Source organism: Schistocerca piceifrons, chromosome 3 (genome assembly GCF_021461385.2).
Source record: "Schistocerca piceifrons isolate TAMUIC-IGC-003096 chromosome 3, iqSchPice1.1, whole genome shotgun sequence".
Classification (NCBI taxonomy): domain Eukaryota; kingdom Metazoa; phylum Arthropoda; class Insecta; order Orthoptera; family Acrididae; genus Schistocerca; species Schistocerca piceifrons.
This window is the reverse complement of record NC_060140.1, coordinates 796,501,697-796,573,785: the sequence shown is the minus strand read 5'-3', so window position 1 is coordinate 796,573,785 and position 72,089 is coordinate 796,501,697. Positions and strand designations below refer to the sequence as shown.

Below are 72,089 nucleotides of genomic sequence, written 5' to 3'. Positions count from 1 at the left end.
GAATTAAGACATTTGACTTTGAACTTGAACAAAATGATTTTGAACAATTAACAATATTAAAATTTAGTAGGTACCGTACCAAGCTGAGCTGCAGTCCAGGTAAGCTAAAATATGGTAGCAAAACTCTCACTCTTAATTTGTGCTTGTGTAATCTAAATATAGTTCTGTTTCGTTATTGTAGACAGCTATGAATACTTTAACTGAACTTTGAAATTAAAGCAGTGAAATGGAATGATATTACTTTAATGCTGGCGTTTGAATTTCAACGGCACTCGGGTTTATTTCGGAAAAGGAAGGGACCCTGCTTGGTAATGCAATTGGGACAATGAGCAACAAAGGTTCATGCTAAGTTGCTGTATTTTAGTGATGCAAATGGAATAGTTTGAAAAGCTGAGATCTGCCGTACAGTTCTAAAACTTAACGTGCTTTCAATCTTCCTTGTTGGTTGACTGAAGGTTTGAAGTCGTCGATCGAGGAGGTGGCGACAATCACTTATTGTCGGCCGTCGCAGTTGCAGAAGCTGGATGTTGGCGCGCCTTCTTCTCGACACGGTCACCGGCCGAATCGGGCTCTTGATGTGTGCTAGCTAATGTTTCCCGTCCGCGACACCGTGCCAGAAACTATCGCAGCAAGTCGAGCGCAATTACATGCTGCCAAACCCCGAAAGCGCGGCATCTCGCGGGAGCGTCACTCAACACACCTGCTCCTCCGCCCTACTCCACCCAGACCCTGCTTTTCCCCGCGCTCCACGCGGCAGAGTTAACACTACCAAAGATCCTAAACACTTTGGTTCTTCACACGACCTATCGATGTAATCGTTCGATAGCATAGTTTTCCCTAAGCAAGACCCAGCGTAAAACTACAAATAATATTACGAAACAAACTGATTATACGTCGACATATATACATACATACATATATATATATATATATATATATATATATATATATATATATATATATATATATACAACTTGTAAAACAAATACACAATATAAACACACAGAAATGTCATATCTTCAGGTAACAAAATACGGAAGAAATTTATAGTACAATAGGAGGATTTGCATTTCCGCCGTTACAAGGCGACCGACGGAACGACAAGCCAACGGTTGTCGCCGCTCTATTCTTCTTCAGTCGGACAGTGCATGTGTACGTCCCCACTGGTGAGGCGAGTACTGTCTGTCCCGACCTCACTGGAGCTCCGTTCCCTGATTTTCCTTGGTCCCGACCGCTGCTCCGTGCCCGACTGCTGTTCCGTGACCGACTCACTTGCAGACGCACGACGACCCGAAAATACTATCGGTCGCTCCAGACACAGTACGATAAAGCACTTATCGATAAGCGCTGCTGCTGCCACTCACGGGCAGGTAAGGTAGGAAGTTAGTGACGCCATTAAATGGAATAAGAAAATGAGGCGACACTATGGTAAGGCAAGATAGCAAACAATACACGGAATGACCACGAGCCGCGCACGGCTCATTGAGCATAAAACATATTTCATAATTCTACAACAGATTGACGTCAACGATATAGGTCTATGATTGTATGCATATGTCTTGCGGTCCTTCTTAAAAAGGGGAATGGCCTGCGCTTTATTCCAGTCGCTAGGTACACTTCGTTACTCAAGCGATCTGCAATTAATTACTGCTAGAAGAGGAGCATAACAGCCGCCAATTCTCGTAATCTAATAGTAGGATATCGAAACGAGATTTTTTTTTTTTGCTAGTGATAGCATGCAGTTATGCACACATGTTTCATTAAACGTCTTTATTCACCGATGTATGGAAGTAGCTCGTACGCAGCAGTGAGGGGTTGGCGGCTCGGGACACATTCAGACGTTCGTAGCACTGTAGGAAAACCCAAATGGAGCACATTTACAAGTCCTGCGGCACCTGGGGAGGGGCGTATGCACTCACGGCAGCGAAAGGGTTAATGTTATTCGTGTATGTTATATAAAGGTAATAAGTGATAAATTCTGAAGGTGGCAGGGGTAAAATAAAGGGAGCGATAGGCTATTTACAATTTATACAGAAACCAGAAGGCAGTTATAAGAATCGAGGGGCATGAAATGGAAGCAGTGGTTGGGAAGGGAGTGAGACAGGGCTGTAGCCTATCCCCGGTGTTATTCAATCTGTATATTGAGCAAGCAGTAAAGGAAAGAAAAGAAAAGTTCGGAGTAGGTATTAAAATCCATGGAGAGGAAACAAAAACTTTTAGGTTCGCCGATGACATTGTAATTCTGTCAGAGACAGCAAAAGACTTGGAAGAGCAGTTGAACGGAATGGATAGTGTCTTGAAAGGAGGATATAAGATGAACATCAACAAAAGCAAAACGAGGATAATGGAATGTAGTCGAATTAAGTCGGGTGATGCTAAGGGAATTAGATTAGGAAATGAGACACTTAAAGTAGTAAAGGAGTTTTGCTATTTGGGGAGCAAAATAACTGATGATGGTCGAAGTAGAGACGATATTAAAGGTAGACTGGCAATGGCAAGGAAAGCGTTTCTGAAGAAGAGAAATTTGTTAACATCGAGTGTAGATTTATGTGTCAGGAAGTCATTTCTGAAAGCATTTCTATGGAGTGTAGCCATGTATGGCAGTGAAACATGGACGATAAATAGTTTGGACAAGAAGAGAATAGAAGCTTTCGACATGTGGTGCTATAGAAGAATGCTGAAGATTTGATGGGTAGATCACATAACTAATGAGGAGGTATTGATTAGAATTGGGGGGAGGAGGAGTTTGTGGCACAACTTGACAAGAGGAAGGGATCGGTTGGTAGGACATGTTCTGAGGCAGCGTGGAGGGTAAAAATCGTAGAGGGTGACCAAGAGATGAATACACTAAGCAGATTCGGAAGGATGTCGGTTGCGGTGGGTACTGGGAGATGAAGAGGCTTGCACAGGATAGAGTAGCATGGAGAGCTGCATCAAACCAGTCTCAGGACTGAAGACCACAACAACAACAACATATAAAGGTGTACCAACGGCCTTGCCACAGTGGAAACACCGGTTCCCGTCAGATCACCGAAGTTAAGCCCTGTCGACCTGGGCTTGCACTTGGTTGGGGGACCATCCCCTCTGCTGAGCGCTGTTGGCAAGCGGTTTGTACTCAACCCTTGTGAGGCAAACTGAGGAGCTACTTGACTGAGAAGTGGTGTCTCCGGTCTCGTAAACTGTCATACGGCTGGGAGAGCGACTTGCTGACTATATGCTCCTCCATATGTGCATCCAATGTCCCCTGTGGGCTGAGGATGACACGGAGGCCGGTCGGTACTGTTGGGTCTTCATTGCTTGTTCTCGTGGAGTTTAAATTTAGTTTTTTATATAAGGGTGTGAACAGCATTAGATGTTGAGTGATCACTTTGAGGTAGTGGTGTGAAACAGCTTTCTCAACCCCTTACAGAGTTTGAAAGTGGACTAATTGTGCGCCTGCCGTTGGTAGGCTGGCCGAATCATCCAGGATCAATATTTGTGGTGTATTCTGATGAAGCAGTGTCCCGGTGTTGCACTGCATGGGAACGTAAGAGCAGACACACTAGTCGTCAACGTTCTGATGACCACGTCAGGGAATTCCCTTTCCCGGGCAGGACTGGGGTTTTTCCTTTCCATGTGCAGGCCGCCATTAGCACCACAACAAAAACGGGAGCGTTAGGAGTAGTGCTGTCACCACCAGGAAGTACGTATTGCCGTCCAGTGGTGTCGTACTGGTTTCAGTGATGAATCGAAGCTATTCTCTACCCCCATTTGACCATCATTGGCGAATATGGCGGCGATTCTTCCACTGGTTTGGAGAAGCACAGTGCCCATACTCTTTGCATTGTGGTGTAGTTTCTCATTGGGAATGTTTTCAGGTCATGGCCACCAATGATTGAAGGAACTCTGACGACGGAGTGGTACGTCAGGGTCATCATGTGTTGTTATGTATTACCTCTTACGTAACAGCTTCGTGATGCCATTTTGCATCATAATAATGGTCAATCACCCATGAATCGTTTACATACTGTGGTACTTCCATGGTCAGCAAGGTCCCTAGATGTACATGTATGGAACCAGCTCGGATGACAACTCCATCCTTGTGCCAATATCCAGGGTTTCAAGAACATTTTACAACAGTTATGGGCTAGTTTGTTACAGTAGGGTATACAACGGTTTCAAAACACTTTCACAACACGGAATAAGTGCGTGCATCCACATCAGAGAGGAGATGCAGCATCATACTGATGAGGGACCTTCACTGCCAAGTATTTTTTTTATTCTTTTTTTTGTAAAATGGACTCGATTTCGTGATCAGTTCAATAACATGACATACCCTCTGAACCCGTGATCTTCCATTTCGTTTCCCTTCCCCCTTGGGGGTGCTTCACATTTTTTGTCGGGCACTATAATAATTATAATAGCAATAAAAGTGTAATGCTGTGCATAGCACTGCATGGCCGTTAAGTACTTAATATTGCGTGGAGATATCAGTTTATTTATCTTTTTTCCGAAATTAGTAACGAAACAACTTCTGATCCACTGCAGAGGCTACCCACAACTTCAAGAAGACATTTTGACGAGATATGTGTGTAGTGGGTGGACTACGTAGGAAGGTACTGACTGTGCATTTGTTTCAGAAGCTGTAGCTGTGTCACCCATTAATGCTGGTATTAGTAATTGAGAAAAAATATTACTGTTGTAGTTTTACGAAGTCGTGCTGATGGTAATGATCTGTTAAAAATAATTCATGACTGAATCTCAATCGAGCACGTGTATCTTCTACCACACAGAAAATATAATTTTACCCCTCACGGTGTAATTCCCTTCAGGTTGGGAACAACTAGACTGGGGAGATTGTTTCTCTACCTGAGAACTTTTGTTTTAATGACAGGAGTTACTGACACCAAATCTACATTATAATGATTTCACAGACACATCTGCAGTCTCTGGTCTTGCACTGTGATGCGTGAAAGAATGGTTAACCTTTTCTTAGGTCTCAGAGACTAAATTGCTGTACATTGTAGATATAACTGCAAGAGTGGTGATGATTTCGTGTCAGAAGGTCGGTACAGTAATTCATGATATTCTAACTGCCCATCAGTCTCCTTTTCAGAACATGCAAAGTCTTTTCATGAAACTATTAAGGATATTCAGTACTCAGAGCTTAATATTGTCCTTCGACTTCACCCACTGTGAAAGACACGATCATAATCAGAAAAGAAGAGCATCTTTGGATAAACCTCTCCATCAATGCGACGACTGCTCTAGCCAGTTGCTGTAGTGACGTAGAACCAACAGAATGCTAATTGGTCAGTCGAGGCTCTATCATTGCTTTAGCAAGGTTCCGCTTGACTTAGTGCACAGATCAGGCGCCAGATGAATCTGAGATTCAGTCTGAAGTGCTAAGCGGCAGAACGATAATCTCGCTGGTGAACCCTACCTCGCTTAGTTTATTGTAAGCAAAATTCGATACGCCCTCTGCCACAATGTCCCAGCGGTGCTCATTCAAGTAAAATAAATCTCAAAACTACCATCTCTAAGCACAATCCGCACAGAATCATACCAGGAATGCCCGACAACGGGAAACATACTTTGATCAGCCAAAACACTATGACCATTCACCCTCTATCGATATAAACCTGTAAAGTAATAGCAATGTCACAGGGTGAGGAGTGACTGCTAGTTAGAAACATGCACGGTGCATATACTGTCAGTGTGCATGCTGCCCGTGGCTAGAACGAGGAAGGAGTGCAAAGATGGTTCAAATGGCTCTGAGCATTATGGGACCCAACATCTGATGTCATCAGTCCCCTAGAACATAGAACTAATTAAACCTAACTAACCTAAGGACCTCACACATATCCATGCCCGAGCCAGGATTCGAACCAGCGACAGCAGTCGCACGGTTCCGGACTGAAGCGCCTAAAACCGCTCGGCCAGCGCGGCCGGAGAAGGAGTGCAAACTATGAGAGTTTGACTGAGGGCAGAGTGAGATGGCCCAGAGGCTTGGAACGAGCATTTCGGAAACTGCACATGTCGGGTGAATGAGGAGAGCTGTGGCGAGTGTCTTCAACACGAGGCGAAACCAAGGTGAAGCCACGTCCAGATGTCATGGGGTTGGGTGATCACCCCTCATTACAGATGTCGTACGTTGGGCAGACTGGTAAAGCAGGACTGGCGGCGAACTGTCTTGTAACTAAAATCAGACTTTAATGATGGGAAGAGTACAATTATGTCTGAACACACGGTGTACCGAGCACTCCTAATGATGGGCCTCAGCAGCCGACGACTCATAAATGTGCCAATGTTAACACCACGACATCAGCAACTACGACTGAAATTGGTACACGGTAATCAATGCTGGACCTTGGCGCAGTGGCAGAGCGTTCCATGGCCTGATGAATTCAAATACATTCCTCATCACGCCGATGGGAGGGCGCGAATCCGTGGTCTTCGAGGGAAGCAGGTCCTAGACACTTGTACTGAGAGCCGGAGACAAGCTGGCTGCGGCTCTATTATGCTCGAGAACATTCACGTGGGCTGTTCATAGGCTTTTCGCTGTATGGGTTCAAGTTAAAAATGTTAAAAAATCGCATACAGTATGCATTAGCATCACAAGAGTTCAGTAGATGCATGAACTAAACTCTCAGTTTTCGATTAGCTGAGCAGTAATCAGGTCTGGTTTGTTAAAAGTGTTCTTATTATTTTGTACAATTTAGACTATTGATGGCGATTAATAAGTTTTATAATCTTTTACTTCCATGGTACTTGATAGAATCTTAATAAAAAAGAGAAAGGAAATTAAAAGGTTAATAACTGTTTTAGGAAGAAAAGCTAAAGATACTTTCTTAGTTAATAACTCTCCTATAGATAATTTCATTTGTCGTGATCTCAAATCAAAAAGTTTTAATACCTGCAAATCTCAAACATTTTAGTAATTTTCACCAATTATGTGCTTGAAATATAAGGACTTGGATTACAGCCTGATAATAAATTCAGTTAGAGGAAGTGTGCCACCTAATTGCTGTATCTTTTAAACAAATCCTTATAGTACAGATATTACAAGACCCAAAGTGAATAAAAAGTATAACCTACTCATTTTACCTACATTCCATTATACTATGCAGTATCTTATTTTGTGCTAACTCCTTAGAACACGCTAAAGTTGTAAATAATCTGAAGAAACTAACCATAGCCTTCCGAAGTTCTTTCCCCAAAGTACATGAAGTAAATATTCCAGAATACAACAACAGCTGCAAACATGTCTAACGAAAAATATATATCATCAGATTAGTGAAGCAACTTAGATCACTTGCCAAAAGCAACTCTTCCAGTCCAGTCTGTATACCTGCTAGGTTTCTTTCAGAGCATGCTGATACAATAGCTCCATACATAACATTCAGAAACAACTGTTCACTCGAAGAAAGATCTGTAACCAAAGACTGGAAAGTTGTACAGGTCACACCAATATTCGAGAAAGGTAGCAAGAGTAATCCACTAATTACAGGTCCATATCATTAACACTGATATTCCGCAGGAGTCTGGAAAATATATTGTGTTAGAACGCAATGAATTACCTCGAAGAGAACGCTCTGTTGTCACAGAGTCAACATGTATTTAGAAAACATCGTTCTTTGAAACAAAACTATCTCCTTACTCGTATCCAGTGTTGAGTACTGTTGACAAGGGATATGAAATTGATTTCGTATTTCTAGCTTTCCAGAATACTTTTGACTCTCTACCACACAAGCGACAGTCTCATTTATGTGATTGGATTCGTGATTTCTTGCCAGACAGGTCACAGTTCATATTAATATTGACGGAAAGTCATCGAGTAAAACAGAAATGATTTCTGGCTTTCTCCAAGGTAGTGTTGTGGGCCATTTCCTGTTGCTTACCTATATAAACTATTTAGGAGACAATCTGAGCAGTGTCTTAGGTTTTTTGCAGATGGTGTAGTCGTTTATCGACTAGTAAAGTCATCAGAAGATCAAAATAAATTACAAAACGATTTAGAAAATACATCTGTATGGTGCAAAAATTGGCAATGGTTCATAACTAACGAAAGGTGTTTGGTCATCCACATGGGTGCTAAAAGGAATCTGTTAAACTTCGATTACACGATTAATCAGTCAAATAAAAAGTCTGTAAATTCAACTACGTAGCAGGGAACTACAATTACGAAGAACTTAAATTGGAAGGAGTACACAGAAAATGTTGTGGGGAAGGTTAAGCAAAGATTTCGTTTTATTGGGAGGACACGTAGAAAATGTAACAGATCTACTAAAGAGACTGCCTAAATTACGCTTGTCCGTCGTGTTATAGAATAATGCTGCACGGAATGGAATCCTTACCAGATAGAACTGACAGAATGCATCGATAAAGATCAAAGAAATGCAGAACGTTCTGTATTACCGCTAAACAGAGGAGGGAGTGCCACTCAAGTGATACAGGATTTGGGATGGATACCGTTAAAACAAAGGCAGTTTACGTTGCAGTGGAATCTTCCCACGTAATTTCAGTTACCAACTTTCTCCTCCCAATGCGAAAATATTTTGTTGACGCCGACCTACATAGGCCGAAACGATCATCATAATAAAATAAGGGAAATCAGAGCTTGCACGGGAAGATATAGATCTTCACTTTTTCTGCGCTATGTACGAGATTGGAGTAACAAAATTATTGTGAAAGTGGTTTAATGAACCCTCTACTAGGCACTTAAATGTTATTTGTAGAGTACCCATGTAAGCAGCAAGAATTTATTGTTGTAACTCATAGCTGCTTGAATAACTAGGAACACAAATTAATACATTTCGGTGTACTGTAGTCTAACCTAATTAACTTGTTGTACATTGTATATATTAGAATATTATGTATATTAACAAAACATTCAGCCAGTACTTGGGTTCTGAAGTTCAGAGTTACAGCCATTAAGAGTCGGTATAATTACCCAGGCCACTTACTTTCGGATAAAAAGATGTCAGTTATCCATGAAAAGTGATTCTCAGTGCCGAAGTACATGCATTAAAACGTTAAAACTGAAGCAGAGCTTGGAACATTTTCAGGTGACTTATTACATTAAATAGTTTAGTGAGTTTCTTCGTTGCCTGTAACACTTCAGAACAACAACAGTTATATGATGATACTGACACACATTACAGTTCATGATGTTGATGCTGACCTCCCACCTTTCATGAAGAATCAGTAATAGGTGTTTGCAACAGACATGAGAAATATAACCAGATTAAGCTATAACTTGGTTTAGCTGTATAATTAATATGCTACTAGCATTGGTACTTGTAAAAGACATCAACATTTTTCTGCTTTTCTAATGGTATACAAATTAAAAAAGAACTATGCTTTGTGACGCAGGAACGTTAGATGTCTGGAAAATAATCTTTTATGTAATGTTTTATTAATGTAGTACCATGTTCTTCCAAATTGTATCATAAGTGCACGAAAAATAAAGTATTTTGGCGCACAGTAAAACCCATCTGAGTGTGTCTAAAGAATTCTCCTCTTTCTACACTAAACTAATATCCTTTGGTACTTAATTATTTACCTCGCTTGTATTTGAGTCTGATGTTTAACTACACAATCACAACTCTATGCAATTTCTTCTCAATGATCAGCAGCTTTAAGTAATGTACAAGTATAGTGCTAGCATTTTCGGCAGTTATAAGAATTTGAATAGCTAATCACTGACTATGTGACACAACATTCTACACCTTTAAGCAAACATACCAGCTCTCCAAAGTACTTGTCCTGAAAGTTTTTAAACTGTGCCTGATTTCGTCTGTATGAAATTTAAAGTTCATTACTTTTACTGTGTAGCTACCTTGTTTATGGTTCCTTATCATCCACCAATGCATTTCAAGTACTTACCTAAACACGTTAAGTTTATAGGGGTATTACTTTGATGATTATTACCTTTTTGCAGTATCATTCGTCACAACCGTTAAATGCGAGAATCTACATTTATCTCCAAAATACTATTTCAGATTGATCCAAAATGTGTACCAAACCGTATGTACATTATACTGATAGTGATGATTATGGTATATTTGTTCAGCTGATCATGAATTCTATCTCAAAATTTGAATCAATTGTGATTTTTATTTTGATGTAGTTTTATGTACAATTATTATGTTATTTGAAGAACTTGTGACACACCTAATATACGTTGTGGTAGACAGTCTCGATTCTTCTAGGCATGAATTCTACACGTCCTTGATAGGTTTCCAGAAGTATGTCTACTCACAGCTCAGTAAATTCCCGCAAATTACTGGGCAGTGGTTTCTGGGCACACAGCTGACGCCTGATGTGTGTTCCAGTGGGTATAGGTCTGGGGCATCTGCTGGCCAATACACTGATGTGAGTTCACTATCATGCTCCTCAAAACCCTGCAGCACGATTCTGGCCTTTTGTTGCAGAAATGCTGGAAGAAGTCATTGCCATTAGAGAAGTCTTCCACCATGAGGGGATGCAGGTGGTCCGCAATAGTATTCACGTAGTTTGCTGCTACCATGGTGTCTTCGAGTACAACCAAAGGTCCCATATAATCCCAACTCAATGTGCTCCATAGGCTTACTTTGCTCACACTGGCCTGTATCTGTGGAGAAGTGCATGTTTCAAGCAGCAATTTGCCTGGATGACGGTATGTAAGGATCCAGTCATCGACCTTGTGTAGCTAGAAATGCGGTTCATTCGCCAGGTGACACCTTTCTATTGACCCATGGCGAGAACTCAGTGATGCAATCCTAACTGAGGATGTCTTTGGGTCAAAACAGGAAAACGTAGGGTTCGTGTGATGTGGAGCCCCATGCTGAACAAAGCCGTTTGAACGGTGTGTTCCAAAACACATGTGCCTGCAGCAGCATTTTATTCTGACATCTGATCCGCCACAGATCGCTGCCTAGCCTGGAGTACACGACCTCTAAGTTTTATGGTGAGACGTCGACGTTCAGTAACATATGGCCTATGAGTTATTTTACCATCCTTCAGTTACTTTCCATATATGTGCTGACGACAGTAGTACGTCGTTTCAGGGATTTTCGTATTCAACCACAGTCCAACAACAATGTACCTTTTGTAAAAAAACCGCTTATATCAGTGGATTCCCTTATTTCCGGTCCGTATCCTCAGTATAATGACTGCCCATTCGTCTCTCTTCCGGGTGCATTCTTTCCTTACTGAGTCACATGCCAGAAAATATGCTAATGGAACTTTCATATAACAGTATTCTGTAGCTGCTTAAATCCGTTTTCAGTTATTTGTATTTAATCTTATACTTTCTGAGTGATTAGTATTGTAACATGGACTGCATTTCGTACGTCAGTGGCATAAATCTTTTGTTGCTAAATTTTATTTGTTGACTTGGAATATTTTCTGGTAGCTTATAAGAGTGGATGTAAATATCTGTACCTTTCAACATGTCCATCGCTTCATAATAGTAGTCATCATAAAAAATAGTGAAGTTTCGTAACAGTTTTGTCAGTGGGGCATGTATTTTCATTGAGGTCTGTTGCTATAAACGGATAGAGTATTTTCTTGTGTCCTATGAACCATGTTTTCAAAGTTCCGCTAGTCTGTCCCACAAGGTTTCATTCCATTTCGAGGATTTCATTTTATATATACCAGAATAGTTATATTGTAGTGCGAATGATCTCAAGGACATGACGTCTGCCAGCAAAGAATCCAATCTTGGGAATTGCTTTCTTGAATGCATAACTTATATTGTGATATACATGATCCATTGTGCAAGTATTACGAATTTTATCATACTTTTGTTTGGTTTTGGCTCTCTGTAGTAGCTATTAAGTGAAAATAATTATGGCATACCTAGTTAGGCGACAGCACCCTTAACTCACGTATGAAGAGGCCTTTTATGGAACTTGTATGAAGTATAAGGCAAAACTCAGAAAGAAGGTGTGTACTGTCTGTGAGTTCATAAATTATGGAGTAATGTTCCCATAATTATAAGCTTCGCATTGATGCACATGGCATTTCTCTGGGAATACTGAAACTGCCAAGAGCATTACACAAGTAATTTTCAATGGATGCTCATATTTCATTTTCGTTAGTTGCACTGCCGGAAGCCTACACGGTGAGCCACAAATAATAATATGTGAACTATGAACTGAAATAGTACTTAAGACCCTCCATAAAAGACATAAGATCCTCAGTGCGTGTCTCGTAACTGCATAAGAAATATCGTTCTAGTCTCTAAGAATATTTTCAGATCCAGTTACCAAGACCACAGACCTTCCTCGACTCAATTACCTGATCTACATTATCTCCATATTTACATTAATTTCAAAAAATTTTATCAGCTCATGAATTTTTGTTCTTCCCAGTAGTACAGTCAGTTAATTATATGTAGTGATTTCTGCAAACACAGTCTTGTGTAACAGCAGTATTGTCTCTTCAAACAGAATGTTCTCCATGATAAGTATTCGCAACTACCGTTCAACTGAAAACTCAGTGTATGAAACGTGATGAAAAGTAGCGTTCACTCCTTTAAATTGTATGTCGCGGAAACAGATAAAGGGCCTCCAATAATCAGCTGATGAGCAAATGATCCTTCAGCATGCATCTATACTGTCGTCAAGTTCTATACACAAGAAACCAGTGGCAACGCTCGAGACGACTTTTTAACTATCTGTGAAACTGTGTTGTTGCAACATTCAGATGGTCAGTTGAAGCTATTCCTTCGAACTCAACTTTTAAAACTATGTGCTCCGCCTCTAAACACTAGTAGAGTTACAGTACAACTGCAGTTAGTGTTCCCTTTAATGTGAGTCACACTCACAGTTTCTAAGACTAAACACAGGCTTATTAGATGTGTTGAGTATAAGAGATTAATCTGAGGTACCGAGTCGGCAGTGATTCAGTTCTAACCGCTATGACCAACGAACATGTGTAACATGTTTTGTTGTACTATTTCTGACAGTCACTCCAATGATAAGTACTTGATAAACTATAATATCTCGTGTCAAGGTGTGTTATTGCTCGACGAGTTGGTTTCTTCACTCAGGAGCTATTTTCACTAGAGTTTTCTATTGCAAATTCTACAGCATCAAGATGTATAGCTGCTAATGAGGAAGTTCTCATCTTTTCAACTCTGAATCTGCTTGATGTATATATAGCGCTTGCGAAGCGCTTTTCAGTGCAGATAAGTCATTCCCTTCCAGTGAGTGTTTCATAAATTAAGGCCTCAGTACAAAAATGAAAATGAATACAGAGAACATCGCTTTAATCTTAGGGCGTTCATTACCTATATGTTTACAGAAGAACATCAAATCAAAGAGATTTATGACAAAAATATGTCTTACGAGTCATTTACAAAGTTATTAACACATGTCACTTTTTCGGAACATAAATGTGAATAAAATATTAGATGATAATAAAATTTACCATGAAACCACGTGAGAAGTTGTAAAGCACGATTTTCAGTTACATTGTATTGTAAAGTTGAGGAAACGAAGGTAATAGATAGGTAACCAAATGAGGAGGCCACTTGGAAATTTACATGGTAACGAGTAGATACAGCACTGAAATGTTCACGGTTTTCGGAAGAGCTACATGCACAAACAAAGACGGATGTTCATCAGTCAAGCCAGTTAACACCAGAAAACTTACATTCACTCATTGATTGTTTTATAAATTGTGTTTCTCATAACGTAAAAACTAAAACATTGCTCAAGTTATGCATTTTTCATGCATAGCACTATGCATTTCGAGAATTACTCTTATTATAAAGATGAAGTATTTTCATTGGTATTTTACGTAAAGGTTGTGAAATCTGCACAATGAAGGACTCACAGCTTCTTAAGGTCACAACAAAGGTGACTGCAGTGCTAGAGAGGCAGAACAACACCCACACAAACTTATCATTAAATACCAGTGTTAATATTTGCATCTGATAATGAGAATAAATTCTCGAAATGCGCTCTGCTATGCACAATATGATACGTAATTAGCTCATTGTTTCATTATTTAACTCAACAATGAAAAACGATAAACACAGAAGGAAAGTTAGGAAAAGTTAAGAAAACGAGAAAAAATTACAACAGCATGTTTGGGCATAATATATTTCATAATTTACTAAATATACAAGAAAATCTCTGTATATTCAGGGACTCAGTGCTGTTGATTGTATGTGGGAGGTGGTCGGACTGCAATGAATCTCTTCACATGTCGCTGTCTACATTTAAATCTGCACAGACACTCTACAAGCTCTTGTAGAGTTACTCGAACAGGTATTTGTGAATGACTGTCCTGTTCCATTCGTGTGTTGAGCCTGTGTATGGTGGGGTAAAAAGGTTTTGGAAAATCTACGAGATGTCCGTTCAAACTGACGTAACACACTCACAGATATTTCAAGAAGTCATTACTCTACAAACAGAAAAAAGTGACTTCCATAGTTTACAAAATAAGGATATTAAACGCAATTATTAGCGACAGTTAATCTAGAAGGTATAAAGATTTCCGAGGTGTTAAGTTAATGACAGTGCTTGATACTTAGGCATCTGCTGAAATTTTCCTGCTTGTTAGATGATTTAAAATTTACAAGTATCAGTGTGTTACAGATTAATTGAATCATAAATGTAAAACTAACACAGTTATTTCACTGACTCTCAAAATATTAAGATCACAGGGACCCATATTTTAACCTTTTCAGACCCGGATTTTTTCTGGAGGAAGGAAATTTTTTTTTAAATACTGGAATGGACAGGGATGATTTTTTAATGATTTTAGAAGCAACATTTATAAAAAGATATGTTACCATTTTCGAAAAAAAAGTTGTACACATTTGTGTACACTGGGTTTCAATCAACACTGAAATCATAGCAGATAAAACTAATTTAATTAAAAATTACACAAAAATTTGAAATCATTTACACACAAAATACATGCAAAATTCACCATAGTTTTAATTAAAAATGAAATGAGTCAGGCATTATGTTCACTATGTGGTTCTAATTGACATGAAATGAACGCAAACAATTTTTTTCCTTTGACAAACAAAGATGTACATTACATTTTTCCCATTTTATTCATGAACTCGCCTTGCATCCCGGAAATTTCCACCTGGTAGGCAGTGCACCACTTTCATGAAGAGGCAAGTGTTGTGTTCCATCAAATTGAATCTCCTCAGGAGGCGTAGTTTCTTCTTGTCGTCTTTGAACAGGTGTATCTGGAGGTGTGGCAGATGGTTGGCCTCGTTTTCTATTCAAGGTATCCTGTTACGGATGTCAGTATATATAGGCTGAACTTAATAGAACTTGTCTTTATAGTCTGCTGGTATAGCCATGTTGTTAGCAAGATGTAAATTTGCTCTGAGTTGGAAGAATCTATTTCTGGGCATACTGTCCAAGAATAATTGCATTTTCAATGTGGTGTCCCAATACATTCGGACTCTAGGAAATTTTTGAGTTCCTATAATTATATGAAGCCCATAAAAGATTGGAGTTCCACTGGTGTAGTTTGTTTGAAATTGCTAATTGTTCCACTCTGCAAGGCATATAGGTTTGTCATATCAGCCATAGTACTGAACAGATCATTGGTTATGTACTTGCTGAAATAAGTTGAAGGAGAAAGTATTTCCTGTTCTTCAATACATTGTTCCCATTTGTAATATGAATCCAGTATAGAGAGAGGACGATGACGCCCCTTGATGTCTTTTTTTTTTCTGACAAAATGTGTGTTACATCACTGAGCTCATTGTTGGTAAGTGGATCACTGTCTTGAATATCATTATCGTTGTTATCATTGTCACTGCACACACTACTTTCATTATTTGCAGTTGACTCATCATTGGTTTCTCCCCTGTTTATTTTGTCAGCCCCCACTCTGACGTCCTTCTTTCTTGAAGTACAGTGGGATTGTACATCAGGAAATGATTCTTCATCTGATGATAAATCAATATCTGACACCTCCATTCAGCAGCATCTCTAAAATGGCATATGCATCTCGCTCAGTGTTGAAATACTGTTTCTTCTACATGATAAACAGAACTGAAATATTCACAAATAATAGTATCAGTAGTAGTATTTTCTAAAACAATAATTTACAGTAGACCTAACGACATTGTCATCAACTGGAGCTTCAATGCTATGTCTATTTTCCTAATTGTTGCTCATAACAATACCTAGTAATACAACATACTTCATATGTTTTGGATAAATCCCAGTTAAGACTCATACAATCATCAGGATAATAAGAAACTGTTCCAACAAGCACTTCATATGAAGGAAAAACAAGATACTCAAAGTTATGTAAAACATTGTTCTTGAGACCTCATGGCTACAATTGTGCACACAGAAAAACATCGCTTCTTTTTGCTGACTAAAACAAATGATTTTGAAATATTGATTGTTGTAATAAATGAATCGAACGTTCTACAATGTTCATGCAGAACAACAATACTGGTACTCAACTATACAGTGGGTTATAGCTTACCAAAGACTACCAGGTACTTTCAAGGTCACAAACTGCTCTGCACTGCTACCTTAATCTGTTGTTATGTTTATAGCGCTGCACAACAGATGGCAGCACTTGTGCATGTGAAAAGTAGGAACATTCACAAATTTGTACATCAGCTCCAAATTGAGGAAAAATATTTCTATTGCAGTTAAGACGTCGTAAAAATTAATGTACACAATTGTAACCACAGGGTCTGCAAGGGTTAAATAAACGTTCCTGATTTTGAAATTAAAAAATATGTTTTACTGAATTTGTCAAGTACATTTATACCAAATCGAAGAGTGAACTGATTTCGCTGATTAATTTTTAGAAACTATGCAATGTAACGGTATTCAGTTTTGGATGCTACCTGTGTGCATCACTTCAGTTTATTTGGTGTTTACCATCTTTGTATAATTTGTTCCCTGTTGTATAACGTGGGTCGCAAATATTTTCATTAACAAAAGTCTACCGTTGTTTGCAACACTCGGCTTACCGTCTAAGTTCACCTCGTGGTGACCATAGCCGGAATACAAGAGAGTTCTCGTTAAATTTACCTTTTGTATCAATGAAACGACAAGATAAGTACGTTTCCAGCAGCAGTCAGGTCGGGTTTATTACGTTATATACTTGTAATACTTCATTTTTAAACTTCCATGAGTATCTTTCTGAAATTCGTCGTGTTCATTTAGTAAAGCACCATTCTGAAACAATGTTTCGAATATTGGTACCTTCTTTGCTAGTCAACGATAATTTCATGCATTCTATGACAAATGCGCCGTGGATAAAAATTGGAATTCAGTATTGGAATTTTATTTGAATGAACACCGCATTCTACAAATAGCCGATCGACGATTTAAGGTGCTAAACTCGCCGGAAATCGTTTCCAAATGAAAGCGAAACTTTCATTTACTGTTGGCAGCAAGTTGGAATTTTGTGGTGACTGAAACTTTACTTTCTCGCCAGTACAGCTTGTGTTCATGGAGTTTACGTGGCTAGGCCTTACTCAACAAAATTAATGGAAAGTTAGAAGAGGTATGTAACAATGAACACGAAACGTAGTTTTGAAACTCATAAAATACTGTAAAAATTTTTCGTGATCGAAATAGGATTTATGTCAAAACATTTTGAAACACGTATATTAAATGTACGTATCGTGTAGCACGTAGCACAGCTGAAGTGGGCCGAAATAATTTTTTAAGTCGGTCCGTCATTAAATTATGTACGAAATGAATCTTCAAAAGATTGTATCAGTGTAGTGAAGGTCTTGGGAAGATAATCGCAAAACACCCCAAGCATATCGAAACTACCCTGAGCTTGTTGCATGTCATTCACGCCAGTAGATCGAGATTTTATTAAACGTCTGTCGTTGAAGACATTCATCTACGAGAAGATCCGTAAGTCCTCTGTGCTATCGTAAGATTATATAGTCACGTTTTGCTCCAGCATCAGAACGTCAAGAAACATTAGTGGTTTATGCATCATACACCTGTGCAGTCATAATCCATCGTTGGAAGATGTAGCCATTTGTGTAACCAACTTAAGCTGCACCAGGTACACCACTGCAGACACCATACCTTTTGTTGTAATTATCGCTTTTACTAATTATCTGAATGTGTAAAACATAAATCAGTATCATTCAACAACGTTCACATATGTACCTAATTTTTATTTGTGGTCAGGTTACTCCTGACAGGTTTTTGGATTTCGTTCGGTAATCGATACTTCTGTCACCATCTCATTTTCACATTACCTATTGCTGCCGTACTGTAAAACGTGGTTCTTCTTTTGTTCATAAGATGCAGGCGAATTTCAGCACCTCCGGTTTGCCGATTTTTTGTGCTGTCATGGAAAACAACATCAGTCTCTGTGGTTCCTAGAACATTGTTTACTGATGTTGCAGTAATTCTGTGTCCTGTTTGAAATATATTTCTAGTTTTTATTAGAAAATTTTAGCTATTTCTTACATGCAAATATGTAATACTAAAGTATTTGTTCAACCGAGAAGTGTAACCGAACGTGCACTCATAATGTTAAATTCCTGTATGGAACATACACTGCCGAATAATAACAGAAAACGATCAATCGTTCACGACCAGTGGCAGTTCGAACAATAATCTTTTGGGTATTACATTAAATACTCGTGCAAAACAAAAGTCGAAGTTATGACAGATACGTTACTTTGGACGACGAAAACAACTAACGGTTTTGTCGTTCCGACAACACTTCGGCTCCAAAGTTAGCTGTTATATGAATCCCTATTTAATTTTATTGTATGATACTTACACAAAATAAATTAGTAAGGGGTGGCACTGATATCGCATGGCGCACCAAATAAGTCAGACCACCGTTGCAGAGGCAACAAAACAACGTTCCAAATTTAAAAGAACGTAAGATTTCCGAGACTGGTGATGTTTTACGTAATCTCGAAATCTAGCGCACAGCTCAGTGCGTGATTCCTTTAACAGCTTCGCAAAGAAATTCTGTCTCGAAATCCGACGGAAAATCCGAAGAGATTCTGGTCATACGTAAAGTACGCCATCGGCAATGCAAAATCAGTGCTTTCACTGCGGAATGTTTACTATGACAGTACCACTAAAGCGGAGTTACTAAACATGTTCTTTCGAAATAATGCCACGAAAGAAGATGGAGTAAATACTCCAGATTACGAATCAAAAACAGCTGCCAACATGAGTAACATAGCACTAGACTTCCTCGGTATAGCGAAGAAGATTAAATCACTTAATATAAGCAACGCCTCCGTTCGAGATTCTCATTCAAGCTGCTTCCAGATTTTGCCTCCGCTCAAGATTCCACACCATTCAGATTGCTTCCAGTGTGTGCTGATACAATAGCTCCATACTTAGCAACCATATGCAAGAGCTCGCTCGACGAAAGATCCGTACATAAAGACTGGGTAATTGACAGGTCACACAAATATTCAAATGGCTCTAAGCACTGTGGGTCTTAACATCTGAGGTCATCAGTCCCCTAGAACTTAGAACTACGTAAACCTAACTAACCTAAGGACATCACACACATCCATACCCAAGGCAGGATTCAAATCTGCGACCGTAGCGGTCACGCGATTCCAGACTGAAGCGCCTAGAACCGCTAGGCCACAACGGCCGGCATTACGAATCACCTCGAACAAAACGATCTATTGCCAAATATCCAACACGTAATCAGAAAATATAGTAGTTGTGAAACACACCTAGCTCTTTATTCACAAGAAGAAGTGAGTGCTATCGATCGGAGGTCACAAATTAATTCCTTGTTTGTATATTTGCAAAGATCTTTTGACATTATTCCCCACAGACTACCTCTAATCAAATTCTGTGCCTACGAGTATCGTCTCAGTTCTACGACTGGATTCGTGATTTCCTGGTAGAAAGGTCACAGTTCATAGTAGTCGACGGAAAGTCATTTAGTAAAACAAAAGTAATAGGTCCATTTAGCGTTCCTCAAGGCGTAATGCTGTGTTATAAGCCAACTGCTGTCTACATAACCGATTTATTAGATAATTTGAGAAGCCCTCTTAGACTGCTTGCAGACGATCGTTTCATTTTTCGCGTAGTAAAGGAAGTCATCTAGTAGAACAGAAGTAATAGGCCTGTCTAGCGTTCCACAAGGTGGTGCTATAGATCCTTTACCATCTACGTAAACGACTTAAAAAACAATTTGAGAAGCCTACTTAGACTGTTTCCAGGTGATGCTGTCATTTATCGCTCAGTGAAGAAATTACAGGACCAAAACCAATTCCAAAATGATTTTCACAGTGTATCTTTATGGTGCGAAAAGTCGCAGTAGTCCCTAAAGCATGAGAAGTGCAAAGTCATCCACATGATCTCTGAAAGGAATCTGTTAGATCTCAGTAGCACGATAAATCACACAAATCTAAAGGCGGTGAATTCAAGTTAATGCCCAGGGTTTACAATTACGAATAACTTAAATTGGAACGATCACATAGCTAATATGCGCCAGTGGCAAAAAGCAGTCAATATCGTCACTGCGCTATAGCGAAGGAAATGTTACCGATGATGGTGCCACTAAAGCGGAGTTACTAAATACAGTTTTCCGTGATTTCTTCACGAATGAGGACGAAGTAAATATTCCAGAATTCTATACCAGAACAGCTGTTAGCATGAGTGACATGAAAGTACATATCTTAGGTGCTGCGAAACAACTCAAATGACTTAAGAAAGGCAATTCTTCCGGTCCAGATGGTATACCAATCAGGTTCCCCTCAGAGTATGCAGACACAATAGTGCCTTTCTTAGCAATCATATACAACCGCTCACTTGACGAAATGTCAGTTCCTAAAGACTGGAAAGTAGCACAGGTTACACTAATATTAAAGAAGGGAAATAGGAGTAACCCATTGTATTATAGACCCATATCACTGACCTTAATTTGCAGTAGGATTTTGGAGCATATACTGTACTCGAACATTATGAATCACCTTGAAGAAAATGAGTTATTGATACATAACCAACATGGATTCAGAAAATATCGTTCTTGTGCAACACAGCTAGCTCTTTATTCCCTTGAAGTAATGATTGCTGTCGCCAAGGGATCTCAGATCGATTTAATATTCCTAGATTTCCAGAAGGCTTTTGATACCGTTCCTCACAAGCGACTATTAATCAAATTGCGTGCATATGGAGTATAGTCTCTGTTGTGTGAATTGAATCGTGATTTCCTATCAGAGAGGTTAGAGTTCGTAGTGATAGACGGTAAATCACCGAGTAGAACAGAAGTGATATCTGGCATTCAGCAAGGTAGTGTCATAGGCCCTCTGCTGTTCCTGATTCATATAAATGATCTAGGAGATAATCTGAGGAGCCCCCTTAGATTGTTTGCAGATTACGCTGTAATTTTCTGTTTAGTAAAATCATCAGTCGATCAATTCCAATTACAAAATGACCTAGAGAGAATTTCTGTATGGTGAGAAAAGTGGCAATTAGCACTAAACGAAGAAAAGTGCGAGGTCATCCATATGGGTACTAAAAGAAATCCGATAAATTTTGAGTATACGATAAATCGCACAAATCTAAGGGCTGTCAGTTCGACTAAATACCTAGGAATTAGAATTACGAGCAACTTAGATTGTGGGGAAGGCGAAACAAAGACTGCGCTTTGTTGGCAGAACACTTAGAAGACAGCCTACATTACACTTATCCGTCCTCTGCTGGAATATTGCTGCGTGGTATGGGATGCTTACCAGGCAAGATTGACGGAGGACATCGAAAAAGTGCAAAGAAGGGCAGCTCGTTTCGTGTTATCGCCCAATAGGGGTGAGAGAGTCACTGATATGATACGCGAGTTAGGGTGGCGGTCACTGGAACGAAGGCAGTTTGCTTTGCGGCGAGATCTATTTACAAAATTTCAGTCAGCAACTTTCTCTTCCGAAACACCTACGTAGGGACAACCACCTACGTAGGTGTTTCGGACAACCACCTACGTAGGGAGAAATGATCACCATAATAAAATAAGAGAAATGAGAGATCGAACGGATAGATTTAGGTGTTCCTTTTCCCACGCGCTATTCGAGAGTAGAATGGTAGTGAAGTAGTATGAAAATGGTTCGATGAGACCTCTGCCAGGCACTTAAGAGTGAAATGCAGAGTAACCATGTAGATGTAAATGTGTAGATTGTGGGGAAAGCGAAACAAAGTCTGGGATGTACTGGCAGATGTAACAGGTCTACTAAACAGACTTGTCCGTCCTCTCCGGAGTTTTTTACCTACACAGTTTTCGATCCATATGAGACGCGACTGATGGAGGATACAGAAAAATTGTAAGGAAAGGAAGCTCGTTTTATATTGCCACAAGAACACGTGACAGATTACCGCGGATATGCAGGCGAATTGTAGTGTCAGACATCAAAAAATATTCGCCAGGTTGTAACTTCCCCGGAGAATTTTGCAAATGACAATAATCAAATGTTAATGGGAATAGAGGCAGTGTAACCTTCCCACAAAAATACAAAAATGAAAAGAATTCAATAGAATTGCAAATAGAGCCAAATTTTAGCTTCCCACAGTAATAAAAGTCAATGATAATAAAAATGTGCAAAAATGTTAAGTCTCCACAAAATTAACGTTAAGATCAACCTGCTAAATTTTATAAGGGTAGCTGCGCTAACCTTAAGCCCTGTGCGATAATGTTAAGTCCCTAGAAAATTAACGTTAAGATTAACCTGGTAAATTGATTCTGGAAGGAAAAACAAAGGAAATATTGTTTCAATTATAATGACTATTTTCTTAAAAAGATTGCTTTCAGAACAAAATTATTATTGGGGCAATTCTTGAACAAATTAATTACAGTTAATATACATTACATTATCAGATGTGCGCAATGCTGCTTCATTACCTTATTTAAAAAATATACCTCGTCCTGAATCTTGACCAGAGGCCCATGTCGACGCCCGCCGGCTCCTCACACACGACTCCGACCGTCTCTCGCGCGCTACTAGCACGAACGAACTACATGCTCTCGCGACTCGCTACGCACAACTACTTACTCGCAACTGAACTGAACTCTCGCGCGGTCAAGTGCAGACTAGCAACGATAAATAACTCTCTGGTCAGAGATTCTGTCATGCCTCGCCATCGCTGTACGCGTTTCATAACCCTCCACCTGGGGGGCAAAAATTTGGCAGCGATTGTGAGTCATTTGGACTTGCCATGAGCAACAAATTTTTTCTTAACTAATCAACTTGACAATTACAGCATATATACAGATATAAAACATGATGGAAATGTGGTGCACATGCACCGAATACAAAACATATCAGACAATGACAAAAAATATATACAATGAGTACAGAACGTATCAGCGAATCAGAGAAATGTATATATAGATCATATTGATAAATGACAAAAGTGCACACTTACTGACGCTCAGCACAAAACATATTAACACATAACATAAGTGCACATGCACTGAAAAATTCTTCAACGTTTTCTCAACAAATCTCATTGACAAATGACATAAGTGCATGTGTACTGTAGTTCAGAACATATCAACAAATCGAAAAAAATACTTTTTAGCATTTTCACAACAAATAAGCATAATGGCAAAAAATCATGTTGACAAGTGACATAAGTGTACTTACACTGGAGTTCAGCAAATCGAAAAATATGTATAGGCCATGAATATAAATGATGTTAGCAAAAAAATGATTTTCATTATGTTACAAGAATTAGGATAGGAAAGGGAAGGATTGCATCATGGTTGTAGCACTTTAGGTTGCACGCAGCTGCACTGAAAGTCCATATCTTTCCACAGAAGTGCAACACCAAGTGAGACAATCGGAAGTTCTTTTCCCAGAGGTATTTATCAGCGTAGCCAAGACATTGAAATGTCGTAGTAATATTCCCTGTTATCATTTTGGCAGTACATCAGGTACACCAAACAGTGGGACCATAATAACGTCTCCATCGCTCACGGTGGTGGACAGCATGTCGTGTCAACACCACGCTCTTACAAGGCACACCAACGTAGAATTAGTGCAAAAACCAAATATAGTGCTCCATGATCATAAGGATAGACAGGACAAACGGATATTGCAGTAATTCAGGGTAGTTAGGTCAGTAGGTGAAGGACATTAAATTACATTAGTAGTTTGCGGCATTCATAGCCCAGATATTGAACATTTCTGTACCATGTAGTTAGTATTACAGAATAATGTTCATAAAATTAACTGAATATAGCAATTATTGGCATCATGGGTAATCGTATTACAATACAGTGGCATTCTTTGGCTAGTTACGAAGCATATTTAGTATTACAGAATAATGCTCATAAAATTAACTGAATATAGCAATTATTGGCATCATGGGTAATCGTATTACAGTACAGTGGCATTCTTTGGCTAGTTACGAAGCATATTTAGTATTACAGAATAATGTTCATAAAATTAACTGAATATAGCAATTATTGGCATCATGGGTAATCGTATTACAATACAGTGGCATTCTTTGGCTAGTTACGAAACATATTTAGTATTACAGAATAATGTTCATAAAATTAACTGAATATAGCAATTAATGGCATCATGTGTAATCGTATTAAAATACAGTGGCATTCTTTGGCTAGTTACGAAACATCAGAAGTCATAATTGAAAACAGGAGCTAATGAATGGCATAGTATTAACATAATTCATTTAGTTATACTAATTATTGGCACTCATTGGCCAGTTACAAAACATCAGAAGTCATCATTGAAAACAGGAGCTAATTAATGTCATAGTATTACCATAATTCATTTGGTTATACTAATTATTGACACTCATTAGCCAGTTACAAACATCAGAAGCCATCATTGAAAAAAGGAGCTAATGAATGGCATAATATTAACATAATTCATTTAGTTATACTAATTATTGGCACTCATTGGCCAGTTACAAAACATCAGAAGTCATCATTGAAAACAGGAGCTAATGAATGGCATAGTATTTACACAATTCATTTAGTTATACTAATTATTGGCACTCATTGGCCAGTTACAAAACATCAGAAGTCATCATTGAAAAAAGGAGCTAATAAATGGCATAGTATTTACATAATGCATTTGGTTATACTAATTATTGGCACTCATTGGCCAGTTACAAACATCAGGAGTCATCATTGAAAAAAGGAGCTAATGAATGGCATATGACATATTCAAAATGTAACACACTGTAACTATTATTCAACGTCTGTGACTAAAAAAAAAAATAATCATTGAGTATTATTCAGAACTCTCTTAAATGGGTAGCATTATTTGGAACTGGTAATACATTTTTTTTTTTGTTAGCAATGCATTGCTTGGGGTAATTATAGGGGAAAACAAGAAGAGAAAAAAAAGTTTGCTTCTGGGTTGTTGCTGTAAATGAAAATGTGTAACGTCATTCGTCGTGAGTCAGCTGTAGCAAGGTTGTGACACAACTGGGTAAAAAAAAATGCAAGTACTAGTATAGGTTTAATAAGTAACAAGTTTAGTAAGTATCATGAAAGGCTTCTCCTGGAAAAAATACAAAATGGATTATTGAGCTGAAAGAAGAAACGCATACTATGCTGAAAAGTAGTGAACTTCTAATTAACAGGTAGTGAAATGTGTATAAAAATGTGTTCCATAGCTGTCCTTTCCAAAACCTTCAGTCATCATACCATACGATATAAAACATACTGTCAAAACAAACTGCAACAAATACTTAAATAACTACATAGCGTATATACATAAACTTCAACATTATCCTCATCTGTAAAGAAAAAACTTCATTATCCATCACTTCATTATCCATATTATCATAACTCCATTATTATCATCACTTGTAAAGAAAAACTTCATTATCCATAGTAGCATATTCTCTTTATTCATCAGCTTTCATTATCATCTGCAAAAAATCACTTCATTACTCATTACATAACTATTCCTTATCTCTAGCATATTTCATCACTAAAACTAAGATGTGTAGTTCTGTCTGACAGCCGGCATCAATCGCTTCGTATTCTGAAATAAAAAATTAGTTAAGACTGCTATTCTACGATGTGTATAGTATATTCTTGTTAATGCTTGTTAATTCTGATCCATTTACTCTTCCTCATAAGGTTTTTGCATCTTCTTTCGTTTATTCCGTAGGTGAAATTCCCATTTCTGTTTCATTTATTTCCTTTACACGTTATTTCTTTATGAAAATGATGAACAAAGAATAATGTCGTACATTTACATCATATACTCACTAAATAATGACTGGTTTATGGTAACATAATTAAGCATACAGCATACCATGACAGAAAACGTAATATGTCAAAGACATTGACAGTATTCAGATGTAAAAATGTACACAGAATATCACAATGCAGCAGCAAAAAAAAAAAAAAAAAAAAATGTAAAACATTCGTGATGTTGAGATATCATAGGGGAAAAAATGTCAAAGTCAACTGGTGTTTGCTATATCTTAACCATTTCATAGTGCATACAAACAAAACGTGAAACAATCGTACATACATAAAAAAATGGAAAATGTACACGGTCTGATGTGTAACGACAAGAACAGCGACCTGCTAACCTTACCTTGCCGGGCACTTGCCAAGAAAAAATACGATAGTCATCAATAATTAGTCACATAAATATAATTGCATAAGTGGTCATAAAATGTGTAAGTTCATCTGGAAAATATGCACGGTCTGAAGTGTAACGACAAGAAGAGCGACCTGCTAACCTTACCTTGCCGGGCACTTGCCAAGAAAAAATACGATAGTCATCAATAATTAGTCACATAAATATTATTACATAAGTGGTCATAAGTGTTCATAAGTGGCATCATAGCACATTAAATCATAAACTGGTTTCATTCAATGAAGGGTTTAATGTTCGACACATGGTGGTTGCCCTTACTTTTCCTGGTTCTCAAAGTTTCGACGTGTACAACATTGGGGTGAGGAATGCTGCGAATCCGATATGGACCTGCGTATAGAAGTTCAAATTTCCTGCACTTACCTTTTATTCTGCTGGATAAATAGTGTGTACGTACTAATATCTCCTGTCCAATGTGAAAGTCACGACGTGTACAAACCTGTTTTTGCTGTCTTCTTCGGCGCTCTGCGGCACGTTTGATGTTGTTTAGCGCAATGTTAATTATTTCGTGGTGTCATAATCGACGAGATGTAGGAAAGTTTACTAATTCTTTAATTTTGTTAGGTGGTTCAGCATTTTTCAGTATAACAGTTGGAGATAGCATAGTGGATTCATTTGGTATGGAATTAATTACATCTTGGAAGGAGAATATGTGTGTATCCCAGTCAATATGTCTTTTGTGGCAGTATCTTCTACACAGTTTACCAATTTCTTTCATTAATCGTTCACAGGGGTTCGAAGAAGCATGGTACTTGGATATATAGAACGGAGATATGTTTCTAGCTCGTAACATGCGTGTCCATATAGCAGAACGAATTGTGATCCATTGTCAGAAATTAATTTCATCACATGCCCTACATGAAATAGAAAATGTTTTACAAATGCTTTCGAAACAGTTTTAGCAGTAGATTTGCGTAACGGAGTGAAAGTAACAAATTTTGAAGTGAGTTCAACAGCGACAAAGATGTAGCAAAAACCTCTGTTAGTTCTCGGAATTGGACCAAAAATGTCTACTGCGGCCATATGTCTTAATTTAACAGGTACAATAGGATATAATGGAGGAATATGTGAAGTGGTGTCTGACTTAGCTTTCTGGCAAATTTTACATGACGCTAAAACTCGTCGTATACGTTTTTCCATGTTGGTAAAATAACAGTTCTGTTTCAGTATAAGAAAACATTTTCTGGCTCCGTAATGTGCATAATTTAAATGAGTATACCATATTAATTTGTTAACCAGTTCGTCAGGAATGCATAATAACCAATTGTTGCTGTCAGGATGAGAGCGGCGAAATAGAATGTCATTGCGTACAGTGTAGTGGTTTCTAATCGTAACATTATTCTTATCTTGCCAAAGATGTTTAATTTCTTTCCACACATTGTCTTTACTTTGCTCTTTTGCTATGTCCTGTAATGACGACGAAATAAAATTTTCAAATGCAACTTGCTGAATGTATATGACGCTGAAATTTGCTTTGCAGAAGTTGGTTGCGACGTCTTGCTGATTATTGCAGAGAGAACGAGATAGTGCGTCTGCTATAACATTTTGTGTGCCGGGAATGTGAACAATTGTAAAATTAAATTCCTGTAAATAAAGCTTCCATCTGCTTAATCTGTCGTGAGTAAATTTAGCTGAAAGTAAAAATTGTATAGCTCTATGGTCTGTGTAAACGGTGGTATGTCTGCCATAAAGAAAGTGCCGAAATCTCGTAAAAGCCCATACAACACATGATGTTTCCAGTTCTGTAACGGAATAATTTCGTTCAGCAGGCGACAAAATGCGGATTGCAAATGCGATGTTTTTGATTACAGTAGAGCCATCTTCTTCAATTTCCTGGAAAATATGTACGCCTAAACCGGTGTTGGAGCTGTCGGTGGCAATGGAAAAATTTCTGGTAAGATCTGGGTGCGATAAAAGTGGAGCATTCAACAGAGCATGTTTCAAGTTCATGAATTCAGAATGTGCTTGCTTATCCCATGACCAAATACTGTTTTTACCTGTTAATTGGCATAATCTAGGTGTGTCTAAAGCAGAATGATGAATAAATTTACGAAAAAAGTTAATTAATCCCAAAAAACTGCGTAGTTGCTTCTTCGTCGTAGGAACAGTAATGTCACGTAGAGCTTGAAGATTTTCCGGATCAGGCGCTATGCCTTCTGCTAAAATTACATGTCCAAGAAATTTTATAGAAGTTTTGCCAAAGTGCGATTTACTGAGGTTAACTGTGAGTCCTTGTGATGAAATGTTTGCAACAGTCGTTCTAAAATCACATTGTGTTCAGACCAGTTAGCTTCTGCGATTGGTCGAGCATATCTTGCAATTCTTTCTTAACCTGTTCTCTGTGGATATATGGAATGAGATAATGCTTTGCTTTAAATGTGTCGTGCTGTTTGACTTGGAATTCATACATAAAACCGGACATAGTACCAGGAACATTGTCGAAAACTGGAGCTTGCTGTAAAAGAATTTTGTGTAGTTGCGTGCGTTCGTCGTCTGTATTTGCACTACTTTGTTTAACTTTGTCAGAAATCATCTGCGTTACATCGTAGTCAGCTCCGTCTGGAGTGTTATAGTTATGTACGTACGTGTCTGTGAACAATGTCGAATTACAGTCTATGTTACGTGATACGGAAATGACCTCTGTGCGGTTAATTGTTTGTTCTTCCGCAGATAAAGAGTGCTGAAATTCTAAAGCAAACTGTACATTTTCATCCTTTAGCATTAAATAGGAATTCTGAAAATCAATAACTGCGTCGTGTTGTACCAGAAAATTCGTACCTAGAATAACGTCTGTTGTCAATAAAGGAACAATCCAAAAATTTTAGTGAAAAGTATGACCTGCAATACAAAATGATAAATGTGTCTGTAATTTAACGTCCACTCCTTTACTCGATACTGCTCCTTTTACTTTCGTTTGGCCTATTGGTAATGTTTCTTCATTTATAACAGACACAGGTGATCCAGAATCGATTACTGCTGAAAATTTCGATGAACCTATTTTAATTTCGATGACGGGATGTGAAATGGTTTTCTGAACAACTGGTCTTTCCTGCAAGAGAGTGTCTCTGATATCGTCAAAAGTAATTACATTTTCGTGAACAACATTTTGCGTGTCAAAAGTAGTGCTTGTGTTACTGGAAGATACGACCTGTACAGTATCTAGTCAGATTCTATCTGACGTGTTACTATTTTCAGGAGGATGTTGTGGCATTTCTACTATTTGAACTGTTCTATTACTTCTTCCAGACGTATTACGGTCTGGATGATACCTACTGTCGGGTTCATTCATGAGAATATGCTGTTGCTGATCATTTTGCTGCTCGTAAGGCCGACTGTTATTATAAGTACGCTGATAATAGTGCTCATCGTTTGTACGTCTGTCGTGATAGTCATTCCTATACGGTGCACTGCGATAGGAATTGAAGTACTATGTTTTCTGTACGTAGTTGTTTCTTTGCTGCCGTGCGTTACTATTTGTTGTACCAGGGACTATACGTCCACGCGGCGAAACATTAAAGTTATGTTGACCTTGTGCATTACATTGTTGGTTAGGCATGCTAACCGGCTGGTTTTGTTGCTGTTGTTGTGAAAAACCTCTATTGTTACTAAAATGTGCTTCCTGTTGCTGAAAGTTTTGACGATATTGATATACAAAATTTTGTCTGCTATTAAAGTTCTGATGGTTGTCGTTCCTAAAGCGTCTGTTACTTTTTCTATTGAAATTATGTGTCTGATCATAATTGCTGTATGTTTGTTGACCTTGGTTATTGTACGAAAAGTTTTTGTTTACGAAAGAATAGTCTGATTGCTGCACTTCTAAAAGCTGCAGCAGATCTCTGAATGCCGAAATGTTTTCTTTTTGATGACCCGTTAGGAGTGACACTCTTAATGATCGTGGTAATTTAGATATACATAATTGTATCAGTGCAGATTGACTATATGGTTCACTTAAGTACTGGTTTTGTTGGACCATATGCTCAAGAAATTGCGTCACACTGGGAAAATTGGAGTTCTCGTAATTTGGTAAACTAATTAACTGATCTTTAATTCCGTGTTGTGTCGTCTTCGACCAATATGCTGACAGAAAAGCATTCTGAAACTCTTCTACCGAATAACATTCCCTCGCGATTGGTCTCATACGAGTTGCCGGTTCGCCTTCCAAAAAACTGCAAATAAATTCAAGTTTATGCGTTACAGGCCAAGTCGGTGGAAAAGCAAAGCTAAATTGTTGTATCCAGTCCAATGGGTGAATCTGTGTTCTGTCATTTTTAATCACTTTAAATTTTCTCACTGACGGAAAATGTTTGTAATCGAAATTATCGTCTCTGTATCACGGAACAGGTTCAGTATTGTAAGAGAATTTATTTGTCTGTGTCTGTTCGGAATCTAAGTCCCGTACTCTCTGTTGATTACCTAAATTATACTCGCTGCATGAGTCTGACAAATGTTCGCAAAGTGGCGTCTGCTGTGATGTGTTATTTACTGAAATATTTTTCATCTCTGTTACTTCTTGCTGTAAACATGACAATTTTCTACGCAACGTGTTATTAGACGAATCGATCTCATTAAATGTCTGCTGTAGATTTTGAAATTCAGGTGTTTGATTAAATGAAACCGGTGAGGTATCATCTGATTTGCTGTCATTATTACTTCCAATAACGTCAATACGACTGGCCAATTCATCACATTTTTCAGTCAGTATTTTTACCTGATCATCGGTTTTAGTGTCTGAGGTATTAATCTGTTTTTGCAATTTACGTGCAGTTTCGTTCAGTTTTTTAACGTCAGCTTTGACGACATCGGAATCCTGTGTTAGTTCTAATTGTTCGAGTCTGTCGGTCACTGTTTGAAAATCGGTTGTGTATGTGTCTGTTTTCGATTTAAGATCGGAAATTTCGTCACGTAATTCTGTGTTCGACTGTTTGATGGTATTAATTTCGTCGGACACTGTGGCAATATTATTGTCTACATATGTTTTTGACATCGCAAACATTTTACGTTTGTCTTCTTGTCTCTGAGCAGTGATTGTTTCCATGACTTGGCGTTTTACTTTATTTTGATCCTGAATAAATTTGCGGAAACGCGTATCACTGTTTTGTATGTGCTGATTAAAGCGCTCGTCAATTTGAGTGTTCTGTTGTTCGAATTTCGTGTCTATCTTTGCATCCATTGTGCGCGAAAGTTCTGCTGTCATTGCTTTAAACTCGTCGCGTAATTGTGTAGCCTTTTCAGAGCATTGTTTACCGACTGCGCTAATTTCCTCTCTAAGTGTTCTTGTTGTAGCTGTTTGCATATCCCTTAATTCTTGAGCAACAGATTTAATTTCTTCGCTACATTTCTTTGAACAAGCCTCAATTTCCTCGCGTAACTGTACCTTAGTGTCATGACACTGCGCAGCAACGGCTTTAATCTGTTCACTAAGCTGTCTCGAATTGTTGTCTAATTTTTTATTTAGCTGTTGTTTGAGATTTTCGTTATTTTCATTAAGCTGTTGTTTGAGATCTTCTTTAAGTTGTTTGGAATTGTTGTCTAATTTTTCATTACGCTCTTGTTTGAGATCTTCTTTAAGTTGTTTGGAATTGTTATCTAGTTTTTCATTAAATTGTTTAAAAAATCCCATAATTTGATCCAACCCAAAATTAGCATTTCTATTCTCTGTGCTGTTTAATGGTGGATCTGGAATTGTCTCGCTTTCTGTAACCATTTGGTTATTCTGAGATTTACAAAACGGTTTGCCAGTCGAATGTACACTGTCGGTCACTATTTCGGAATTAAATAAATCCGTCCTACTTTGTGTATCCTGTTCATTTTCATTAGACAAATTTGTCTGTTCGTCACGTTGTTTAAGTTGTTTAAGTCGGTAATTTCGTTCATAATACCTCGCGATACACTATTCACAGTCTTTCGCGGCATTTTTACAATAGTCACAATTATCCACAAATGAAATAAGCACAATGCAAAAAGCAACAAACACAAATACAACAGAGCAACGAATTGCCGATGATCTGAGGAAAGAAAGTCACAAAATTAGTAAAAGCGTTGCGCCAAATGCTAATTATATTTTAGTTAATAGGAGCAAATATCTGACTACTTCTCAGAAGATTCTCAACGAAATACGATCCTGGACCGGATGTCGCCAAGTGTAACCTACCCGGAGAATTTTGCAAATGACAATAATCAAATGTTAATGGGAATAGAGCCAGTGTAACCTTCCCACAAAAATACAAAAATGAAAAGAATTCAATAGAATTGCAAATAGAGCCAAATGTTAGCTTCCCACAGTAATAAAAGTCAATGATAATAAAAATGTGCAAAAATGTTAAGTCTCCACAAAATTAACGTTAAGATCAACCTGCTAAATTTTATAAGGGTAGCTGCGCTAACCTTAAGCCCTGTGCGATAATGTTAAGTCCCTAGAAAATTAACGTTAAGATTAACCTGGTAAATTGATTCTGGGAGGAAAAACAAAGGAAATATTGTTTCAATTATAATGACTATTTTCTTAAAAAGATTGCTTTCAGAACAAAATTATTATTGGGGCAATTCTTGAACAAATTAATTACAGTTAATATACATTACATTATCAGATGTGCGCAATGCTGCTTCATTACCTTATTTAAAAAATATACCTCGTCCAGAATCTTGACCAAAGGCCCATGTCGACGCCCGCCGACTCCTGACACACGACTCCGACTGTCTCTCGCGCGCTACTAGCGCGAACGAACTACGAGTACATGCTCTCGCGACTCGCTACGTACAACTACTTACTCGCAACTGAACTGAACTCTCGCGCGGTCAAGCGCAGACTAGCAACGATAAGTAACTCACTGGTCAGAGATTCTGTCATGCCTCGCCATCGCTGTACGCGTTTCAAGGTGCAAATGGAAGTGACGCACTGAGGATTCCACACGAACTTCATTGTGTATATAGACAGTTCATCCACTCCAGGAATCGACAATCTCACCCACTTAGGCCTGTTACCGACATTGATTCTGGCCAGAGCTCGGTCCTAGTGACTCCAAGTCTTCTGAGAATGTTTTAATTTCTAGTTAGACGTCACATAACAAACGACAATAGAATTTTTTTTTTCTTGATATAATTACAGATTAAGAAATTTCTAACTTTTTTCTTGGGTTGTATAGTGAAATTTTGCTTCTTGCCAAATTTCATGATTGTAGACATACGGGGAGTACCCTACACGTTTTGATGAGTGAGTTTACGAATATCAAAATATGTGTCATAAATGTCCGTAACCTTTGTCTGCATTCCCTTAGAAGCTTCACTATTACATCACCAAACTGCCACAGACCTCAGTATGTGACATAATTTCAACTTGATACGTCTATCCATTCTTGAGAAACAGTCTTAAAACAGCTGGATAGCCAGCCAGTCAGACAGATGGGCAGGCAGCATTGTGATTCTGCAAAAATTCCATTTATATCGGCTGAGCTACGAAAGCCTGAAAATGGCGTTTCCTATTGCGGCAGGACCTTTTCAACAAATTTCAATCACCAACTTCCTTCTCCAAATGTGAATATAATTTATTGGCACCCATCTACATAGGGGAGATGATCATTGCAACAAAATAACAAAAATCTTATTTCCCACGTTAGATTTAATGTGTTCTTTTCTTCTGTGAACTGTTCTAAAGTGGAACGGTAGAGTAATAGGTTGAAGGTGTTTCAATGGACCCCCTCCCAGAAACATAATTGAGAATTGCGTACTTGTTACGTAAATGTATGGATCGTGTACTGGTATTGCGTGAAAGTTATCATACCTATGAATGGAGGTGGAATGTTCAATATGACTACAAGACCTATGGGCAATAGCTAGCGCCTAGTTGTTAGTGAGGTGGAGGAAAGAGGGGACAGAAATGTGGAAGTGTTGTGTGAGGTAGAGTGTTATGACTAGGGGTGGAAAAAGCTGTATATGTAAGATAGGTTTCAGCATTCAAGAGTGGGAGTTGATTGAAATTCCGGCGGGAGAGGATGGGTAAGATATGAAGGTGTATCGAAGGTAGGGTGTGGATGTAGTTGGGCATCATTATTTTTGTATTGCAGCTGAAAGTTCTGTAGGAAGAGAGGAAGACGTGGTAAGTGGATGAATTGGTATAGGGTTATCGGTGCCAGCGATAGACGAGTGCAGAAGGCGTGGCCGAGTGCATATCTTTCCTGGATTTCAAGGGAAATGTAGAATTTAGGGGACGCAGACGTCCAAGGAACATAGGCGTAGGTGAGGATCTGGTGGATGAGGGATTTATAAGTGAGAATAACGGTAGGAGGATGTAGGCCCCAGGTTAGTAGTGTTAGTAGTTTTAATGTTTGGGGTTTCAGTTGAATGGTAATTAGTTGTGCATTCAATGTTAATTTTCTATTCTATGTTAATCCTAATTACTACTCTGAGTTAGTCAGAGCGATAGATTTTTTTTGTAGATAGACGGAAATCTGGACAACGGAAACGCCGAATGTTACGACTAAAGATGGTTGCTTAGCTTTTTTGTGGGTTTGCTTGAAGCTTCCACATGTTACACATATCGAGCAGGTGATTCATGTTGCGTTGATGTGTATGTTGCTTGGCTGGGTGTGCGATGTCGTCAGAGTATTGCAGGAGATGGTTATGTGGGGATGGCCGGGGAAGGGAATGTCTTCAGTGTACACGATGTAAAGGAGGGAGAGGCGGCAACTGCAAGACAGAGCGTTGACGCACACCTGCAGTGGGGCACAATATTTGGGGGCAGATGCGGTTGTAAGACGGCTGTGAAGGAGCCTATAAGGTAGAATATTTAACTGGAAGTGCATATATTTCCCACTAGGAAGCAGTCCAGAATGCTACAAGAGGTTAAAGTTTTTTAGGGTATAATGGGAGACAAATATGGCGGATTACCGTCTATTTGGTTCATGGGAGATAAGGTAGGTAATATAAAGAATTTTCTCGTCGATGGAGTACACTGGTCAACCGATACCTTATGACCATCTACCTAATAGCAGTTATGTCCACTTTTGGCACGCATAACACAGGCGACTCGTCTTGGCATGGAAGCAATGAAGCGTTGGTACGTGGCTGGATGGAGTTGGCTCCACATCTCCAGAAACAAGTCACTTAATTCCTGGAAAATCAGGGGATGGGGACGATGAGCTCCGACGCCAAGTTCAATCTAGTCCCGGATGTGTTCGATCTGGTTCAGATCTGGCGTGGTGGGGGACCAGCACATCAATTGGAACTCGCCACTGTTTCCTATAACCAATCCATCATACTCTGACCTGGTGACATGGCGAATTACCTTGCTAAAAAATGCCAGTGCCAACGGGAAACATGAGCGTCACGAAGGCGTGTACATGGTCTACAACTAGTGTACGATACTTCTTGATGGCACAGTGGCTTGCAGGAGCTCCACTTGGCACATGGATGCCGACATGAGCGTTTCCCAGAGAATAATGGCATCACTGCCATCTTTTCCCCACCCAGCAGTACAGTTGTCAAGGAGCTGTTACCCTGGAAGACGACGGATTGGCACCGTCCCGTCGGCATGATGAAGAAGGTATTGGGATTAATCAGGCCATTCAATGGTCTGCCGCTGCGCCAAAATCCGATGCTGATGGCCATAGGGCCATATTAGTTATAACTGCCTATGTCGTGGTGTTAACTTTAGACACATTTACGGGTCGTCGAATGTACATTCCCATCATTAGGGGTGTTCGGTGCACTTCGTGTCAGACACGTTAAAGTCTGATGTTGGTTCGACCACTGTTGGCCTCCTGTCCTGTGCCGGCCGCGGTGGTCTCGCGGTTCTAGGCGCGCAGTCCGGAACCGCGCGACTGCTATGGTCGCTGGTTCGAATCCTGCCTCGGGCATGGCTGTGTGTGATGTCCTTAGGTTAGTTAGGTTTAAGTAGTTCTAAGTTCAAGGGGACTCATGACCACAGCTGTTAAGTCCCATAGTGCTCAGAGCCATTGCCACCTGTCCTGTTTCACTAGTATGCCTTGCCTACGACATCCAACATCTGCAATGATGGGTGGCCATCCAACCCTATGACGTCTGGACGAGGTTTCACCTTTGTTTCGCCAAGTTTTGAAGTCACTCACCATCACTCCTCCAACACCCGACAAGTCGGGGAGTTTCCAAAATGCCCGTGCCGAGCGTCCAGGCCATCAGTCTGCCCTCTGTTAAAGTCACACAGACTGCTCACGTTCTTCATTCTACACATTGAGAGCACACTCGCGTATACTACATGTACAGTGCGTATGTCTAACTAGCAGTCATTCCTCGCCAGGTGACGCTGCGAACGTCTGGACAAGTTTATATCGATAGTAGGCTGGTAGTCTTAATCATCTGGCTGGTCAGAGTAGTTTGGATGAAGTCACATTGGTTGTTGGGGATGCGTAGGCTGGTTGCAAAGTGCTGATTGATTCATTTTCAAATATTTTGCTGTAAACTGACATAGGCCGACAGTATGAGATTTGGGAGGGTCTTTCATCAGATTCCATGAAGAGGAGGAATTTGGATGTTTTCCACTGCTCCGGATAAGAATCGTTATAGAGTACGGTATTGTAAAGAACGACAAGTGTTTCGTAATAGACTTTGGGACATATCTTGAGGTGGCAGTAATGAATTGTATCGTGTCCAGTTGCAGTGTTCCACTTTTAGTGAATAAGTAATATCTTCACTTGTTATTGGTGTGTTTAGTCCTGTTCCTGGAATGTTGTACAAATACTGGAAGTTCGGAGCGAGAGGTGGGATAGCGTTGTTTGTACTTTCATGCATATAGGTCTACATAGAGTAATCACAGTTGGTAAGATCCACGTGGTGAATCTGGTTTCTGAATATGATATGAAGTGACAAATGTGTTGGGAAGTCAGTTGTTATGTGGGTTGGGATACGTGGGAATGGAGTTGTTTCTTGAGATAACATGTAAGGCTTTTCAACATTTTGGGGGTGTTTATATGATTTACATTTACTTTAATGTGTTCCATGTCTCTCTGTAGTTTAACTTTGTAGATGCCTGGTAATAATAAATGTCGTGTGATTTCTTTCTTGGATGCAATAGTCTTTATTGAACAAACTAACAGTACACACACACACATGTATATATATATATATATGTATATATATATATATATATATATATATATATATATATATTTATTTATTCTTCAAGGTACCATTTACATATATGCAAATAATTGTTAGTTGAACAAAAATATTATAAAACATTAAATACATCAAAATATAACATATTCTGTCTTATTCCTTTTTTGTTTATCGATGCATGAGAACGTGGATAAGAGTGCTTCAGCATGTGACGGGTAGGCATAGCACACCCCAACTTTGAAGGGGGTCATGGAAGACGCTGCTAGGGCCTCCCGTCTGGTAGACCATTCGCCGGTTGCTAATCTTCCGATCTGAAGCCACTTTGGCGACTTGCGTGTCGATGGGGATGAAATGATGATGATTAGGACAACACAACACCCAGTCCCTGAGCGGAGAAAATCTCTGACCAAGCCAGGAATCGAACCCAGGCCCTTAGGATTGACATTCTGTCACGCTGACCATTCAGCTACTGGGGCAGACCGGATGCCTAATGTGAAACACCTAGTGGTGGCTGGGTTGAGATGAGATGGTGCATTGATGGCAGGGTGATGACCGGTGACTGATGATTGCTCAACGAAACAGCATGAGTAGTCATACATTTTATTAAGATACAACTGCAATTTTTGTGGCGAAGCTATGTGGCAGCAACGGATTCCCCCCCCCCTCTGCCCCCCTCCCCCCTGCCCCCCTGCCCCCCTCCCCCTACTGGCGCCACCCTGAGTGTATGCTGAGAGTAGTGAGCGCAGTGATAATGGTGCAACAGGCAGCACGTGATCAGCTTGACATCCGTGGTGATGAACGTTTGCTGACACACAGAGTTTGCGACACACATGCGCCGTCTTGGCATGGCACCAAAGTTCACGGCAGAATGCACTGGTAATCGTGGACGCCGCATGATTCTTGTAGTGGTAAACAGCCCTCACCAGTGGTACCCGCTCTCACGACTGGAGGCATAAAACATCCGTATGTCCAGCCAGCCATCAATAGTAAATCACTTGCATCGCCCTGGAGTTGATGGGCTGCCCCTTGGGGCAGAAGACTGGCAGCAGCGATATGAGCCTGGGGGTGCCCCACAGTCGTGTAGAACCAGTTGTAGGCCTATGAGTATTTGATGCAAGGGTTCATGGTAGATGCTTGCAGAATCGTGTCACTCTGGCGCTGGCATAGTCTTCTAGTAAATTGTGCTGCCTGACTAACACGCCTTTAAATAAAAATTATCTTCATTTATACTGGTCGCTGCCCACTTGATTTGCTGCAGGACTGCTTCCATCCCAACCATCTACACCAAAACAAGCCCGTAACTCGGAGGGGTGTTAACTGGCCTGCTGCCGGCCGTGGTGGCCGAGCGGTTGTAGGCGCTTCAGTCCGGAACCGCGCGACTGCTACTGTCGCAGGTTCGAATCCTGCCTCGGGCATTGATGTATGTGATGTCCTTAGTTAGGTTTAAGTAGTTCTAAGTTCTAGGGGACTGATGACTCAAATATTATGTTCCATAGTGCTTAGAGCCATTTTTTAACTGGCGTGCTTATCCCATGGCCTTACTGTCTTCGCGTTATTTCGATGCTATTCCAGTCCCCAGGTCGACCAGCCATGTCGAAACGGACCGGTCTCACTATTGCCTCCTACGTATAGATATTTTGGTCCATTCTGTGTGTGACTTCTTCCATGTCCTCTTGCGGCAACCACGGCAGCCTTGCTATTTTACTCACTAGAGTTGAATAATAATGGAACCTCTGTGCAGAGACGAGAGGAAACTTTGAGCAGGGCAAGAGCACATGAAGTCTGAGTGGAATAATCATAGTAGATTTTTCTGAGTAGTATATGTGTGTTGTAGGAAATCGCATCGTGCTGGATGTCGTCAGGATCTTGAAGGTTGGAATCATGACTCTCGATTAGAGTATGGACTTGATCAATGTATCCATTCCAATGTCCACGAGAATAATCCTTTTATTTGTCAGGGTAGATTGTTATGAGCGGATTTGGTACATGGTATAACATCTAGAGAAACACAGGCAGGAGATTACTGCCATGTAAATGTATGGCTTGTGCTGTGATTTGGTGCTAGGGAAGACGACCATAGCTTTGGGAGAGCGGGATAGTATCTGTGTCGGGTCAGTGTGGGCTGTGATATGGATTTCGTGACCATTGACGATGTTGATAAACTAACACACTCACTGTTTTCAAGCAAGTGTACGAGAGTCATCCCTGGTCTAGAGGCCAGTTTCACTTCGAGCGCCGAGTGGAAAGGTTCGTGTTTATTTCACTTGCCGCAGCGTCGCTTGAGTGAAGTTTTCCTCGTTAGTGTTGTCCTGTCTGCCGAGTGAGTCGTAGCGTCTCCTTTCCACCCTACTGTCTGTTTGTGTTCGTCTACTTGCAGCGGCGTCGGATGCTCCGCTATGGCTACCATGGCTTTCACGTGTATTCCACGAAAACGTATTGTGGGCTTTTTGTGTACATACTTCCGCGTAGTCAGCGCGTACACAACTTTCCCAATAGAGCGCGCCCCGCTAAGCACAACAGTGGAGGCGCGGTGCTCGTCCGTCTCCGCACTACGAGATGGCACTGTCTTAGAGACGGACCAAATTCTATTTCCGCCGATCCGCGTATTAATATGTAACGCAGCCAATGAGATTGCTGCTAACGTAGAACCTTTTCTCCTTGCGGATCACACTCGCGCAGTGATACCTGAGTGCGCAAGGTATTATAACGAGTGTACAGACCTCCGATTCGCTTCTCCGGCGGTACACCGAAAGGTTACCGCCCTTCGATAGTGCAATTTTCGCGCTCATCGACGTGCTAGGGGTTCCAGCCAGCCAGCCAGCCAGCCAGCCAGCCAGCCAGCCAGCAGCAGCGGCAGCAGCAGCAGCAGCAGCACCAGCAGCAGCAGTTCCCGGTCCCGGCCTGCAGCAGTGGTCCCGCAGCCAGCCAGCCAGCCAGCCAGCCAGCCAGCCAGCCAGCCCTCCGGTGGCAGCAGCAGTCCAGCCAGCAGCAGTCCAGCCAGCAGCAGCAGCAGCAGCAGCAGCAGCAGCAGCAGCCGCCGCCGCCGCCGCCCCGGCCCCGTCCGCGTCAGCAGCGTCCCTGCCTCTCGCCGTCGCCGTCGCCGTCGCCGTCGCCGTCCGTCGCCGTCCGTCGTCTCCCAGTGTGTGTCCTGTCCTTTTAGTGCTGTGTTTTTTCTTTCTTCTTCTTGTCGTCATGTCCGCCCCCACCACCACCGTCACTACTACCACCACCGCCATCGTGTATACGTCCCCTTCCGCCGCCTCCACCACTATCACTTGGTGTGCCCAGTCCCACCCCCCTCCTTCCATCCCTCCCCTCCTCTCTATCCCTTCGCCCGTGCTCTTTGTCGCCCCCTCTCCCGCTTCTTCCTCTCGTTCTGATCCTTTCCCCCCACTCCCCCAGCCTGTCACTGCAGCTCCGGCTAGGGTGGTGGCCCGTTGGGCCACTGCCCACGCCCAGCTCTCCCCGTCGCCATCGCCATCACCGCCGCCACCGCCACCGCCACCGCCACCACCGTCATCATCGTCGCCATCACCATCACTGACACATTCGCCTGCACCGTCACAGTCACTATCTCCAGCGCCGACTGCTGCGTCCGTGCCGGGACCTGTCCCTTCCCACCACCTCCCCATCGTTCCCGTCCCTCATATCACCACCCGCCCATCTGCCGCTGTCAAACGCCCTAGTGGCGCCTTCACTTCATCTGCTCCTAAAAAGGCTCCACCCCGCCCCCCATCCCCACCCCAAAATGCCATGGACGTCTCCCCACCAGGTCCAGCTCCCTCCTCCTCCTCCTCCTCCCCACCCGGTCTCTACAAATATCTCCTGTCCCGTCCCGATCCTTCCTTCCTCGAGGCCCGGAATCTCTCCCTCCTCCTCCGCCAACATTTCCCTGGCGCCCCCATCTCTCTCCTTACTCCCAGACGGGATTCTGTTCTTATCTCCTCCCCCAGCCCAACCCTCCATACTGACATCCTCTCCCGCCTCCCCATCACCCGTTTTGGTCCTCACGCCTCCCTCACTGCTGCTCCCTCCCCATCTCCTACCCGCCAACCCCAACCCCCGCGTCGCCCGCCGACCCTCACCGCCATGATCACTCGGCTTAGCCCGTCGATCACGGAGGAGGAGGTGCTGGTGGAGCTGAAGGCCCATCCCACCCTGGAGGTGCGGGCAGTCCGCCGCATTTTCAACGCGACCGGCCCCACCCGCCTTATGCGGGTTTTCTCTGAGGACGCCCCCTCCACTGACCGTCTCCTGAAGGAGGGTGCCCTCCTCTTCAATCAGCGGTACAAGGTCGACCCCTCCCGTTCCCCCCCTCAATCCCTGCGCTGCCAGAGATGTCTGCGCTACAATGCACATCCAACAGCAGAGTGCCGCGAGGCCCCCACCTGCCCGCATTGTCGGCAAGCGCACTTCCTCCGGCAGTGCCCCAACCTCAAATCCCCTCCCTCCTGTAATACCTGCAGCCTCCCCCACCCCACCTACTCCCAAAAGTGTAAAGCCCGACCCCCTCCCACCACTCCTGAACTCACCGTACCTGTCCGTCCCCTGGACGCCCCCACCCCTCGTGGCAATTCCCTTCGTCCCCCCCCCCCCCCACTGCTGAGGACATCATCAGGTTCCTCACCATTGTCCTCCAAAACGTCCATCCCTTTCAGCGCCCCCACACCTTACAACAGATCTCCCTCGCCGCCCGTTCCATATTCCACCTTAAAATGTACGCCACCTATTCCAATAACCAAGTCCATTTCACCTTCTCCCGCCTTGACACCCTCGTATAAGTCCTTATCATGGCGCGACAGCATCGTATCCTTTTCAACAATATCCGCTCCCTTCCCGCCAACAAGAACCTCTTCCTGCACACCCTTGCTACCCACCGTGTGGATGCCTTCCTCCTCAATGAAACCTTCCTCCAACCCCACCACTCCATCCACGCCTCCCCCTATCTCCTCCACCGCTCCGATAATCCCCTCCCAGTTGCGCGTGGTGGAGTTGCCATTGGCCACCACCGCCAGATCCCCGTTCGGCTCCAACCTCTCCTTCCCGACCCCACCGAACACCTGATCCTTAGTCTCTTCTTCCCCGGCCTTACCATTACCTGTGCCACCATCTATGTCCGCCCCAACGCCCCTCTTCCTTTCGACTTCCTCTCCCACATCGACCGTACCTTCTCCTCCTATGTGATCGCCGCCGACCTCAACATCCATAGTCGCTCCGCTGCCCAGTTACGGCGGTGGCATCGGTTCCTCTCCTCCCTTCAAGGCGACCTCATCCCCATCCCCCAGCACACCCGTCCCGAATCCAACTCCACTCCCGATGTTATTCTCTCCTCCCCCAACCTCCTTGGTCGCATTACGGTGGATGTCCTGGAGCCTATTGGTAGCGACCATCTCCCTGTCCTCCTCACCGTTTCAGACGGCCGTCGCCCCCGCCCCGACCCTCGTCATGACCCTCCCCCTAAGTACATCCATGACTATTCCCGTGCCAACTGGGATGCCTACCGGGATACCCTCTCCACTCAGGTTGATAGCCGCCCTGTCGCCTACCGCCGTCCCGATGATGTCACCCATGCCGCCTCCTTTCTCCAGCAGACCTTGTCTGAGGCCGTGGAGGCCCACGTCCCTACTGTTGCCATCCACCCCCACTGTCCTACCTTACCACCACAGGCCGTCCTCCTCCTCCGTGAATCCTGTCGTCTCTATCGTGCCTTCCTCCGCACGCGTGACCCGGACACCCTACGACGCCACCGGCAACTACAGCGACACATCCGAAATTTGCTCGCGGCTAAGAAACGCCGGGACTGGCGACAGACATGCACCCGTTTAAATGCTACCCTCCCTATAAACTCGTCCAAGTTCTGGACCGCCTTCCGTCGCCTTACCGGAACTAAACCCTCCCCCTACTATCCTCTTCTCCACGATGATCACCCTTTCCCTGACGCCCTTAGTAAGGCCAATCACTTTGCCTCCTACCTGTCCGATGTGTTTTCCATCCCTGATGATCCCCAGTTCGATTACTCCCTCTTCCCAGATATCCGCGATCGAACTGACACCTCTGTCCCTCCCCTCGCTCCTGGTTTCCAGTACTTGGACAACATTCCACACACGGACCTTAATGCCCCCATCACCACACAGGATCTCATCACTACACTCCGCACCAAACGCAACACCGCTCCTGGTCACGATCGTGTCACCTACCGTCACCTTCGTGAGGCTCCTGTCTCTTTTCTCTCCGCCCTGGCCAGGCTCTACAATGTAGTCCTGTCCACCGGTTACTACCCCGACCTGTGGAAAACCTCCCATATCCTCATGTTCCTCAAACCTGGCAAACCGCCGTCCGCCGTCTCCTCCTACCGTCCCATCATCCTTACCTCGGTCTTCAGCAAGGTCCTGAAATCTATCCTCACCCGCCGCATCCACCAGCATCTCCGCCAGCACCGCCTCCTCCCCGCTACCCAGTGTGGCTTTCGGCCGTCCTTCTCTTCCGACGATCTTCTCCGTCACCTCACTCATCTCCTTTCCGAACAGCTCAATTCCCGTCGCTCCGCCATCTTCCTCTCTCTTGACCTCGAACGCGCATATGACCGCGTATGGCATTCCAGTCTCCTCTTCAAGCTCCAAACCTTCGCCCTTCCCATTAACTACGTTCGTCTGATCGGTTCCTTTCTCTCCCGCCGTCCTTCCCATGTCACCATCCATAACACCGATTCCTACACCTTTTTCCCCTCCGCCGGTGTGCCCCAAGGCTCCGTCCTCTCCCCCCTTCTGTACTTGTTGTACACGGCGGACATGCCGCCGCCGTCACCCCCCATCCACCTTCTCCAGTTTGCCGATGACACCGCCTTCCTTGCCCTCGCCCCCACCCTGCAACGCTCCCAACACCTTCTCCAATCCCATCTTGACCGGTTCACTGCTTGGTGCAACCAGTGGTTGCTCAAGGTCAATCCTTCCAAAACCCAGGCGATCATTGTAGGCAAAACCACTCCCTCCTTCCGCCTCCTTGATTTCTATCTCACCGTTTATGGCTGTCCCATCGCTCTCACCCCCACCCTTAAGTACCTTGGCGTCACCCTCGACCGTCGCCTCTCCTGGACTCCCCATCTCCAGACAATCCAAGCCAAGGCACGTTCCCGACTCCGTCTCCTCAAGCTCCTTTCCGGCCGAACGTGGGGTCTGGACCCCTCCACCATCCTCCACACCTATAAGTCCCTCATCCGCCCTATCCTCTATTACGCCCATCCAGCCTGGATCTCCGCCCCCCCTTCCTTTTATAAATCCCTCCAAATCCTTGAACGCCATGCTCTCCGCCTTGCCTATCGCATCCGTCTCCCTTCCCCCACGTGGATCCTGTATGACCTTATCCTCTTCCCCCACCTCCTCCTCTTCCTCGAAAGGGTACGGATCCTATACACCTCCCGTAAACTCGATCCACCTCACCCGCTCGTCTCCCCGATTCTCTCCCACCCCCGCCCGCTGCCGCGCCTGTACTCCCATGTCCCACCCGGTCTCCATCTCTCCACCCTCCTTACCCTCTCCCAAGGTGGCTTCCGCCAGCTCCCCCTGCCTGATGATGTCCTCCTCCCCTGCATCTACCCCTCCTATCAACTTTGATCCTCCCCCCCACCTCCTGTGTCCTTTCCTTCAGGCACCCTCCCTCCCCCCCCTTTCCCTTCCCTTCTCTTTCCTTTCCCCCCTCCCTCCTACCCTCTCCTCCGGGCTTCCCTCCCCCTTCCTCCCTCCCCTCTCTCCTTTGCCCATGGCATCTCTGCTCTCCCCTCTCCCATTTCCCCTTCCTCCTCCTCCACCTCCTCTCTTGGCAGGTCCCCGGACTCGTATACGCTGAGTGGACATTCGCGCGCCGGAGATCATCGCCATCAGTGTCTCGTGAGTGCCGTCGTGGTTCGTGTTCAGTGTTCCCGTCATACTCCATCGTTCACCTGTGCCATCGCCATCTTCAGTGTTCGTGCATCGTGACAACAGTTTGTAGTGAATTATCGTCGAGTGTGAACGGCTCCGTGTTTGTCTTTATGTGTCTCCTGTTTTATTACCCACCGTTATGTCACATTTGTGTATTCTTTCTGTTCTTTCTATATCTCCTCTACGGCTGAAGAGCGGCGTACCATGCTGCTGACAGCCTGCCTGTTTGTACGGGTTTGAAAATAACAATAAAGAAAAAAAAAAAAAAAAAAAACCTCCGATTCGTCAGTCTGCCTTAGTCTGCATTTATCTGCACCTGTCTGTACCAGTCTACATTAGTCTGTACCTGTCTATAGTCAAGTTTCAGTCTGCGCCTAATAAGATTATCATATTCCTGTACATAGTCGTGAAGATAAATGAATAGACACTTTGTCAAATATCAGAGATATGTGAGAATAAGACTAACGTACCAAGACCAAAGGCACTTCAGATTGTCAATTGTAAACAGTATCCAAAATCAAGTTAAGTAAATTCTAAGCTTTTTATTATTTTAATAAATATGTGTGAAAATTAATCAAGTTCCGTTTAAAGTTGATCACCGTCAATCTGCTACTCTAAGCGTGCATGTGGCATTTCTATCGTCTGACCTACGGCAGAAGATAAACACGCCACGATAAGACCACGAGACATATTGCTGACACTCGCCTACTTCGTTAGAGTGACAAGTCAAATAATCTGATGGTGTGTGTACCGAAGGACTTACAGTACGCACACCACAGCTTTCGATAAAAACAACGCGTCACGTGCCACCTGGATCTCTAGAAATCCACGATTGGCTTGTCGATGCAGTTCATATGAACTATAATCATGTCCACAACGCTTATTTGGATGCAGACGAGTATGTGTTTTACGTGAAATGTATGGATTCCCTTCACGTTGAACGTTTCTGTCACGACATAGTTCTTAAGTCCCTTTCAAGCATCGCAAAATTCCATTATTATGGTGTCACTCGCAGATGCTGAAATCGAAAATACCAATTTTGGAGTATTCAACCTACCGCCGGGAATTGATGACAACTTTCTAAAGAACATATTGACTCCTTATGGTAACGTGAAAAACGTCCGTCGTGAACGATGGTCTGCTCAACACACATTACAGTGTTATGGTGGAATTTGTTCCGTGGAAATGAATGTCAAACGTAAAATTCCATCACATTTACAAGAGTGTGGTAACCGCGTCCGTGTCATGTATACTGGTCAGGAGGGAACCTGCTTCCTATGTAATGAATGTGGAGACGATTGGTCTAATTGCCCGCGGAGGGTTTTTGTATTAAAGCCGTCATTAATGCAGCGTCACGGTTGCTGATCTTGTTCCTTCCACTCGAGATGTCGGACCTACTTCTGCTTCAATCATAATGAACAAAAAGTCAGTTCTGATAGACTAATCCTGTAACTGAATTTCCGCCTTTACCTCCACGACAGGTTCAGAATCCTGTTGCCCCCAGGATAGAACCCGTAACAGTGACAAACAAGCGACGTCGTAATCAGGATGTGATAGTGAGGATTTGGCTGTGCCTTCTGCGCCAACCTCATCCGCATCGTCTCCCCTGCTTCTCTGGATGCTACGATGCCTCCCGTCCGTGGTACGGTGAGTGGCGAAAAAGTTATCTCTAGCATCCCTCCTGCTCGCGAAGTGGCTCCATCTGAGGTGACTGTGTGTGGAGAGGGAGCAGAGTCCCTTCCTCCCTCCCCCCCCCTCCTTGGTCTTTGTATCTTCAGTTACAGTTGGGACGATGCAATGTCCTCCTGATCCTTCGTCTTCAGCCGCCGTGAGTTCCCTGCATTTGCCGACAACAGCAACTCCCGAGGAGAATAAAATTTGCGACCAAGTATCTCCTGTTGCATTGGCAGGGCAATTCCACAGAATGCTTCCACATTAGTGACTGGAACTGCATTACATGACCCTAGTTCTGAGGGGCAGGAAGCTGTGTCTCTGGCCCCTCCCACACCTCCGTCTGCAAAGGTGCCACGTAGCCCACAGAAACAACGTATACAACCTGACCGTGCGGTGGCACGTAAGAAATCGAAGAAGAAAGGTTGCGATGACGGGGGCTCTGGTCCCCCGACGTCTGATTACTTCGTGGAGTCCGCAATTGACCTGATTCTGCTCAGACGTTCCGTACATTCCTGTATAGCTGTGGGCAATGAGCCAAGCCTACTCATTCCTTTCCTTAAACGTAAAAAAATGTAAATGTCGTGTGGCTACGGCCTCCCGTCGGGTGGACCGTACGTTGGGTGCAGGTCTTTCGAGTTGACGCCACTGCGGCGACCTGTGCTTCGATGGTAATGAAATGATGGTGATTATGACAACACAACACCCAGCCCCTGAGCGAAGAAAATCTCCAAGATAGCCGGGAATCGAACCCGGGCCCCTAGGATTGACATTATGTCGCGCTGACCACTTAGCTACCGTAGGCGGACTTCTTTAAACGTGATTCGTGTGGAATGAGAATGGTGATTAACTTCTCTGGCGCTGAAGGACATGATTGTTGCCAAATATCAAAGCTGCGTACCTGGTCATACCATTCTTACTCCTCTAGTCGAATGTCGTGATGTGGTTTTGGTTGTTGCTCTAACGTCCGTCCCCTATGCCCTAGCTTTCCTAGATTTCGATAAGGCGTTTGATCCAGTCAGTCACGACTGTTTGCTTCGGATTCTGGAGGCAGTTGGTTTTTCTGTTGACACACGGCGAGTGCTCTCAAATCGGTTTACGGGTATTTCAGCTTCGGTGGTTGTTAACAGCCAACTGTCGCCCCCGATAAATATCAGCCGGGGAGCGCCTCAAGGAAGCACGATGTCAATGACCTTGTTTGCGTTGTCTCTGGAGCCCCTGTTTCGGATGCTAGCACCCCAGCTGAAAGGTTGGACGCTTTCCGGAGGGACTATGGCTGTTCGTGCATACGCGGATGGCGTGATGGCTCTACTCCGCAATTCTGTGGAGACACCTCGACTGAAGGCTGTAATCAATTATTATTGTCGGAGTTCAGGTGCACTGCAACGGCCTTGCCGCAGTGGATACACCGGTTCCCGTCAGATCACCGATGTTAAGCGCTGTCGGGCGTGGCCGGCACTTGGATGGGTGACCATCCGGGCCGTCATGCGCTGTTGCCATTTTTCGGGGTGCACTCAGCCTCGTGATGCCAATTGAGGAGCTACTCGACCGAATAGTAGCGGCTCCGGTCAAAGAAAACCATCATAACGACTGGGAGAGCAGTGTGCTGACCACACGCCCCTCCTATCCGCATCCTCAACTGAGGATGACACGGCAGTCGGATGGTCCCGATGGGCCACTTGTGGCCTGACGACGGAGTGCTTTTTTCAGGTGCACTACTTAACGAAGGTAAATGCAGGAGTCTTACTTTGCGAGGTTTTGATGACGTCGTTTTTCCATGGGCTACTAAGGTGGATCGGCATAGGTCTCTCGGTATGATCATTGATAGTTGTCCACTCAAAATGACGACTCTCAACTGGGAGTCTGTTACGGAAAAAATTCAGGGAGCGTTACTAGAACATTAAAGGCGCTCTCTTACTCTGATCCAGAAAGTCCGAATACAGGATAATTATATTTTATGCACAGCTTATTACGTGGCCCAAATTTATCCGCTTCCGTCGATGATGGCGAAGAAACTACAGCAACTGTCTGGTCGTTTCTTACGCTTTCGCTTACAGTATGAGGTGGTCACGAGGGGGGCTGGGCCTGGCTGACATACGAAGGAATACGCAGATGCTATATATGCGACGCAATGTTTTGATGGTAACTCTAAGGAACTCACATTTTCACGTCTCGTTTATTTCTCTGTGTCCGTCCTGCTAATCGTGAACCCTCTACTGTTGTTGGTCGCATAAATTACAAGTAAAAACACATTCGTGACTTCTATCTTGCCGTGAGCAATTTAGGGACTGACATTTTATGGAGACCCGTCCTCACCATGAAATTCCTACAGACTCGTTGGAAAGCAGTCCCTTACCCTCGTTGAAAGAGAATCGCCGCAAACAAACTCGGCGACAGTTGGGTGCAATGTCAATCTTCCGATATTGCCGATGTGCGTAGCATCCTCTTGCTATAAGGTAGTAAATAACTTGATTTCAACGAAAAAGTGACTTTTCCGTATTGGGCTTAGCGACGCAGATATATGTAATCGTACGTCTGTAGATACTATACGCCATCGCTTTACTTGTGGAAGTCAAATGGCAACTAGGTCTTGGATTAGGAGGCAATTGGCTTTTCTTACTCGATCTTCTGAGACGTTCTACACTACGGAAATAATATTGCGACCAGATTCTTCCTTCCTTCCACAGTCTAAAACCCCTATCGTTATTTGGTTACTGGGACACTTCGTTGATTATGTCGTAGAAGACGAGAGGAAGACTACATGAACTTCATGCAGTACATGTTCACGACCTACTGGACACGTTTACGAATACGTCGATATCGAGACCTCTTCGCCAACATGTTGAATCTTTTTTTCAGTCGGCTAGGTGTCGGTTAATTTCATGTTTCTTATGATAGATGTATTCCTTGTTATCTACGTTTCCCATCTGATTTGCTTCGCTTTGTTCTCTGCTAGTTTACCTGCACCTTTTAGTTTAGTATTTTGACTCAGTATCTCTCAAGTTCTATTTCAAAATGTGCATAGGTGAAGTATATACGAGGGTTGGAACTTAAATAGTGGCATCACTGCTGTGGAGACACTATGCAATGGAATCTACTATTGTCGCAGATAGAACACGTAGTTGACATACCTACCTTACCTCCGACAAATGGACTCGCCCATCCCACGTCACTGTCGTGCGCACAATCGAGGGAAACAGTCACTTGTGAGCGAGCAGTCTAACATAACGAAGTTCGGCAAACCGTGGCAGACATGCATCTGGCACGTTGTCCTAGAGTCTCTGAAGATGAAGTGCATTCTGTTGCCACGTAAGTGGACAGTGATCGATGCCATACGATTTGTGAGCTTGCCCACGAAACCGGATTAACACATATGACTGTGCTTCGCATCCTGGAGGAACGCCTGGGCATGCGAAAAATTGCACCAGGATGGGTTCTGCATGCCTTGACGGAAATGCAGAAATGGATACGTTATGACGTTGCTCAGACGCACTTGGAGCGCTATGAGCACAAAGGAGAGGATTTCTTACGCCCTGTCGTAACACTGGATGAGAGATGGGCCACATCGTCCAACGAACGGCGTCATTATGGGTAGCCGCGAAAGTCGAAAGTGCGTCAGAGCCCCAGTATTGTAAAAGTTATGGTGATTCTCATGTACGACTGTGATGGAGTTATCCTAACGCATTGCGTTCCACCACTGCAGACCGTCAATGCACAGTATTAGTGTTCGTTTTTGGAGCATCACCAGCTTTGCAAATGAAGCGGCGATATTTTCTGCGCAACCCACCCATCATTATACACGACAAAGCGCGGGTTCATACAGCACCAGCTGTGGCTGCTCTTTTCGGTCGATGGGACTTGGAACTACTGTACCATCCACCATACACACCGGACCTTAGTCCTTGTGACTTTGATTTGATTCCGAAGATGAGGGAACCACTTCATGGCATTCCCTTCAGAACTGTTCCAGAGATTCGACAGGCAGCAGACCGCTCTATTCACACTATCAACAGAACAGGCTCTGCTAACGGTATACTACGCCTTCCACATCGCTGGTGACTACTTTGAAGGACGGTAACACGTGCTAACATGTAACTCTTTTGTATCAGTTGTGAATAAATAGTTGCCACTATTTAAGTTCCGACCCTCGAATACACATGAGCGTATACAATCCTTGAAATCATATTGGAATTTTCTGGAATTTTTCTTAGTTTGCTATTTAGAATATAATCTGTTTCGTTGTGTTTCTGTTTGTCGATTATAGATATAAATTAAAAAACTAAATAAATATAAAGAAACTTTGAATAAAATATTTATACATATCATGAGAGCTTGGTGGTGCTTTTTCGGCTATGTTCTTGTCTTTTTCCCTTTCTCCTTTTACTACAGTGTTTTTGTTATCTTAATTACCTTTTCCTCCCATTTGCAGCTTATATTACATGATGAATTTACTACGGTCTACTGAAGTCTCATGATGTACCAAGGCATTCTGTAATCGAAACGTCTGCCACCGCTAAAATTTTGATTAATAATCATTATTGGAGGTCGGAGACTTCAGACATAATACGTCAGCCTCATTCTGCCAATGGCAGACTAAATATACTCGCTAATAACAGTATTTAGTTATTTCAATTAACATCCCGAATGATTGTCACATAAGCGGTGACATAAAGGTAGAAAATTCATGTTTTTCAGTCCAGAAAGCTCTATGTAACAAAGCTGCAGAAACTTTTGCCATTTTCATTGCGAAATTGCTGGCTTATTCATTTCTGGGTAATAATAGAGGGCTGTTTGCTTGTTGTTGTCTGCTAGCGTAGTGAAAGGTGTTAGCTAGTGCAAGGGAGAGGTCTGGTTGGTTTTCGGTTCTAATCTCGATGGAGGAGATAGACTATCAGTACACCAATTTCAAGAAATGCCCGTGCCCCCAATACGTTTTATTGCTACCTATATTCTGTACTGGCGCACTGTGGATGTTAATATCAAACTCCTGTAGGATTTCATACTTGTTACAGCCTACTTTTTCAGTTTCTGTCAATAATTGAATTGACTTAAGTGTGGCACTCAATGATTTTTAACAGAGTTCCGTTATGAATCTTCACGTATTGCTAAATTTGCACACTTTCATGGTAGGTCAGCAAAGTTAATCCAGTATGACTGGTCTGAACGTTGACGTAGACCGTTTCGCAGCCGAAAGCGCATAATATTTTACTAATTCGCAACGATCTGGGGTACTTTGTCTTACTAAAACAGTTTCGTTATCTCGATAAGCTGAAATTCATCTTTATTTGTACAGTTCAAACTAATTAGCGTTTCTTCTTTCATTTATATCTTATATTTAGGTGTTATGTTTAACACATTAATCAACATTAATATAGTCTTACACATGACTGAAAACAGTCTGACAAAGATCGGATGGGTTTTCAATTTTATGCTTGTGTATTGTACGTTGGTGTCCGCTGCTCGTGGTCTCGCGGTAGCGTTCTCGCTTCCCGAGCACGGGGTCCCGGGTTCGATTCCCGGCGGGGTCAGGGGTTTTTCTTGCCTCGAGATGACTGGGTGTTTTTGTGTCGTCTTCTTCATCATCATTCATCCCCATCACGGTCGGAGGAAGGCAATGGCAAACCATCTCCACTAGGACCTTGCCTAGTAAAGTGTGCGAGTTCCCGGATCGTTCCCCTACGCTCCGTCACGGAGTATGGGACTTCATATTCGTAGTACGTTGGTAGCACTTCGTCGCCTTGCCTGTTATGCTGTGTAGCAGACGTTAAAGATGTGCGGATCAGCATAAGGAAGAGGCGAGGGGTCTCGCTCGTTTTATCCACTATTGTACTGTTGAATGCCGCCTCAACGGAAGAAAAAGTGACTGTTTCCCTGCTTTAGTTGGCTTCCGTGTCGATGTCTTCCCGCATTCCTTTTGCTGTCGTATACTTACCCCCATGTACAAATTGTTCTGCACCAAGCAGAAGACACGCAAGTACTTCCTCAATTTCCTTGAATTTCGGTGTATAGTAGGTCAATTTACACCTATCCGCTCGTCAATTTTCGCAATCCTGTCGATTTTTATCTCACTTGCACCCACGCGGTCATGACATAACCTCTCGTTCTGTGTTCTAAAATTGCATGTAAATGTAGCGCAACCGCCAACACCTATCCCAAATGCTTAGTGTAGTACGTTTGAAGAGCGTTTTCTATGTTTTCTGTATGTCTGTGTATATGCCTGTGCCGCGGAATGCTTGTAGACGAACAAGTTTACTCTCTGTTTCTAGTTCTACTTCTCCTTCGTTGAAGTTTAACGCCAATTTGTGTTCACTTAAAAGTCCACTCCTAAGATCATTTGAGTGGACAGGCGGGGCACAATCACGAGGTTTCCTGAGAGACTGTAACCCTGACACTTAAAATGTATGTTCGTTTGTCGCCTCAGATCCACACTCTTCCCGGCAATGGCACGCTTAATTCGCGTCTTTTGTAAGAGAAGTGCAGGAAAGTCTGTGATTTTACAACAGTGACTAAACATGACTTGACTTACCACGGATATAGGACCGCCTGAGTCAAAAACTGGAGAAAACATGGTATCCCCAATTGAAATTGATATAATCTGATGGAAAATAGTATTCCCGTTATTTTCCTTTTCCTCTAATAGAAAATTCCTTGGATCTTCTAAGTGTACAAAGTTTAGTGTAGTAGTGTTATTGTCGTTTCTACTATAATGTGGTTTTGCTACTGGCTGTGCTAGTCACAGTGCTACTTTACGGTAATTGCTTCGACGATCTGGTGACATTATTTCAACAAATTCACGCTGATTTTGCTGCTGTACGTCATCGTTAGGTTGCCAGTCTGTTGCTGACGGTTGCGATTGTCTTCTGTGAAAAATGGGAGTAGACTATTACACTTGAGCGGACTTTGGTTCATATGGCTCTGAGCACTATGGGACTCAACTGCTGAGGTCATTAGTCCCCTAGAACTTAGAACTAGTTAAACCTAACTAACCTAAGGACATCACAAACATCCATGCCCGAGGAAGGATTCGAACCTGCGACCGTAGCGGTCTTGCGGTTCCAGACTGCAGCTGAGCGGCCTTTGCCCTACCTTGCTTAGCGTTGCCATGAATCATGGTAAATCACATTGATAGTTGTAGCTATCTGGTGGATGGTTACCACTATTGTCAAAACTATACTGATTTGAATTATTATAATGAACGTTCTGGGGAGCATTGTTTCCCTGGAAATAGTCACTGTTATAATAATTGTGTCTTCCTTTACCCTTGTTCCTAACATTTTTCTTACCATTAGAGTGTCCGTTCTGGATATTTCCTTAGCGTCTGTTTCTTTGGATATCACTGAAGTTGCCATTGAATTGTGCATTGGGCACACTACCTTGATCATAATGTGTTTGCTGAAGGTATTATTGGTCATAATTGTTGCACTTGTTAGGACTATTGTTAAAACCTTGCGTAGGGTGATTATTCTGCGCAAACTGTGGGTTCCTTGCAAAGTGTTGTGAATATCCATGTTGGTTTGCATCATTTTCGTAATTATGATGGTCATTTGAGTGGCTATTAGTACCGTACTGGTTCACAGAAGCTTCCGTTTGCCATTTATTTCTACATTTGTTATTATTAGAGCCCTGCATATTGAGGTGATAGTCATCATCTTCTAGTTCTTGCAGAAAACCTGTGAACTCGTAAATATCGTCTTTGTGTCTAGTAGCTAAAATAACATGTTTTATGTAAGTGGGCAGTTGTCTTATCTAGGAGGCGGCTCATTTTCCAAACAAGACCACATGAACCTCAACTTGTTTGCAATCGGTCATTCGGGGGGTAAAGAATAATGGAATTGATCAAGCTAGGCCCATTGTTGGTATTTCGTTTCTAGCATTGCGAAATGTTTTAAATTGTCGTACCTGGAGGAAGTGTTTGTAATCGATCCTATCATCCCTTCTTGGTTCAAAATTGTGGGGATAGAATCTTCTCGATTGTACTGATTGTTGCCTATTCTAATATTCAGGTTGATGGACACTAGTGCAAGTGCGTGCTGAACGAGGCTATCCTCTAATATTGTCGCGTATGCAGTCGACGGGTATATGACCGCTGATGCAATCGGATTGCTGCGTAATTTCACAAACTGTTTGTACTTCAGTAGGAGCTTATATTTTTTCAACGTTAAGAATTTTTCGTTCTAAAGAATTTAATCTATCTTCTACTTTCGCATTGATGAGCATTTGCCCTTCCTTTTGGGAGAAGTGTACAGGGGCAGTGACGTCAGAGCTCGCGTCTACGTTGTTGGACAAGTCTGTAACTTATGTCGTTAGGTCGTCAGTTTTCTGAGACTCTGTGCCTAACTGCTCTACAATAGACTGAACTGTTCTTTCTACACAGTCTGTTTTGGTGCTAATTTCTGTAAATTTACAAGCATTTTAATCGCAGTGCTGTTTGAGATCCGTGATCAGAGTGGTGGGTATTTCTGCTTCAACGGCCGTTAACAAGTCTGCCAGTTCTTCTGGAAACCTGTCTGAATCCTTGAGATTCCTTCTGTTTGTTGAGTTTGCACAGTGTCAATGGTGGTAATTTTAGTTTCTAAGGTCTGCACTTTATGAAATAATTGTTCTTGCAGTGGTTTGTTCAGTTCATTCATAAATGTTCTATTTTCTGTTTGCGACGTCGTGATTTAGTTTCCAAACCTTCTCTCATTGTTTGTGTGTCCTGTTGGGATTTTGTAAGCATGATTTGTTGAGACATTTGGTATCTTGTTGGAACTTGTTGAACATGTTTTCGAGCAGGGTTTTCAATGTGTCATTCGTTACAAATTTAACAGTGCTCTTATGTGAAGTCCTCTGACGTGCTGCTTGTACCTCAGAACGATTTGCGGAACCTAAATTTACTGTCTCTGAAAAGATCTATCGAGATGTATCACTGTGCTGTGATACTTCATAATTTGTTTTTTGTATTTCCGCCGTGGTTATCCGTTACATTATTGACCCTTGTAATGAGACGGTAGAAACGTGTCTCATTATGTGTATGAACATTTTCCGCTTCAGTCTCTGAAGGCTGGGAATGTTCTGGAGACATAATCTCGTCATTAGTGCTTTCTGCATTTGAAAGTTCCCTAAAGTCCTTAAGGCCACTAGCGGATCTCGTGTGGTTAGCGAACGTTAGTATTAATCAGAAAAGTATGACAGAAAATAATGTCCCACCAACGAATCTATCTCGTTACAAAATCACTTACGAAACAGAGATAATGATTTCTACTAATGCAAGATAAATTGGCTGCCACTTAGCATCACTCATGTCCCACAGAAAAAAAATTATGTTGGTATCTCTCAGTCCTCGACAATTAGACGTGAAATACGTCACACGCAATTCTCATAAATAACAAAGATGGGCAATAATACACAATTATTGGTGAAAAACGAAGTACATACATAATTAGTAACAAGGCAGCGCAGCTGTAACCATTGTGTGTGTAATGTCGATCTAACTGCGTTTTTGTAATTTCCAATGGCGTCGTCTAGCAACAGAGCTTGCCATATGTAACGTGTATACAGCAAATTCCGCAGCAGCATCAGCGACGGCGGCTAAAGTAACATATGCAACAAATATGTAACGTACCTACAGCCAATATTCCTTATGCTCGTCTGTGAAACAGGACTAGATAAGAAACCTTAGCTATCAGTAATCGGAATCTAACCTGCATAAAACAGTGTGCGTGTTGTATGAGTGGCGGTTTCACTGTTGTTTAAGCCCTCAACAGATCGTTACATGAAAAACTTGAAAGTAACATTTGGATAAGCTATCTGGCTGCGTTTTTGAACAAGCATTTACGGGTGATACAGAATCTGACCTGTTCAAGGGAATTTACTGGATTAGAGTTGCATGACATGTTGTGGTGTGTCAGTGTCTCTGTTTTGGCCCTAAGTTTTACACCTACCTCTTTAGGTAACTGCCTTTTTCCATGTGATTTACAGCAATGCGCAGCATTATGCAGCGTCAGCGGCTGAAGTTTATTGTTACTAAGAATGAATATAATAAAAAGCAGTTTGCTTGGGTCCTGTTAACTACTAAATAACTTTCCAGAAGGGATTTCATTAATTAAGTCTATTTAAAACTTCAGAATCATCATGAAGAAGTATTAATAATGACAATGGCATATGTGTCAATAACGGCTGGGTGCCAGATTAACAAATTATTTCAATTTCAAAGTTACATTAACATTCAATAACTACAGCAGTTATATATTAATTAGACGTGGAGAATAATTATCATTATTTGGACGACAAGGAGGTTTCTTTCACTAACAAGCAAAACATGGGATTATTGAAAATTCGGACTAACAATAACGAGCCTAAGACTGCAATTGCTTTTGCACTATGCTCGCGAATATTACCTTGAATTCCATCTTCAAGCGTGCTTAAGCCATCTAAGTCTCTCCTGGGGAATGCAATTGTAGGGGAAGGGGCAGAAGAAAAGACTACAGGTGAAAATAGGCTTGCGACAAGGAAGGAGAGAGCAGAAAGTCTAATTGAGTTCTGTAATGTATTTCAATTTGTAATAGTAATCAACAATCAGAAGAGGAGGAGGTATACTTGGAAAAGGCCGAATGTTATGGGAAGATTTCAGTTAGATTTAATCATGGTCAGAGATAGACTCCGAAATCAGATACTGGACTGTAAGGCGTACCCAGGAGTAGATATAGACTCAGATCACAATCTAGGAGTGATGAAAAATAGACTGAAGTTTAAGAGATCAGTCAGAAAGGATGAACACACAAAGAAGTGGGATACGGAAGTACTAAGGAATGCCGATATACACTTGAAGTTCTCTAAGATTATAGATACAGCAATAAGGAATAGCTCAGTAGGCAGTACAGTTGAAGAGGAATGGAGATCTATAAAAAGGGCAGTCACAGAAGTTGGAAAGGAAACCATAGGTACAAAGAAGGTAACTGCGAAGACACCATCGGCAACAGAAGACATACTTCAGCTGATCGATGAAAGAAGGAAGCACATAAATGTTCGGAGAAATTCTAGAAAACAGAAATACAAGTTGCTAAGGAATGAAGTAAATTTGAAGTGCAGGAAAGCTTAGACGAAATGGCTGCCGGAAAAATGTGTAGAAATCGAAAACGAAATGACTTTCGGAAGGACTGACTCAGCGTGTAGGAAAGTCAAAGGAAGGGTGGAAACATTATTAGTGCAACGGGAATTCCTGTATTAAATGCAGAGGAGACAGCCGATACGTGGAAAGAGTACTTTGAAGGTCTCTATGAGGGGGGAGATGTGTCAGATGTGATGGGAGAAGAAACAGAAGTCGATTTAGAAGAGATAGTGGATAGATAACATTTCATCAGCAGTTCTAAAATCATTGAGGAAGTGGTAACAAAGCGACTATCCACGTTCGTGTGTAGAATGTCTGAGTCTGGCGACATACCATCTGAAGTTAGGAAAACTATCATCCACACAATTCCGAAGACTGCAAGAGCTGACAAGTGCGAGAATTATCGCATAATCAGCTTAACAGCTCATGCATACAAGTTGCTGACAAGAATAATGCACATAAAAATGGGAAAGAAGTGAGCGGATGTGAAAGATGACGATCAGTTTGGCTTTTGGAGAGGTAAAGGCACAAGAGAGGCAACTCTGACTTTGAGGTTAATAATGGAAGCTAGACTAAAGACAAATCAAGACACGTTCATAGAATTTGTTGAACTGGTAAAGGCGTTCGACAATGTAAAATGGTGCAAGGTGTTAGAAATGCTGAGAAAAATAGGGGTACGCTATAGGAAGAAACGCTCAGTATACAATATGTACAAGAGCCAAGATGGAATAACAAGATTGGATGACCAAGAACAAAAAGGGTATAAGATAGGGACGTAGTCTTTCGCCCCTACTGTTCAATCTGTACGTCGAAAAAGCAATGACGGAAATAAAAGCAAGGTTCCCGAGTTGAATTAAAATTGAAGGAGAAAGGATATCAATGATACGATTCGCTGATGACATTGCAATCCTGAGTGAAATTGAAGAAGAATTACAAGATGTGCTGAATGGAACGATCAGTCTAATGAGTGTAGAATATGGGCTGAGAGGAAAACGAAGAAAGGTGATAGTAATGAGAAGTATCAGAAATGAGAACAGCAAGAAACTTAACATCACGACTGATGGTCACGAAGTAGGTGAAGTTAAGGAACTCTTCTACCGGGGCAGCAAAATAACCAATGACGGACGGAGCACGAAGGACGTCAAAAGCAAACTAGCATTGGCAAAAAGAGCATTCCCGGCCAAGAGAAGTCTATCTGCATCAAACATAGGCCATAATTTGAGGAAGAAATTTGTGGGAATGTACGTTTACAGCATAGCTTCGTATGGTAGTGAAACATGGGCTGTTGGAAAACCGGAACAGAAAAGAATCAAACCACAGAGGTGTGGTGCTACAGACGGATGTTGAAAATTAGGTGGACTAATAAGGTGAGAAATGAGGAGATTCCGCGCTGAATCGGACAGGAAAGGAATATGTGTGAAAACACTGACAAGGAGAAGGGACAGGATGAAAGGACATTTGTTAAGACATCAGCGAATGGCTTTCATGTTACCAGATGGTGCTGCAGAGAGGAAAAACTGTAGTGGAAAACAGAGATGGGAATACATCCAGCAAATAATTGAAGACGTAGGCAGCAGGTGCTACCCTGAGATAAAAGGTTGACACGGGAGAGGAATTCGTGGCGGACCGCATCAAACCAGTCACAAGACTGGTGACACTAAATAAATAAATAAATAAATAAATAAATAAACCGGTAAATGTTTGGTGTAGGTGGGTTAGTAATCATAAGGGAGAGGATGATTCTCGCTGACGCAAATAGTGAGGAGAGTTAAATAGAGTTATGGGAGAAATATGATGAGAATGAGGTGCACAGATGTGCCATTTAGGAGGGGTATTGCATATTGAATAATGAGGTTGGAGAAAGCTATCGTTGAGGACAGCATGGATTTCGTATTAGCGAAGGCTATTGGTAAGAAGATGGTGATTGGAGGGAAGGGAATGAATATCGATGGGGAATATTTTATTCTGCTGCGCCAGTTTGAGTAAAACTAGGAACTATTTGGATGTTAGGTGTAACGAGTATTCGAGGGGATCTAAAATAAAATTTAATGACTTTGCAGATAGGTGTCATTTGGCGAAGGTTATTTGCTAAAGCATTTGGGCTTTCAATAGGATGTACGATTTGAGGGCTAAGTTTTCTGTGAAGTGGGCTATCAGCTATTCATATGAGGATGGTGGGTTAGGTTCTTTGGGGAGGGACTCAGATGTGCAATTGTGTGAGTACGTACGGTGAGACTGGTAACATGTGTTGCAAGTAGATAGGGATTATATGTTGGGATTTTTTTTTTTTTTTTGTCAAGACTGTGTTGCTTGCAGTGTGGACAGGTGAGTAGGTTCTCTGTTACGTTTGGTCACGTGGTTGTTATATTGGAGGCATCACCGACATCGATACGCTTGTGTAATTTTGTAGATGCGTCTACAGAATGTTTTTTGCGCTAAATCCAGCCTCATTTTTTTTGTACGTTTGTCTGTGGTGTCTGGTAATTCTGAAAATAATGTGAGTAATGTAAGTGGTGAGGTCCAATATCACTGAATGCATAGAGCCTTGCGTACGTTAATTCCTGGTAGCAATTTCAGTTTACCTTCCGCTTCTTCATCTGTGTATAACATGAGACGACTCTTTGTCATTTAGTAGAGAACGTAACACTTCACTAGAACGAGACCATTACGTCAATCCGGGTGTAGGCGCATGAATTAACTTAGCCCCTTGTAAACGCACTGGTTACTGTAACGATTGCTATGAATTCATGACAGTCACCAGTAGGTGCGACCCATCGGCAAAAATCCAGAGGTGCTATTTTCTTGGCTCACAGTTTACTGACAACTACATTTCTTATTTTTACGGTATGCAATCACTTTACAACGTTGCTTAGTTTGCAATAACAAGTATGACCCATTCGGGTCACTCATTTTGATTCATCCAAAATGCAAAAGATCTCTGTCGATTTCACTGAAGACTCACACTTCAGAGTCTCCTCTCGATGATTGCGTGTATGAATGCGTTTGAATATGTAGGTATTTTGGGAAGTGAGTTTCTCAGATACACTGACAGAGGACTTAAATTTACCATGAGATATTTGCTTCTCAATCGGGCATGTCCCTCTCGATGATTGCGTGTATGAATGCGTTTGAATGTGTGGGTATTTTGGGAAGTGAGTATCTCAGATTCACTGACAAAGGATTGATATTTTCCATGAGATATTTGCTTCTCAATCCGGCATGTCCCGTAAAGTGCCCTTTATTACCTTGACAGCCCAATACTTAAACTGTGCCTGATAAATATCACTCCATCATATTGGATCTACATAGTCATTGACATTACGAATGCAGCGAATTCACTCAATACGTTCATTACGTTTCTTCCTCAGTTATATTCTGTACACTTTCTTTGCCCCGAAAATCCATCTTTCTGTAAAACCATTATTGTAACTACAGACAAACAGTCATACGATAAAATCTCATAAATATAAGTGCTTAGAAAAACAGTAAAACATATTTACACGTCACCTATTTCACTTCGCAGAGAACTGCGTGCATCATCATATACAAATAGGTATAACCTGCGCGAAACTGTTTGTTCATTTAATGGAGCGGAAAGATAGTGTAGACAAAACTAATTACATCCCTCTATTCGGTTTAATCTCTATCTTTCAGAGTGGACTGTTCACGAGAAATGGTATTACTTACTGTTTTTATCAAATGGCGAGTTAAAGTGCAATTGTTTCAAGTACAAACCTTTCGGAGCCATGTATCTTCTACATTCGTAAATAAATAATTTCGTAGTTTTTACTGCAGCCATAATTTATACAGCTAAAAATGTAAATGTTCGTTTGCTCAAATCGTTAATGACCAAATGTTCCTGACTGACTGCTTTGAAATTTCGACACAAAGTTGCATTATAATACAGACGTGTTTTTGGGTACCAGAAAACCTAAATGATGGTTTGTAAAATATCTTTGATCTCCGATAGTTATTGCCGGATTACTTTAAAACTGCTAAATGGAATTCTAATGCGGACATGTTTTTAGGTTCTTAATTCTTTAATATATGATGTATAATATACGTATATGTAACTTTCTTTGATTTTTGTAATAATATTTCCTTGTTATTAAGTTTATGTAAATTGATGTATTACATATACATATAGAAAAGAGTTAAATAAGAATACGTGTGTATACCAGTGGAACGTTGTGTCAGAATTTCAAAACAGTCGCTTAAAAACTTTCGGAGATTTGCTGTTAGGAACATCTACATTTTCTTTGTAAGTACAAATGTTGACGTTCGTTTCTTCAGTATCTCAAATCTCCGCAACTTCTTTGTGTATTGCTGTGAAATTCTGAAACTGGGCTGCACTCGAATACTCACACGTTTTCATGTACATACTGGAACGCCATCTGATATACACATAGTATATAGATAATAAAATTTGATATCTTATAAAGATGTAAATTTTGGATTGTTAAAGATCTTTAATCTTCGAATACCATTGACCGACTGTTCTGAAATTTAACACAAAGTTGCATTTTAATACAGACGTGTTTTAGGTACGAACATTGTTACCAAAAAATCTTCCTTTCTGATTTACTGCTAATTTTTACACGTTATTGGAATAAGCCTTTATATACATATAGAATAAATATTTTTAATATATAAGATGTACAACAGTGAAATGTTATCAAACAGGAAAGTTGGTTTTTTAAGATATTGGTTTATGATTAGGATACTGCAACAGAATCTGAATTTGAAATAAGAACAACACACCTCAAAGACAGAGAGAGTGGGAGTGGGGGGGGGGGGGGAGGAGATGGACAGATGAGAGGGAGTAATTGGACGATGAGAGTGAGAAGCAGGAGATAGACAGAGAGAGGTGGCAGGAGGAGATGGAGACAGGAAGGGTTGAAGGGTTGATGGACAAAGAAGGTGGGCTGAGGTGATGGCCAGAAGCAGCGGAAAGGAGGAGGAGGTGGACAAAGACAGGGAGTCAGAAGAAGTTTGGGACGTATATCCAATTCCCACACATATTAGAAACGTGTATTTTCTCTTTTATTTCTTTTACATCTAAGCAGATGGGACTCCGGAAAGCTTGGCCATGCACAGCTAGTAATAAATGATTTCCAATTCACTGAATATTTTATTTCGCATTTGTATTTATTTTGCTGTTTGTATGACGTAGACATTCAGATGTGCTGTACTTATTGTTTGATCTAGCGGGTTAGATATGCAGTTTGCTGAATTTGAATTAATATGACCGCACAGAAAATCAGTTTTCGGGTTGCGAGCACGACTTTATTAGCGAATCAAGCCCAGAGGGCTTCTAGCTGAGTATGGCGTTCAGTAATCGTCGATCGACACGCTGACCGAAGTGAAGCTGATGATTACAAACGAAGCCACATAAAGCATTTTGTGCATATTTCACAGTACAAAGGTCGAAAAATGTTATCACAGTTCCCATACCCACTTTCACAATCGAAAGTGTGTCTTCTCTTCACTATGATGCATTTAACCGTTTTGGCGACTGTTCCTGAATAAACTATTATTACTAAAAGTGAAAATTTAGTATTTATTTCATTGATGTACAAAAGTCCTGTTCTGGAATTAGAACATCCCCTATTCATTCAGAATTAGATCTTATCGGTACAGTCCTTATTTCCATTGCATTATCAGATGCCAGTGTGGTTAGGGACGTAAGAGCGGGCGTGCAGAGCCAAATTGTACCATAATGTACCCATAGGCGTTCGTCTGTAAAGAGAGAAACGGACGGAGGAAGATTCTTTTCTGTGACAGTGTGTTTGCCTCTATAGGTTAGTGGTCAACGTAGCTGGTTGCCATGTGTGTAGCCCTAGTTTGGTCACTTATACTGGCAGGGATCGTCCTTTTGTATATGATGGTGCAAGAAAAGGGATGTTGGTAGATCTCCAAAATTCATATGATCTGATGCAGACTGAGTTTTTTCCAACTAGGGTGCAGGGGAGCAATAGCACAACCACAGACAATATTTTTATTCATTCTTAGTTACCAGATGGGCATTCTATTTGTAATGGGTGAATGGCCATTCAGACCATGATGCACAAATTTCAACACTAAAAGGCCTTTTTACTCAAACGAAAGTCATATAATTACAAACTCTGTAGGAAAGTTAATTTAACGGCATTAGTGAGTTTTTTAAACCTCTTCAAGGAACAAGGGTAGCAGGATATTTATGGTGACGAAAACATAGATGACAAATATAATGCTTTCATTAACACATTTCTCAAGCTCTTTGAGAGTGGATTTCCATTAGAGCGTTCTAGACTGGGTACTAGCAGTAATAGGCAGCCTGGGTGGCTGACTAGTAGGATAAGGATATAATGTAGAACAAAGTGAGAATTATATCAAAATGTTAGAAGTATTCACAATCAAGCTACAGTATCCCATTACAAATAGCACTGGAAGGTGCTTAAAAATGTTGTCAGGAAGGTAAGGAGTATGTGGTATGGAAATAGAATAACTAATTCACAAGATAAAATTAAAGCCATATGGTCAGTTGTGAAAGGAAGTGTCTGGTCAGCAACAAAAGCTCGACGATATTAAGTCAAGACGTAGTAAAAATATTTCTGTTGCTGATAAATCAGAGATATGTACAGTATTTAACAATCATTTTCTGAACATTGCTGGTGAGAGTTTTAAATTACTGTCCTGGGCATGTTAGCCCTGCATTTAGCCATATTTTTAATTTATCCTTTAAGAATGGTCAGTTTTCTGAACGACTAAAGTACTCAGTAGTAACCATTACCCGTGTGTTGGAAGTATCCTAGCTGGTGAATTGCTGTCTCATAAAAGTCCCGGGGCTGCAGTGTTAACCAGTTCGTCACATGCAGCTGGCCATCGTCGTCCGAGGTGAATCGTTATGCTGACGTTCTTCTTTGACCAAGATGGCCCCTTCTGATTCACTTACTGCAGCACGGGACGACAGTTAATGCCCAGCGTTACTTGCAACCTCGACCACCCTTTGTCAAGCAATCAAGTCAAAACGACCAGGCAATCTCACCCGTGGGGTCATTCTGTTCCATGACAATGCAAAGCGTCATACGGCCAAAACCGTCGCGGCGCTCTTGCATAAATTCAAATGGAAGGTTCTCGGCCACCGTCCATATTGTCCGGCCCCCTCTCCCTGTGATTACGCCATATTTAGTCCCCTTTGAGGGGCAAGAGAATCTCCTCTGACTTAATGCTGCCGCTTTTACTATTAGAACGGTATCTGGCAATAAGTGGTGTAAGTTCACGAACCTCTTATCGACTCCTCTTCACGAGTCTGGGTATTTTGACATTGGCCTCTGTGTATATATATTCCTTACTGTCATTGCTTGTTAACGGTGTTAGCTTATTCCCAAGAATAAGCACCTTTCACTCAGTTAATACTCGGCAGAAATCTAACATGCAGTCGGATCGGACTTCCTTAACTCTTTTGTAGAAAGGTGTGCATTATACTGCTGCATCCATTTTCAATAAGCACTAGAATTCAAAAATCTTAGCAGTAATCCACGAGCTTTCAACTCTAAAATGAAGAGTTTCGTCAAGGGCGACTCTTTCTGTTCTGTCGAGGAGTTCCTTGAAAAAATAAGCTCATTCTTGTTGTATTGTTGATTGCGCTCACTTAAACTTATGGCTTGACTTTTTTCAGGTACATAAACGTTTTATTTTTATGTGTTATTAGTTTTATGTTCTAATTTCCTGTAGTCGGCCGCGGTGGTCTAGCGGTTCTAGGCGCTCAGTCAGGAACCGCGCGACTGCTACGGTCGCAGGTTCGAATCCTGCCTCGGGCATGGATGTGTGTGATGTACTTAGGTTATTTAGGTTTAAGTAGTTCTAAGTTCTAGGGGACTTATGACCACAGATGTTGAGTCCCATAGTGCTCAGAGCCATTCTACTTTCCTGTAGTGACACGTTCCATGATCTTGGAGATTTGCTCCTCAGTTTTGTCCTACGGAACTTGCCGTTAGATAAAAATGAAAATAAAATGATATCCAGTGACGCCATTGGCAGAGGATGACGCGGCCTTCGACTGAATCTGACTGGCCCGTCAGGGCAGGAACGCGTAACTTTATTTAGGTTTACCTCTAAAAATATGGAATTTCAGGAGTCAAGAACGTGGTGGGCTCAGTTCATCGCAATCACGTGTACAACTACAATGCAGTATGTTAACATACGAGAGGTGTTCAGTCAGTCGTTCAAGATATTTCTCGCTTAAAACCAGATTGGTTTTGCACAATAGTCCAATGCACCATATTATTCCGCACTCTTTTGACTAATAGACTCTATTTTTTGACCTAACCTCCATTCAGTTTGACGGCCTTACTCCACCTTCAGCTACTGGGATTGCCTGTATGACCGCGTGGTACCACTCTGTGTGCTCTGAAACAGCACCGGCATTTTACACTGTCGTCGGTCCAGCTTCTACCCTCAACTCTCTGTGAAGAGATGTGGGAGTCCAACACTGGATTGCCTAGCCCTAATGTCACCACCTATCGATCACTCTCCATAGATATTCACAACAGGAGCACGCTAACAACCAACCAGTTTCACTGTTTCCGAGACACTCGTTCCTAGGTTCCAGCCAATAACAATTTGCCCTTTGTTAAAGCAGTTTATCACAATGGATATTTCCATTTCTGGCATATAACAGTTCCAGAATGGATAATCAGCATCTATGGCAGCTGCCGCTCACTTTGCACTTAAGTGCAGTGGTGAAGATGGGATCTAATAATCTAAGATGCCAGCCATTTGACCTTGAAAAGCGCAAGTGTTAATTTGGTTTACATACATGTCAGGGGCAATGACATCATCAGTGATCTTGAACACATGAGGTGTTAGGTTGGTGGAAGGCGAGAAATTAAAAAAAAATGAAGTTGGTACATTGTTGTTGTTGTTGTTGTTGTTGTCGTCTTCAGTCCTAAGACTGGTTTGATGCAGCTCTCCATGGTACATGGTGGTGAATTTAAAAATAGTATCAGGAAATCTAAAAAATAAGGACTGATAAAATATTTGAAATCCAACTTGGTGAAAAGAGACCAGCTGTGCTTTATAATGCCATATCCACCTTTCCTCTCCTGTCTCCTCCAATCTGAGCCTAATGCTTTACAGACCGTTTGCCTATCACACTGCCGCCACCTTTGCTCTTAACACTATTCCAAAGCTCCGATATTTTTGCGCTACTGTCATAAGTATTTATCCAAAAAATTATGTCATTCATGTAACATTCAGTACTTTTGACTGTGCTCAAAAGTGCCCAGTGTCTGAATTTTTTGCGTTGCATTGAAAATATATAAATTATGTAAAGGGTGTAATTTTCTATATTTTTGACTGAATTCAAAGTGCAAGGCGACATATAAGCTTCGAAATAAAGTTCAATGAAAATGGCTGCAACACACACTAGCAACACCCTGACTGTTAATAAATTAATGTAACGGAAATTTAGGTCCTAGTAACAGGGCTATGGTGCAGGATTCCCCATAGAGGGAAGATGCAAAATCTAGCTATGATGTTAGATTCAATGTTAAAGATATTACAGTTTTGTCTTTCAAGATGCTCTCGTCAAGTTTACAAAAGTTTAAGCAAGTGCAAGTTGTAAAATAATAGACCATTACAAAAACAGATCATAGCGGCATCAACATTCAGTTGAAATACTGTCAAGGAATAAGGTAAGGTGTTTTATCATATCACATGCAAAGGCGAATGACAAGTTCCCCTATGATTGATTACTGACATGAGTGATTACTGGCCCCAAAGGAAGTACGAAACTTAGCCAAAAGCCCAACTCTGGCTAGTGTCTAAGAACCCACATGAACTAAATCGTAAATCGATTACTCCCTCATTTCACTCTTGATTCGGTTCTTAGCACCACAGATTTATAATACCAAGGATGAACTGATGATTGTAGCAGCAGAGTAAGGTGAAGATATGCCACGTTAAGTCACGAGATGACCAGATGCCAATAGCCAGCTGATTCCCTCTGCCTCCACAGGTCATCAGCGCGAAAGTTAGCGAGTCCGGTGCGCAAGCCAAGTCCAAGATTGCTTGCAGCCGAACTGGCCAATGTCTCTCACACACTGCCAGCGACTGAATAGTCATCTATACTTGCACATATCTCTCCTCCTTTTCTTTGCTGTGCTTCTCGACAACCGTCAAAGTCAACTGGAGCCCTAGGTCATAGTTTACTACCAATGAAAACATTTTAAAATAACATTTCAGTTGTAAATAATAGATTTCAGCTATCAGTCGTCCTTTTTAAATTTTATTTGCAGATCTACGTTTCAGCTAGAAACTACCCATTCCCAATGCACTATTATTTTGATCAGTGCATGTAATGCCTGATGGTCGAGTTTCATCCACAGTTCTTTGAATACTCAATGAATATTCTATGAACTGTGGATGAAGCTCAACCAACAGGCATTACATGCATTGAACAAAAATGATAGTGCATTGAGAATGGCTACTTTCCAGCGAAAATCTATATTTGCCAATAATATTTAAAAAGGACGACTGATATCTGAAATCTATTACTTACAAGTCAATATAACAGTCGCTGCGTGTAACAGCCTTCTGAATGGGAGGTAACCTGATGAACATTACAGTTTCCACCTAATCAGTCGCTAAGGAAAAGCCAATCACAAATGTTCCGGCGAATAAGCAAAGCGTGTCCAAATCTGCTCGCAGGCTCTGCACGCAGTTGACATATTTGTCCCTCGGAAGCAGAGAAAAAACACGTAGCTCTGAGTGTTCTTCGCTTTCTCGAAACATAGGACAGATGTAATCTGTTCCAAACAGTCCTTTGGTCACGTTCCAGAGGCTCGCACATTTATAACAACGGTTTACTGTTCATGTTCCATCTCAACTTAGGACGTTCTCTGAAATGAGACTATATTGCCTAGCTGAGTACCTCATATCTCCTGCAACTGTATTTCTGGATGAAACCTCAGTCCTGTAGTCTCGAACTCTCTTGTTTGACTAGCAGGCTCTGCGCTAACTCCGATGTCCTGACACGCCTCTTCAGAGTTCAGCCCAGACAGACTCTTTAGCTGTGTCGCTGCCCGCTTCCTGTGGGGCCAGTCGTTGTGGCATGTAGGTCACAGCTGTAAATACGTCCCTGCTGGACTAACATCCGGTCCCACATAGAGCCTCCGAGAGAATATGCCTCCCAAATCGCCAAACTCATCCACAGAATATTCTCAAGATGGACTGAAGTAATCCGAGAAAATAAGCTATAGAAACAACTACAAATGAAACGCAGTCTTTATCACTGCGAAATCAAACACAAGTTAATAAAAATGATTAAAGGTCAAATAAGTATTAATTCAACCAATACAAGAGATGAATTCTGAAGAGGAACCCCAGACAGGCTGATGCCTCTCATCACTTCCGTCACTGGGAAGATAATGGATGTAGTGAAGGTTAAGCAGAATTTTCGTAAACCCACTGCTCCCAAGAAAATAATAGGTATGAAGACGGGAAATGATCTCATCTGCACATACACACGCTCTCACACCACAATCACACCTCTTGAGGCTACAACACACGCACATATAATGCTAGAAAAACTCCAATATAATTACTTTACATTAAACGAAGATTATGGACTGTAGTCGAATTAAATCGGGTGATGCTGCGGGAATTAGATTAGGAAATGAGACACTTAAAGTAGTAAAGGAGTTTTGCTATTTGGGGAGCAAAATAGGTCGAAGTAGAGAGGATATAAAATGTTGACTGCCAACGGCAAGGGAAGCGTTTCTGAAGAAGAGAAATTTGTTAACATCGAGTATAGATTTAAGCGTCAGAAAGTCGTTTCTGAAAGTATTGGTATGGAGTGTAGCCATGTATGGAAGCGGAAATAGTGTAGACAAAAAGACAATAGAAGCTTTCGAAATGTGGTGCTACAGAAGAATGCTGAAGCTTAGATGGGTAGATGACATAACTAATGAGGAGGTATTGAATAGAATTGGAGAGAAGAGAAATTTTTGGCGCATCTTGACTAGAAGGAGGGGTAGGTTGGTAGGGCATGTTCTGAGGCATCAAGGGATCACCAATTTAGTATTGGAGGGCAGTGTGGAGGGTAAAAATCGTAGAGGGAGACCAAGAGATGAATACACTAAACAGATTCAGAAGGATGTAGGTTGCAGTAAGTACCGCGAAATGAAGAAGCTTGCACAGGATAGAGTAGCATGGAGAGCTGCATCAAACCAGTCTCTGGACTGAAGACCACAACAACAAACAAATCAAAAATGGAGCCGAGCTGTCTAATCTCAGTCACATTTGATTACTTTACAGCACTGGATATTACCTAACACAATTACACGCATTTGCTTTATAAATACAGAACTCAATGTTCCCTGCTACAGACATATTCCTGATTCATCGATGGCTCCACCCTTAGCTGATAAACTCTGCTTTTTAACAATATGGTAATAACGCCAGTCACACAATGACTTGCAGTGCTATACAGCCTCCACTACTATCACACAGCAATACAGTACTCTTACCCATCTAAATCTAAAACAATTTGCACAGACCACAACAGAATTTAAGAAGAACATGAAATTAGTTAACCATCACTAATACAGAAATAAACGTATGAGGAATCATCGTGCAGTGTCTCAGCACTGAAAAACGTCTTACTGTAAACTTCTGTTCTTATCTATGCACAATTCCGATGTTCACTGTGAAAACCAAAGTTAATACAGAGTCTTAGCTTACAAAAAAAAAAAAGAAAAATATTGCAATAGCATGAGTTTTAATCAGTGAGGAGTAATATTATATTGCTTATCATGACACTAGGAGTGCCCCAGTATCCCTGTACAAGCAGAAAAACACAACACGGTACTGCAGTGTACACAACATAACAAAAAAATAGATAAAAACCTATGACACACATGTATATCTTACGACAAATACTTTTGTAAAATTCTGAATATCAGTGCTGTTGCAAAGAGGAGAAACAGAATATAATTTACACTGCGATTTGCCCTCTTTTGTGTCAAAATCATTGCAGACGCACTTAATGCAATGTGTGCTGTTTTGAGAACACAGAACATCACTGTCACTGTTACACTCTGCACTACACAAACGATAAGAAGACGGGTCATTAGCGTCCAAACCACATCTGTGTTGTAGTATCATCCATGTCTCGTGACTTGTATTGATAGCCGGAAAAGGCTAGCAAAAGTATAGGGTTCGTCATGAAGTCCCTCATCGTCGGATGTTGCTACAGCATTGATCGTTGCAGCTGCCTCTTTTAAAGCCTGTAGTCGTTGAGATTATGACTGAGTGAGATAGGCTACATCGACCGCTCGTATACGAGCTCGTATACGAGCCGGGTTCGATTCCCGGCGGGGTCAGGGATTTTCTCTGCCTCGTGATGACTGGGTGTTGTGTGATGTCCTTAGGTTAGTATGGTTTAAGTAGTTCTAAGTTCTAGGGGACCGGTGACCATAGATGTTAAGTCCCATAGTGCTCAGCGCCATTTTTTGTGAACCAGAGTGAGTGCATATTTGTGGCAAAAAAGGTGATTGCATAACAAATACAGCTCTCGTTTAGTTACAAGATGTACTAGTGGGATTCTAACCACCGAGAAAGATGTATACTAATCAAAGTACAATACTACCGTGTACAGTAATTGTACCAGAAGGCATCCCCTCTCGGAGGAATAGAGTTATCATTGTCAGTGCACCACCGCAGGGTGTGGCGTTTGACACATAATTCGTGTTCCAGTCTCTGACTT

At 41.8% G+C, this 72,089-nt stretch overlaps 1 pseudogene; it reads left to right on the top strand.

Moving 5' to 3' along the window:
* The first annotated feature begins 48,631 nt into the window (after window positions 1–48,631).
* Window positions 48,632–48,749, top strand: LOC124790984 (annotated as a pseudogene).
* The last annotated feature ends 23,340 nt before the right edge of the window (window positions 48,750–72,089 follow it).